This window comes from Bubalus bubalis, chromosome 3, assembly GCF_019923935.1.
Source record: "Bubalus bubalis isolate 160015118507 breed Murrah chromosome 3, NDDB_SH_1, whole genome shotgun sequence".
In the NCBI taxonomy this organism is placed as follows: Eukaryota; Metazoa; Chordata; class Mammalia; order Artiodactyla; family Bovidae; genus Bubalus; species Bubalus bubalis.
Genome location: NC_059159.1, coordinates 84704018 through 84776106, shown reverse-complemented (window position 1 = coordinate 84776106; position 72089 = coordinate 84704018). Strand labels below are relative to the sequence as shown.

General features: G+C 39.9%; 1 protein-coding gene and 1 non-coding gene across 4 annotated transcripts; one reads left to right on the top strand and one right to left on the bottom strand.

The window, feature by feature from the left end:
• Positions 1–29980: 29980 nt before the first annotated feature.
• TRNAC-ACA lies at positions 29981–30053 on the top strand. Its single transcript has one exon. It is a non-coding gene; the product is annotated as a tRNA-Cys (tRNA).
• Positions 30054–38348: 8295 nt separating this feature from the next.
• LOC102406311 (cyclin-dependent kinase inhibitor 2A) lies at positions 38349–62610 on the bottom strand. Of its 3 annotated transcripts, none has more exons than XM_044939776.2 (3): positions 62481–62610; positions 41063–41369; positions 38349–38390 (listed from the first exon to the last, which is right to left on the bottom strand). In XM_044939776.2, the coding sequence occupies exons 2-3, from the start codon at positions 41364–41366 to the stop codon at positions 38365–38367; spliced, it is 330 nt and encodes a 109-aa protein (XP_044795711.1). In that variant the 5' UTR covers positions 41367–41369; positions 62481–62610; the 3' UTR covers positions 38349–38364. The 3 variants fall into 3 exon arrangements, with proteins under 3 accessions (XP_044795711.1, XP_025137219.1, XP_025137218.1); XM_025281434.3 differs by having other exon boundaries at positions 62386–62583; XM_025281433.3 differs by lacking the exon at positions 62481–62610 and adding an exon at positions 44547–46444.
• Between the last annotated feature and the right edge of the window lie 9479 nt (positions 62611–72089).

The window sequence follows — 72089 nt, the reverse complement described above, 5'->3', positions numbered from 1 at the left end:
AACCTAAAGCAAGGACTTCCCTGGAGGCACAGTGGATAGGAATCCAGCTGCCAATGTAGGGGATCCAGGGGATTCCACATGCTGTGGAGCAACTAAATCCGTGCACCACAAGAACTGAGCCTGAGCTCCAGAGACTGCAAGCCACAACTACTGAGCCCGTCAGATACAACTACTGAGTCCCACACGCCTAGAGCCCATGTTCTGCAACTAGAGAAACCACTACAATGAGAACCTGCACACCACAGTGAAGAGCAGCCCCTCCCCACCACAACCAGAGACAGTCCTTACAAAGCAACGAAGACCCGGTGCAGCCAAAAATAAACAAATAAAAGAAAAAAAGCCAAAAGTGAAAAGAAATGGTAGATTAGAATGGAAATTAATGAATAGAGAATAGAAAAATAATAAAGAAAATCAATTAAACAGAAAGATGATTCTCTAAAAAAAGAAAGAAAATTGATAAAAACTAGCTTTAGTAATCAAGGCAAAAGAGATGGGACTCTCTGCTAGAATTAGAAATGAAAGAAGGTACATTCCTACTGATCTTACGGAAATAAAAGGACCATCAAAAAATACTATAAATACTCCATTGTGTACATATACACAATGGAGTATTACTCAGCCATAAAAAAGAATACATTTGAATCAGTTCTAATGAGGTGGATGAAACTGGAGCCTATTATACAGAGTGAAGTAAGCCAGAAAGAAAAACACCAATACAGTATACTAACACGTATATATGGAATTTAGAAAGATGGTAACAATAACCCTGTGTACAAGACAGCAAAAGAGACACTGATGTATAGAACAGTCTTATGGACTCTGTGGGAGAGGGAGAGGGTGGGAAGATTTGGGAGAATGGCATTGAAACATGTAAAATATCACGTATGAAACGAGTTGCCAGTCCAGGTTCGATGCACGATACTCGATGCTTGGGGCTAGTGCACTGGGACGACCCAGAGGGATGGTATGGGGAGGGAGGAGGGAGGAGGGTTCAGGATGGGGAACACATGTATACCTGTGGCAGATTCATTTTGATATTTGGCAAAACTAATACAATTATGTAAAGTTTAAAAATAAAATTAAATTAAAAAAAAAAACCTGGAAAAAAAAATTTTAAATCTCTATTAACAAATATTGTTATAAATGTGGGAAAATGATAAAATTAGTTTAAGATACTTTTAAAGTAGATCACAGAAAGCTGATTAATTAAAATGGAACTATTTTACTTATTAATAATAAACAAAGGATAAATAAAAAAAATAAATCTTTTAATCCAAAAAAAAAATACTATAAAAACTGTATGCTAACAAATTTGACAACTAAATAAAAGGGGGAAAGTCCTAGAAACACACAAATTCTAAAATTAACTCAAAAAGAAAAAGACAATCTGAATAGACCTATAACAAAGATATTAAATTGGCAAAAGAAAAACACTACCCAGAATGATCATTTAAACAGATGCAGAAGCCACTTTGACAATATTCAATAATCTCTTACGATGAAATTCTCAGCAAATTAGAAATAGAAAGAAATTATCTTAACATAATAAAGACCATACACAAAAACCCACAATTAACATCATACTGAACAACCTGAAAGCTTTCCCTGAAACTAAAAGATGAGGAATAAGGCAAGATGCCCATTCTTGCCACCTCTACACAATTTTGTACTATGAGTCCTAGCCACAGCAATTACATGGGGGCAGAGGACGAAGAACATACAAATTGGAGAGAAAGAAGTAAAATTATTTCTGTTTGTACATGAGACAATCTGATATAGAAAACCTTAAAGACTAAAAGGTACACATACATACACACACACATCAAAAACAAAACAAAAAAAAACTGCTAGAACAAATGAATTCAGAAAAGTTGTAGGATACAAAATAAACATTAGAAAATCAGTTGTATTTCTATATGCTAAACAGCAAACTACCCAAAAAATAAAACCTCATTTGTAATAGCATTAAAAAGAATAAATGGCTTAGAAGTAAACTCAACTAATGAGGTGAAAGACACTTATACTGGAATCTTCAAAACACTGATGAATGACATTAAAGAAGACATACATTAATGAAAAGGCTTTCTGTGCTCACAGATGGGAGGAATTAATACTGTTAAGATATTCTTATTACCAAAAGTGATCTACCAATTCTGAGAAGTGCTTATCAAAATCTCGATTTATTCACACTTAGAAAAAATATCCTAAAGTTCATATGAAACCACAAAGGACACAGAATGGTCAAAACAATCTTGAGAAAAAAGAACAAAGCTGGAGGCATCACACTTCCTGAATTTAAATATATTATAAAGCTACAGTAATTAAAACAGCATGTCACTGGCATAAAGACAGATCAACCAACCAACCAAAATAAAGAGCCCAGAAATAAACTCACACATACACATTGAACTCATCTTCAATAGAGGTATCAAGAATTTTGTTGTTGCTGTTGCTCAGTCACTAAGTTATGTCCGACTCTTTGTGACTCCATAGGCTACAGCACACCAGGCTCCCCTATCCTTCACTATCTCCCAGACTGTGTTCAGATTCATGTCCCTTGAGTCGATGATGCTATCCAACCATCTCATCCTCCACCTTCTCCTTTTGCCTTCAATCTTTCCCAGCATTAGGGTCTTTTAAGAGTTGGCTCTTCATATCAGGTAGCTAAAGTACTGGAGCTTCAACTTCAGCATCAGTCGTTCCAATGAATATTAGGGACTGATTTCCTTTAGGATTGACTAGTTTGATCTTCTTGCAGTCCAAAGGACTCTCAAGAGTCTTCTCCAACACCGCACTTTAAAAGCATCAATTCTTTGGAGTTCAGCTTTCTTTATGGAGCAACTCTCACATCCACATATGACTACTAGAAAAACTATAGCTTTGATGGACCTTTATTGGCAAAGTAATGTCTCCGCTTTTTAATATGCTGTCTAGGTTTGTTATCACTTTCCTTCCAAGGAGCAAGTTTTTTCTAATTTTATGACTATAGTTACCATCTGCAGTGATTTTTTGGAGGCCAAGAAAATATAATCTGTCACTGCTTCCACTTTTTCCCCTTCTGTTTGCCATGAAGTGGTGGGACCGGATACCATGATCTTAGTGTTTAATGTTGAGTTCAAACCAGCTTATTCACTTTCCTCTTTCATCCTCATCAAGAGGCTCTTTAATTTCTCTTCATTCCTGCCATTAGAGGGGTATCATCTGCATATCTGAGGCTGTTGATATTTCCCCTGCCAATCTTGATTCTAGCTTGTGATACATCCAGCTTGGCATTTTACATGATGCATTTTGTATATACATTAAATAAGCAGGGTGACAACATACAGCCTTCCCTACTCCTTTCCCAATTTGGAACCAGTCAGTTGTTCCATGTCTGGATCTAACTGTTGCTTCTTGACCTGCATGCAGGTTTCTCAGGAGACAAATTAAGGTGGGCTGGTACTCCCTTCTCTTTAAGAATTTTCCACAGTTTGTTGTGATCCACATAGTCAACGTCTTTGGCATAGTCAATAAATCAGAAGTAAATGTTTTTCTGGAACTCTCTTGCTTTTTCTAAGATCCAACAGATGCTGGCAATTTGATCTCTGGTTCCTCTGCCTTTTATAAATCCAGCTTGTACATCTGGAAGTTCTTAGTTCATGTACTGCTGAAGCCTAGCTTGAAGGATTTTGAGTATACCTTTGCTAGCATGTGAAATGAGCACAACTGTATGGTAGTGTGAACATTCTTTGGCATTGCCCTTCTTTGGGACTGGAATGAAAACTAACCTTTTCCAGTTATATGGCCACTATTGAATCTTGAAGAACAAATGAAGCAGGGCAAAGGCTAAGAGTTTTGTCAAAATAACACACTGGTCATAAACAAACACCCTTTTTCAGCAACCCAAAAGATGACTCCACACATGGACATGACCAGATAGTCATCACAGAAATCAGATTATGTTCTTTGCAGCTGAAGATGAAGAAGCTCTATACAGTTAGCAGAAACAAGACCTGGAGCTAGCAGTGGCTCAGATCATGAGCTCCTTATTGCAGAATTCAAGCTACAATTGAAGAAAGGGAAAACCACTAGGCCATTCAGGTATGACCTGAGGTGACAAATATATTCAAGGGATTAGATCTGATAGAGTGTCTGAAGCACTATGGATAGAAATTTATAACACTGTACAGGAGGCAGAGACCAAAACCATTCCAAAGAAAAACAAATGCAAGACAGTCGTTGTCTGAAGAGGATTTATAAATAGCTGAAGAAAGAAGAGAAGTGAAAAGCAAAGGAGAAAGGGAAAGATAAACCCAACTGAATGCAGAGTTCCAGAGAATAGCAAGGAAAGATAAGAAGGCCTGCTTCAATGAACAATGCAAAAGAAGTAGAGGAAAACAAAGAATGGGAAAGACTAGACATCTCTTCAAGATAACTGGAGATACCAAGGGAGCATTTCATGCAAAGATGGGCATGATAAAAGACAAAAATGGTAAGGACCTAATAAAAGCAGAGGAGATTAAGAGGTGGCAAGAATACACAGAAGAACTCTACAGAAAAGGTCTTAATGACCTGGATAACCACAATAGTGTGGTCACTCACTTAGAGCCGGACACCCTGGAGTGTGAAGTCAAGAGGGACTTAGGAAGCTTTACTAAAAACAAAGCCAGTGGAGGTGATGGAATTTCAGCTGAGCTACTTAAAATCCTAAAGGATGATGCTGTTAAAGTGCTGCTGAATTTTGCTGAGATGGTTGGATGGCATTACCAAAAGGATGGACATGAGTTTGAGCAAGCTCTGGGAGCTGGTGATGGACAGGGAAGCCTGGTGTGCTGCAGTCCATGTGGTTGCAAAGAGTCAGACACGACTGAGTGACTGAACTGAACTGAATGTGCTTAGACTTTTATTTTATTTAATTTATTTATTATTTCAGTTCAGTTTAGTTCAGTTGTGAACTGATATGGAGATAAAACTGCTCCTGCCAGTGCCACTGGACACTGCCACTTCCACCTGCACAGCTAGTGCAGCTGTGCAGTGTATCTGGCAGCATCTGATTGGTAGGCCCGAGGTCACATGTCTGTGCTCCAGATGCAAAAGAGAAAGGGAAAGTAAGCATCTGGCACTGTTAGCTCCTATAGCATACCCTACCCTATGAATCAAATAATCTGGAGGTAAGGAATTCCACCAAAACAGATGATATAAATCCAGACAATAACCCTAGCTGTCTTATGAATTTGCTCTAGAATAAATGAAGTCTACCCTGGGAGGGGCTTAACGAAGAGACAGCTAATTGTTCCTTGTTTCATACTGACTTACTGATCTAACTATTCTCAATCCAATGATGTATTATAATCCTGCATTTATTTACTGTTTTCAGTGGAGGCTCTTAATACATACATGTTTGTAGTTTTAGTGAATCAATTTAATTTGATCAAAACATAGAACCCAGCATGCCTGCAGGAGTGGCTATACTAGCAATCCTTCTTCTTATCTCAAATGGCTCTTAATAAAACTGAATCCATCAGTTAAAACAGCAAATGGTTAGGTTAAGAACAAAAATATCAACATATAATAAACACTTTTTACCTTAAAATGAAACTAGCCATTATCCAAATAGCAACTGAAATTCCCACCAAAATATGAATTTCAAAAGTGACAGAGATACATATAAAGAATTGAAAATTGAAGTAATAAAAAAGCTACTGGGGAAAAGATTAATTCAACTACATGCATGACCATCTCAAAAGACAAAGTGAGCTCTGTTGTCTTCTTCTGAGTAGTGATTGCAACTGATTAAGGAGGAGTCCATAATGGCCTGTTTCTTTCCATGGCACTGAGTGGAGCCTGCTTTGCTGCTGCTGCTGCGTCACTTCAGTCACGTCTTGACTCTGTACAACCCCATAGACAGCAGCCCACCACGCTCCTCTGTCCCTGGGATTCTCTGGGCAAGAATACTGGAGTGGGTTGCCATTTCATTCTCCAATGCACGCATGCATGCTAAGTCACTTTAGCTGTGTCCGACTCTGTGTGACCCCATGGACAGCAACCAACCAGGCTCCTCTGTCCACAGAATTCTCTAGGCAAGAGTACTGCTTTGCTAGGTGACTTCAAATGCAGGCTATTTCAAAAGGCGGATTCAGGGACAGCATATTTTTTTAGAGTATGACTGCCAGTGAGCATGGGTGAGGCATGCTTAGGCTTGCTGCAGGATGATGATCCTTGGATTATACGGACAAATTAGCCTGAAACAAGTAACCTAAGACTGTCTCTCAAAAATCTCAAGGTCCAACTTTGAACCAGAATTTAAAATATCCTCTACTGATAATATGTGGAAGTAGAAGGAAATGCTCCTGGAAAGAGAAGAGATGGAAAATATGAAGCTGAGTTTCTGGGAGAAGAAAGCCGTTTTCTGCTTACAGAGCTGCTGTCTATTCCAGGGGCAGTTGGCCTTCTCTCTGTACCTTCATCAAAACTGCTTCTCTACTGCTCTTGCTTAACAAACCTAAATGCTGTGAGTCACTTTTACCAGCAATGTAGACAGGTCTTGGTAACTGCTGAACATCCTGAGCAAACAATCCTGACTCACCAAAAAGAAAAAATATATACATTAAACATCATAGTAAGGATGAAGCAGAGAAAAAAATTTCAAGGTGCAAAGAGAATTATCTGATAATGCATGAGATTGTTTTGGTTGATACTGCTGATTAATAAGGATTTATTTTTAATGTCAAATTTTCAACATACAATTTTCTCAATTCACTTAGAACAATGCTGGGTTTAGTACTATTCAGAGGTTGTTATTTAACGGGAAATGGAAAATCGCTTAGAGCCAATATGAAATTTTGATTTACTTATTATTTCTTAATAATAGAAACCAAAGTTAAAGTCAACATACCTTCAAAAAAAATACTGGTTTAGGCTGCTCATATTTTTCCCCAAATTTTCAGTTAGTATTCCTGATTATAATACATACATACATACACACACACTTGCCTTTTCCAAGAATATGGAAGACTAAGTAAAAGATGTGAAAATTTTTTACCATAGAAAGTTAGAAATGCTGACAAAGGTAGCACTCTGTTAAGTGCATAGATATGATGTCAATATAGTGAAAGAATTTCCAAAGGCCCCCAAACAGGAAGGAACAGAAAAACAAAGCAGTGATAGAATGGGGAGGGGGAGCATTAGCAATCTGACATCAGCAATCAGGATTTGGATTTCTGCAATAGCCACTCACTGATGGAGATAAGACTTTGAGACTAAGAAAGCAAGACACTGGAACTGAAATTCTCACACAGAACTGGATCTCTTAAACAGCTATAAACTGATGGCCAAGAGGTCCTAGAATATATGCATGAGAATGCATAAGATTGTGCCATTTGCTGCCATTAGTGGCTCTAAGTCGAGAGAAACATCTTGTGAGGAAGTCTGCCTTCAAGTTGGTTTGGTATTTACTTAGTTGTGTGGTCTGGGTACCTCCATAAAAAGAAATTAACTAATTACAGACTAATCATTTTTGTGAGACCTGATAAAAACAGACAGAAGTTAGGAATTCCCTTGAGGTCCAGTGGTTGGGACTCCACACTTTCACTGCAGGGGGCATGCGGGTCAGGGAACTAGGATCCCACAGGCCACACAGCATGGCCAAAAGAATTTTTTTTAATAAATAGAAAGAAAGAAGCAACATGCTTTGGAAAGATTCACCTAAAACTCAGGCTACATAAGATTTTTATGGATAAGGCCTCATGTATTATTTTTTTAATTTATTTATTTTAATTGGAGGCTAATTACTTTACATTATTGTATTGGTTTTGCCATACATCAACATGAATCCACCACAGTGTACACGTATTCCCAATCCTGAACCCCCCTCCCAAGTCCCTCCCCATACCATCCCTCTGGGTCATCCCAGTGCACCAGCCCCAAGCATCCTATATCCTGCATCGAACCTAGACTGGTGATTCGTTTCTTATATGATATTATACATGTTTCAATGCTATTCTCCCAAATCATCCCACCCTCTCCCTCTCCCACAGAGTCCAAAAGACTGTTCTATACATCTGTGTCTTTTTTGCTGTCTCTCATACAGGGTTATGGTTACCATCTTTCTAAATTCCTTATATATGCATTAGTATACTGTATTGGTGTTTTTCTTTCTGACTTACTTCACTCTGTATAATCGGCTCCAGTTTCATCCACCTCATTAGAACTGATTCAAATGTATTCTTTTTAATTGCTGAGTAATACTCCATTGTGTATATGTACCACAGCTTTCTTATCCATTCATCTGCTGATGGACATCTAGGTTGCTTCCATGTCCTGGCTATTGTAAACAATGCTGCGATGAACATTGGGGTACACGTGTCTCTTTCAATTCTGGTTTCCTCAGTGTGTATGCCCAGCAGTGGGATTGCTGGGTCATTGGGCTCCAAAATCACTGCAGATGGTGACTGCAGCCATGAAATTAAAAGATGCTTACTCCTTGGAAGAAAAGTTATGACCAACCTAGATAGCATATTGAAAAGCAGAGACATCACTTTGCCAACAAAGGTCTGTCTAGTCAAGGCTATGGTTTTTCCAGTGGTCATGTATGGATGTGACAGTTGGACTGTGAAGAAAGCTGAGCGCCGAAGAACTGATGCTTTTGAACTATGATGTTGGAGAAGACTCTTGAGAGTCCCTTGGACTCCAAGGAGATCCAACCAGTTCATTCTGAAGGAGATCAGTCCTGGGATTTCTTTGAAGGGAATGATACTGAAGCTGAAACTCCAGTACTTTGGCCACCTCATGCGAAGAGTTGACTCATTGGAAAGCCGGGAGGGATTGGGGGCAGGAGGAGAAGGGGACGCCAGAGGATGAGATGGCTGGATGGCATCACTGACTTGATGGACGTGAGTCTCAGTGAACTCCGGGAGTTGGTGATGGACAGGGAGGCCTGGCATGTTGTGATTCATGGGGTCGTAAAGAGTCGGATACGACTGAACGACTGAACTGAACTGAACTGAAGGCAGTTCTATTTCCAGTTTTTTAAGGAATCTCCACACTGTTCTCCATAGTGGCTGTACTAGTTTGCATTCCCACCAACAGTGTAAGAGGGTTCCCTTTTCTCCACACCCTTTCCAGCATTTATTGCTTGTAGACTTTTGGATCGCAGCCATTCTGACTGGCGTGAAATGGTACCTCATTATGGTTTTGATTTGCATTTCTCTGATAATGAGTGATGTTGAGCATCTTTTCATGTGTTTGTTAGCCATCTGTATGTTTTCTTTGGAGAAATGTCTATTTAGTTCTTTGGCCCATTTTTTGATTGGGTCGTTTATTTTTTCTGGAATTGAGCTGCAGGAGTTGCTTGTATATTTTTGAAATTAGTTGTTTGTCAGTTGCTTCATTTGCTATTCTTTTCTCCTATTCTGAAGGCTGTCTTTTCACCTTGCTTATAGTTTCTTTTGTTGTGCAGAAGCTTTTAATTTTAATTAGGTCCCACTTATTTTTGCTTTTATTTCCAATATTTTGGAAGGTGGGTCATAGAGGATCCTGCTGTGATTTATGTCAGAGAGTGTTTTGCCTATGTTCTCCTCTAAGAGTTTTATAGTTTCTGGTCTTACATTTAGATCTTTAATCCATTTTGAGTTTATTTTTGTGTATGGTGTTAGAAAGCACTCTAGTTTCATTCTTTACAAGTAGTTGACCAGTTTTCCCAGCACCACTTGTTAAAGAGATTGTCTTTTCTCCGTTGTATATTCTTGCCTCCTTTGTCAAGATAAGGTGTCCATAGGTGCATGGGTTTACCTCTGGGCTTTCTATTTTGTTCCATTGATCTATATTTCTGTCTTTGTGCCAGTACCATACTGTCTTGATGCCTGTGGCTTTGTAATAGAGCCTGAAGTCAGGCAGGTTGATTCCTCCGGTTCCATTCTTCTTTCTCAAGATTGCTTTGGGTATTCGTGGTTTTTTGTATTTCCATACAAATTGTCAAATTATTTATTCTAGCTCTGTGAAAAATACCATTGGTAGCTTGATAGGGATTGCACTGAATCTATAGATTGTAAAGCCCCATTTAAAATGAACTCATTTTCCAAAATACAAAGCTCAAGAGGGAACAATCTTCCATGAAGAAATGTCAGCAAAGAGAAGTGAAAGTGAAAGTCACCCAGTCCTGTCCAACTCTGTGACCCCATGGACTATATAGTCCATACTGGAGTGGGTAGGCTTTCCCTTCTCCAGGGGGTCTTCCCAACCCAGGGATCGAACCAGAGTCTTCTGTGTTGCAGGTGGATTCTTCACCAACTGAGCTACCAGGGAGGAAGAGAGCCAGATCATATTCCTAAGAATGTGAGAGAATGGAGAACTTAATTACAAAGATCCTATTATAAAAATATTTTTGAACATAATGGAAAATATGCTAATGTGTGTATATATATGGGGGGGGGATTTTTCTGGAGTTAAATTGTAAAGAAACTAATTATGTAGATCAAAAAGAGCTGTATAACCAACAGTTGTTGGGCAGAAAATAAAGACTATAGTGATGGAAAACAGATCAGTGAACTGCCAGGGGTTAGAAGTGAGGGAAAGGTGTAACTACAAAGCAAGATTTTGGGAGTGAAGGAATTGTTTTGTATCCTGATTATGGTTATGATTCACATGACTCTGTGTAAGTGAATATACTGTACACCCACAAAAAATCAATTTTTCTGTATGATAATTTAGAAATAAAAGATAAGGAAGAGTTGGAGGGACTTCCCTGGTGGTTTAGTTGTAAAGAATTTACTTGCCAATGCAGGAGACAAGGGTTTGATCCCTGGTCCAGGAAGAGCCCACATGCCTTGGAGCAACTAAGCCTGTGCACCACAGCTACTGAGCCTGTGCTCTAGAGCCCAGGAGCCGCAACTACTGAGCCCAGATGCCACAACTAATGAAGCTCACGCGCCCTAGGGCCTGTGCTGCACAGCAAGTGAAGCCACTGCCATCAGAAGCCTGCATACTGCAACTGGAGAAAAGTCCTGGCAGCAGCAAAGACCCAGCACAGCCAAAAATAAATAATTAATTAATTTATAATTATTAAAAAAGAATTGTTTTAAAATATACTTTAGAAAAGTAGAAATTTTTATATTTCTAAAATATAGTTTAGAAAAATAGAAATGAAGGCTATAAAGATATAGTTCTTAAAAAAAAAATCACTGGAAGGATTAAACAGCAGGTAAACACAGTAGAAGAGAGTGGGTCAACTGTAAGACAGACTTAAATAAATTACCCAGAATAAGAGAGAGAGAGCAAAAGAGCAAGAGAATGAATATTCAAGAGATATTAAGAATCCAGGAATACTAACATAAAATCTAATATAAGTCTAGGTGGAAAGAACAGAGAAAATGAGAGAATAGAGGACTGACAGGCAATATCTGAGAAAAGTAGAAAAGACTGAAATGTTGACCGAAATTATAGAGAAACATGAATATTTAGATTCAGGAAACAAATTAAGTTCCAAGATGGAGAAATTAAATTCATACCTAGACAAACAGTGGTGAAAATGTTGAAACATTTTAAAAGCAATTAAAGATAAAAGATTACCTACAAAAGAACACTCATCTGTATACTAGCAGACCTATAATCATCTGAAATGTAAGTCAGAAATCAGTGGAAAAAATTACCAGAATATACAACTGAACTATGCCCTATGATTTAAAAAGTAAATTCTTTTTGAGAAGGAAAAAAGGTGAGTCATCTCTTTTCCTGTCAAAGATTGCTTAGCAGTAATTCTGTAAATCAGAAAAAAAGCCTGGCAACTGAAAAACTGAACCCAGAAATTGAAACAAATGTTAAATCACAAGTATTTTCCGCTAATTAAGGCTATGAAGGAATGTGGTTGGGTTAATGGACAAGTGGAAAAAACTTACTGTAGAAACAGCGTATGGTATCCAAGTACAATGCCAGACGCTGGGGTCAACTATCCTAGATTTTGCCTATTTAGACAAGAGATGCAATAGCGGTCAGCAGTGTTTAATTTACATAAGGTTCTAATGTACTGACTTGTAGAGGCTGTCAATAATCTTAATGCTTAATAGTTTGTATATAATAAAACAAAGCTATCAATGTATTTCAAACGGTTTGATTAAATTTTCAGGGCTATTCTTTCTCATCAATGACAATTTTTTTTAAACTACAAAAGTAAATTCTGCATGCTGCAGAAAATTTTAAAGATATAAGCTGCAAGAAAAAAATACTTGTATTTCCTTTAATCTTCTCAAAGAAGACATTTATCAGTTTTTTAGAATATTTCAAGTATACCTTATTTTATTATTTTTTAATTAAAAATTTTAATTTATTTTTCAGCTCTTGTGGGTCTTCCTTGTTCTGGGGGCTTTTCTCTAGTTGCAGTGCACGGGCTCATCATTACAGTGGCTTCATTTGTTGCAGAGCACATGACACACGGGTTTCGGGAGTTGTGGCTTCAGGGCTCAAGAGCACAAGCTCACTAGTTGCGGTGCAGGGGCTTAGTTGCTCCTCGGTATCTGGGATCTTCCCAGATCAGGGGTAGAACCTGTGTCTCCTGCATTGCCAGGCAGATTCTTTGCCACTGAGACACCAAGAAAGCCCTAATTAAAATTTTCATTTTGAGAGACTTATAGATTCACGTGCAACCCTAGAAAATACTGCAGACAGATACTGAGAACCTTCCATCCAGTTTCCCCCAACATTAACATCTTGCAAAACTATAATACAAAACATAGCTAGGATGTTTACGTTAATACAGTCAAAACACAAAGGTTTCCTTCACCACAAGAATCTTTCATATGGCCCTTTCAAGATGATTAAACCTAAATATTCCCAAGTTTTATACTTAATAGGAAAACCATCATAGAGTACCTCATTATAACATAAGCTTAATTCTACTATGGATTATTTTCAATTTCTCACACGCTCTCTGAACTTTGGACATCTCACTTATTCCTCAACATCAACAATATAAATGGTTTCTTCTATATTTGTGAGTAACTGATCAGTCACTTTCTCCCTTGTTACAAGGGGGAGAAGGATCTATAATAAGCATAAAAATACTAAGTGATAAGCATAAAAAAAGCTAACATTCATTCTACAGTTTCCATGTGCCAGACAATATGCTATTCATTTAACAAGTATTAAACACTTTGATTCTTACAACACATCCATGAGGCAGATACTATTAAATTCCCCATTATGTAGATGAGGAAACTAAGGCTCAAGGATATTAGGTAACTTGACCAAGTCACACATAGTTTAACAGTGGCTTAACCAGGATCAAACCCATAAGGTCTATCTTTAGATTCTGAAAGTGGAGGTACTAGAGAAAAATAAAAACTAGTGTAGGCTCAGCAGAGAAGGGTGAAGGTTGTAAACAATATTAAATAGAACAGTCAGCATAAGAAAATGACACCTGATGATAAGAAAATTAGTCTCTGGGGAAGAGAAGCCCAGAGAGAGGACTTCTAAGACCCTTAGCTGGGGAGGGCCTGGCATATTTGAAGATTGGCAAGGAGGCTGGTGCAGCTGAAGCAAAACGATCCAGTGGAACAATAGCAGTAGATGAGGTAAAAGAGACAGATATAGGAATGCAAGTCACTAAGAAGTTCAGGGATTTTTTTCAGAGACGGTGGTGTCTTTGTGGGTTTTTTCTTTGTTTTTACTAACAACTTGATTATATTACAATTCACATACCTTAAAGTTCACACTAATAAAGTGTACAAGTCAGTGGTTAAATAATACTTTCAGAACTGTGCTACCATCACCACAATCCAACTCCGGAGGATTTTCATCACTCCAAAGGAATCCCCATATCTTAGCAGCTGTTTCTCATTTCACCTTTCCCCTTGCCTCTGGAAACTAATTCTGGAAACTAATTCACTTCCTGTCTCTATGGAATTGCCTATTCTGGACATCTCATATGAAAAGAATCATAAAATATGTGACCTTCTGTAACTGGATTCTTCTGTTTGGCATAATAGTTTCAAGGTTCAGCCACACTGTAGCATACATATATTAGTACTTTGTAACATTTTGGGGCTGGATGATACCACATTTTGGTGTATTAATTTGGCACTGGGCTACACAAATGACAAAGATGTTTGCTGATATATTATAAAGGATACAACTCAGGAATAACCAAATGGAAAAGATGCATAGGGAAAGGTACTGACAGGTGGTGGTGGTGATAAGGGTTTGCTGAAGTGTTGCATAAAGTTTTCACACCCTCTCCAGGCACACCACCTCCCAGGACCTCAACATGTTCACCAATTGAGCTCTCTGAACCCCACTGATTAGGAGTTTGTATGGAGGTTTCATTGCATAGACATGATTAGTTCAATTATTGGCCATTGGTGAGTGAATTCAATCTATAGTTCCCTTCTCCTCTGAAGTGGGGATAGGGGACTGGAAGGGCCAACCCTCTTACTCTGGCTTGATCTTTTCTAGCCCTGAATCTAAAGCTATCTAGAAGCCTCAGTCATGAGTCTTCTCATTAGCTTACAGAAGACACTCAACTCTCAGGATTCTTGGGGTTTTAGCAGCTCTATGCTAAGAAGGAAGTGGGGCCAGCAGGACCGAATATATTTCTTATTATACCACAATGTACTGTGCTGTGCTAAGTCACTTCAGTCATGTTCGACTCTTTGCAACCCCATGGACTGACTATTGCCCATCAAGTTCTTCTATCCATGGGATTCTCCAGGCAAGAATACTGGAGTGGGTTGCCATTTCCTTCTTGAGGGATCTTCCCAACCCAGTGATCCAACCAGCATCTCTTAAGTCTCCTGCACTGGCAAGTGTGTTCTTTACCACTAGCACTACCTGGGAACTAAAATTTTACAATGTACTAATTATGCAGCTAAGTTCTGATACTTTTCCCTCTGATTTTGTCTAGTATTTTAATCCACCATCATTTCTGAAACATCTACACAATACCTGCCACCCCACACCTGCTGGGAAGAGACACCTATTTTAAAAAACCCAAGAAATGCCTCATAGATTGTCATTCTCTTGTATTACCTTGTCATTTTGTTGTTCAGTCACTCAGTCATGTCCAACTCTTTGCAACCTCATGAACTGCAGCATACCAGTCTTCCCTGTCCATCACCAACTCCCAGAGCTTGCTCAAACTCATGTTCATTGAGTTGGTGATGCCATCCATCCTCTGTCATCCCCTTCTCCTGCCCTCAATCTTTCCCAGCATCAGGGTCTTTTCCAATGAGTCAGTTCTTCACATCAGGTGGCCAAAGGATTGCAGTTTCAGCTTCAGCATCAATCCTCCCAATGAATATTCAGGACTGATTTCCTTTAGGATTGACTGGTTTGATTTCTTTGCTGTCCAAGGGACTCTCAAGAGTTTTCTCCAGCACCACAATTTGAAAGCATCAATTCTTTGGTACTCAGCTTTCTTTATATCACTGAGAATTAAGAGTATTTCCTGCCATATCAGTAAACAAGGATGTCATAATCATCAGCAATTCTGGTCCGCCAAATGTGAATTTCTGAGCCCCAAGGGAACCCAGGAAGTACAGTACCTGCTATCTGGGCAGCTCCTTGAGCTGAGCACTGAAGAAACACTGGTCCCAGATAGCTGAGATGCACATGAATGATTTCAGTGAGCCCACATTCTTGCATCTTCTCACACACAGAAAAGCACAAAATTCCTTAATTTGAGATATCTGGTTTTCTTTAATTCACAAAAATACTTCTGATGTTTAGATTACTTGCCCTTTGTTGCAAACATCTATATATCCTGACTCTTCCCCTCACCTCCTTGGAGCAGTTCTCTCAGTTACTTGAGATACTGACTCCCAGGCTTGAAGTCCTAAAAAATCCCCACCAAATAAAACATAACTCTCAACTTCTGCGTTGTGACTATTTTTTTAGTGGACATCACCAGGGCATCGTCTGCCCCAAGTTGCATAATGGTGCATCCTTGGCTAGTTTCAAGATAGCACCAGCTATTATTAGTACCATTTGAAAAAGAGCAAGTTTCCTACATCTAGGGCTAAAAATAATGATAGGCCATCTATCTCTTAATGTTCTAAAATCTTGACTAGAAGATAAATAAGCCCAAATGGAGGAGTATGGCCAAGACACCACGTAATGGCTACAACAAATGAACATGCCACAACAACTGCCTAGAAATCTAAAAGTATCTGAGGCAACTGCTGCTAAAAGATAATAAGATTTTAAAGACCACAGGGTTGTCAATAAAAAATTTAAATCAGCCAGAAAAAAGTCAATAAAACAGTCATCAAAAGTAGACAAAAGCAAGAAACAGGACTCACAAAGAAGCCAAGTGTCATTTAGGAAGCAATTATGTGATAACACAAAAACTCAGAGTCCTTTTGGACCTAACCTTCATGTACATATTAAATATCAGTTAACTGATAAGGTTTGGTGGATTATATTTGCCAAAGGTTATTTGTATTTCAAAAAGGAATTAACTTCTAAAACAATGGAGTGCTTTAATTCATTCAACAAATATTTGCTGAGCACCTACTCTGGGATATGATGGTGAGCACAACAGAAACTTTTCCTGGAGTCAAGGAGTTTTGGAGCAAGGAGTAAAGCCAAATATCAATTAAACAACTAACTTTTGCACAACTGCAAACTTAGGTAAATAAGTGTTCCAAAAAGAATGAAAATCATTCTGTGAGCACTTATACCAAAGATTCTAATAAAGGAAGTAATCTGGAGGAAATAACCATTTAACTGAGATCTGAAAAATGAGCTGGGTTGAATGGTCTGAGCCTTAAAGTGAAACAAGATTTTTACCAGACATTTTGTCTGTTAATTTGCTAGGGTTGCCATAAGAAAGTATCACAAACTAGATGGCATAAACAACAGGAATATATTGGCTCACAGTTCTAAAAAGCTAGAAGTCAAGGTGTCTGTAAAATGGGTTCCTTCTGAGAGTGATGAGGCAGGCTCTGTTCCATTCCTTGCCCCCAGGTTATGGCCGTTTGCTGGCAATCTTTGGTGTCCCTTGACTTGGTTTCTGCTTCATCTTCATATGGCATCCTCCTTATGTTCATATCTGTGCCTAAATTTCCCTTTTTTATAAGGACATCAGTCATATTAAATTAGGGCTTCACCCTAATCCTCACCTTAATTAATTACATCTGCAATGACCCTATTTCCAAACAAGGTCACATTTTTGAGGTACTAGAGGCTAGGACTTCAACATATGTATTTTGCAGGTATAAAATTCAATTCACAACAGTTGGGAAAGATACAAGGTGAACAAAGAAGGGTCTCAAATTCACCTCCTGACTTCAAATGAGTTGCTAATGAGAATAAAAATTGTCATATCAGAGACCTTCAGGAAATTCCATATCCTCAAGAGAGAGTTGGATTACATTTATACTCTTCAAGAAGGAAGCAGAAACTAAAAAGAAATTGAGGCTACATAGCATTAGCTGATTACAGAGTAGGAGTACTAGGAACACAGTGGAAAGTTTGGGAGGTGGGAGAGATTTGGGTTAAGGACAAGGGATTATGGAGCATTATGAGCATGAATGGAGAAGACAATGGCAACCCACTCCAGCACTCTTGCCTGGAAAATCCCATGGACGGAGGAGCCTGGTAGGCTGCAATCCATGGGGTTGCGAAGAGTTGGACACAACTGAGCGACTTCACTTTCACTTTTCACTTTCATGCATTGGAGAAGGAAGTGGCAACCCACTCCAGTGTTCTTGCCTGGAGAATCCCAGGGACGGGGGAGCCTGGTGGGCTGCCGTCTATGGGGTCGCACAGAGTCGGACACAACTGAAGCGACTTAGCAGCATGAGCATGAAGGGCAGAGAGAGGAAATTGGTCAGGAATGCTTACTTACACTGAGGTTTTTGACTGATGAAAACAGGAATAAGAAGCAAAGGTGGCTTTAATCCCAAATGCCTTTTTGAGAAAGGCCTAAAGACCTCCCAGTGTAGAGCAATATCAGGCTCAATGAGCATAGTCCATTCTCCTGGACAGAACTAGTATCAAATTCTGGCTCTACCATTCACTGGATATATATGGCTGGGCAAGGTTCAGCACCTCTCTAAGCCTTTGCTTCCTCATTTATAAGATGGGGCTTCTCTCGTGACCTAGTGGTAAAGAATCTGCCTGCCAATGCAAGCAATGGCACCCCACTCCAGTACTCTTGCCTGGAAAATCCCATGGACGGGGAGCCTGGTGGGCTGCAGTCCATGGGGTCACTAGGGGTCGGACATGACCGAGCGACTTCACTTTCACTTTTCACTTTCATGCATTGGAGAAGGAAATGGCAACCCACTCCAGTGTGCTTGCCTGGAGAATCCCAGGGACGGGGGAGCCTGGTGGGCTGCCATCTATGGGGTCACACAGAGTTGGACACGACTGAAATGACTTAGCAGCCAATGCAAGAGACAGGGGATGCAAGTTCAATCCTGATTAGCATGCCCTGGAGAAGAAAATGGCAACCCACTCCAGAATTCCTGCCTGGGAAATCCTCATGGACAGAGGAGCCTGGTGGGCTACAGTTCATGGGGTCACAAAAAAGTTGGAAAAATTGAATGACTGGGCATACATGCATAAATATATGTATGTATATATATACATACACGTACACACATATGTATACACATGTATGTGTGTGTATATATATACATATATATAAAACATCAAAACATCTAAATATATAAAGCAAACATTGAGCATTTGAAGGGAGAAATAAGCAATATAAGACAAGACAGTAACAGTAAAAGACTCCACTCTCAATAATGGAGAGAACATTCAGATAGAAGATCAAAAAGGAAACAGAGAACTTGAATAAATCTATAGACTAAATGGACCTAAGAGACATAAAGAACATTCCACACTGTATCAATAGAATACACATTCTTCTCAAGTGCACATAGAACATTCTCCGGGAAGCTCATATTTAGGTCACAAATCATGTCTTAAGAAGTTTAAGAAGACTGAAATTATACCAAGTATCTTTTCTGCCCACAATGGAATGAAACTAGTAGTCAACAGTAGATGATAAATGGGAAAATTAACAAATGTGGAAATTAAGCAATAATACTCCTGACCAACTAGGTTTAAAGGAAATTGGAATATACCTTGTGATAAACAAAAACACAACATATCAAAATACATGAGGTACAACAAAATATTCAGAAAATCAGTCCTGAATATTTATTGGAAGGACTGATGTTGAAGCTGAAGCTCCAACACTTTGGCCACCTGATGGAAAGAGTCAACTCATTGGAAAAGACTCTGATGCTGGGAAAGACTGAAGGCAGGAAGAGAAGGGGATGAAAGAGGATGAAATGGTTGGATGGCATCACCAACTCGATGGACATGAGTTTGAACAAGCTCCGGGAGTTGGTGATGGGCAGAGAAGCCTGGTGTGCTGCAGTCCATGGGGTTGCAAAGAGTCAGATGACTGAGCAACGGAACTGACTGACAACAAAAGCAGTACAAAGAGGGAAGTTTGTTGACATAAATGCTTATATTAAAAAAGAAAAAAAAAAACTCAAACAACCTAACTTTATACCCCAGGAAGCTATAAAAAGAACAAATTAAGCCTAAAGTTATCAAAATGATGGCAATAAAAAAGATTAAAACTTAAGTAAGTGAAAGAGAGAACAGATTAACAATGTGAAAAAACCAACAAAACTAAGAGGTGATATCATGAAAAGATAAACAAAATTGACAAACTCTTAGATGACTTAGAAAAAAAAAAAAGAGATGACAAAATAAAAACATGAATGCCAGTCTGTCTCAAACTCTTTCCAAAACTCAAAGTGAAGTATACATATCCAAATTCATTTACAAGGTCAGTGCCACCCTGATACCAAAGCCAGGTACCAGAATTACCCTGATAACAAACAAGAAAAGAAAACTACAGACCAATATCCCAGATGAATACAGATACAAAAATCCTAAACAAAATACCAGCAAACCAAATTCAACAGCTATTTAAAAGGATCATAGATTATGACCAAGTTGGATTTATCCCTGGGATGCAAGGATGGTTCAACATATACAAATCAATGTGTCACATCATAAGGCTAGAATATAGAATAAAAATTATAGAATCATCTCAACAGATACACAAAAAGCACTTGACAAAATTCAAATATCCTTTCAGGATTAAAAAAATCTCAATATAAGGAAATTACCTCAACATAACAGAAGTCATATATGATAAGCACACAGGTAACATCACACTAAATGGTAAAAAAAAAAAAATTGAAAGCTTTTCCTTTAATATCAATAACAGATAAAGATGACTGCTATGCTACTTCTATTTAACATAGCACTAGAAGTTAGAGGTAGAGCACTTTAGGCAAGAAAAAGAAATAAAAGGCATCCAAATTGGAAAATAAGATCTAAAATTATCCACGTTTGCAAATGACATGATCTTTTATATATATATATATATATATATATATACACACATATACATATACAGAAAATCCTAAAGACTCCACCATAAAGGTGTTACAACTAACAAATCTGGTAAAGTTGCAGGATACAAAATCAACATACAAAAATCAGTTGCATTTCTATATACTAACAGTGAACTATCGGAAAAGAAAATTAAAGAAACAATCTCATTCACAATAGCATAAAAACATATTTAGGAATTTAGGAATATACATATACATATAAATATACATATTTAGTATATTTAGGGATAAATTTAAACAAGGAGGTAAAAGACTTGTGCACTAAAACCTATAAGACACTGATAAAGACACAAACAAATGGAAAGATATTCATGTCCAGGAACTGAGGAATTAATGTTGTTAAAATGTCCATACAACCCAAATTGATCTACAGATTCTATGTAACCGCTACCAAAATTCTAGTGGTATTTTTCACAGAAATATAAAAAACAATCCTAAAAGTCATATGGAAACACTGAAGGACATGAATAGAAAAAGCAATCCTGCAAAGCTGAAAACACCCCACTTCCTGATTTCAAAATATACTACAGAGCTACAGAAATTACAACAGTACTGTGCCTGCATAAGACAGAGATCTAACCAATGGAACAGATTAAAGAGCCCAGAAATAAACATATGCATATATGGTCAACCTGATCTTTACTGAAAGTGCCAAGAATACACAATAGGGAAAGGACAATTTCCCCAACAAATGGTGTTAAGAAAACTGGATATTCACATGCAAAAGAATGAAACCTTACCCTTGTTTTATACCATATACACAAATCAACTCAAAATGGATTAACATTTAAAGAACAGAAAGTGTAAAACTCCTAAAAGAAAATGTAGGGGAAAAGCTTTGTGATACTGGTCTTGACAATGACTCTTTTTGTATATGACAACAATACCTCAGGCAAGAAAAGCAAAACAGTTAACTGGGACTACATCAAACTAAAAAGCCTCTCTATAGCAACAGAAACAAAAAAGTGAAAAGGTAATTTGTGAACTCAGAGAAAACATTTGCAAATTATATAATTTATATCAGATCAGATTAGTTGCTCAGTTGTGTCCAACTCTTTGAGACCCCAAGAATCGCAGCACGCCAGGCCTCCCTGTCCATCACCAACTCCAGGAGTTCACTGAGACTCACGTCTATCAAGTCCATGATGCCATCCAGCCATCTCATCCTCTGTCGTCCCCTTCTCCTCTTGCCACCAATCCGTCACAGCATCAGAGTCTTTTCCAATGAGTCAACTCTTTGCATGAGGTGGCCAAAGTACTGGAGTTTCAGCTTTAGCATCATTCCTTCCAAAGAAATCCCATGGCTGATCTCTTTCAGAATGGACTGGTTGGAGCTCCTTGCAGTCCAAGGGACTCTCAAGAGTCTTTTCCAACACCACAATTAAAAAGCATCAATTCTTTGGCACTCAGCCTTCTTCACAGTCCAACTCTCACATCCATACATGACCACAGGAAAAACCATAGCCTTGACTAGACGAACTTTTGTTGGCAAAGTAAATGTCTCTGCTTTTGAATATGCTATCTAGGTTGGTCATAACTTTCCTTCCAAGGAATAAGCGTCTTTTAATTTCATGGCTGCAGTCACCATCTGTAGTGATTTTGGAGCCCAGAAAAATAACATCTGACACTGTTTCCACTGTTTCCCCATCTATTTCCCATGAAGTGATGGGACAGGATGCCATGATCTTCGTTTTATGAATGTTGAGCTTTAAGCCAACTTTTTCACTCTCCACTTTCACTTTCATTAAGAGGCTTTTTAGTTCCTCTTCACTTTCTGCCATAAGGGTGGTGGCATCTGCATCTCTGACATTATTGATATTTCTCCCGGCAATCTTGATTCCAGCTTGTGCTTCTTCCAGTCCAGCGTTTCTCATGATGTACTCTGCATGTAAGTTAAATAAGCAGGGTGACAATATACAGCCTTGACGAACTCCTTTTCCTATTTGGAACCAGTCTGTTGTTCCATGTCCAGTTCTGTTGCTTCCTGACCTGCATACAAATTTCTCAAGAGGCAGGTCAGGTGGTCTGGTATTCCCATCTCTTTCAGAATTTTCCACAGTTTGTTGTGATCCACACAGTCAAAGGCTTTGGCATAGGCAATAAAGCAGAAATAGATGCTTTTCTGGAACTCGCTTGCTTTTTCCATGATCCAGCAGATGTTGGCAATTTGATCTCTGGTTCCTCTGCCTTTTCTAAAACCAGCTTGAACATCAGGAAGTTCACGGTTGACATATTGCTGAAGCCTAGCTTGGAGAATTTTGAGCATTACTTTACTAGCGTGTGAGATGAGTGCAATTGTGCGGTAGTTTGAGCATTCTTTGGCATTGCCTTTCTTTGGGATTGGAATGAAAACTGACCTTTTCCAGTCCTGTGGCCACTGCTGAGTTTTCCAAATTTGCTGGCATATTGAGTGCAGCACTTTCACAGCATCATCTTTCAGGATTTGGAATAGCTCAACAGGAATTCCATCACCTCCACTAGCTTTGTTCGTAGTGATGCTTTCTAAGGCCCACCTGACTTCACATTCCAGGATGTCTGGCTCTAGGTCAGTGATCACACCATCGTGATTATCTGGGTCGTGAAGATCTTTTTTGTACAGTTCTTCTGTGTATTCTTGCCATCTCTTCTTAATATCTTCTGCTTCTCTTAGGTCCATACCATTTCTGTCCTTTATCAAGCCCATCTTTGCATGAAATGTTCCTTTGGTATCTCTGATTTTCTTGAAGAGATCCCCAGTCTTTCCCATTCTGTTGTTTTCCTCTATTTCTTTGCATTGATCACTGAAGAAGTCTTTCTTATCTCTTCTTGCTATTCTTTGGAACTCTGAATTCAGATGCTTATATCTCCTTTTCTCCTTTGCTTTTCACTTATTTTCACAGCTATTTGTAAGGCCTCCCCAGACAGCCATTTTGCTTTGTTGCATTTCTTTTACATGGGCATGGTCTTGATCCCTGTCTCCTGTACAATGTCACGAAGCTCAGTCCATAGTTCATCAGGCACTCTATCTATCAGATCTAGGACCTTAAATCTATTTCTCACTTCCACTGTATACTCATAAGGGATTTGATTTAGGTCACACCTCAATTCCCTACTTTCTTCAATTTTAGTCTGAATTTGGCAATAAGGAGTTCATGGTCTGAGCCACAGTCAGCTCCTGGTCTTGTTTTTGCTGACTGTATAGAGCTTCTCCATCTTTGGCTGCAAAGAATATAATCAATCTGATTTTGGTGTTGACCATCTGGTGATGTCCATGTGTAGAGTCTTCTCTTGTGTTGTTGGAAGAGGGTGTTTGCTATGACCAGTGCGTTCACATGGCAAAACTCTATTAGCCTTTGCCCTGCTTCATTCCATATTCCAAGGCCAAATTTGCCTGTTACTCCAGGTGTTTCTTGACTTCCTACTTTTGCATTCCAGTTCCCTATAAGGAAAAGGACATCTTTTTGGGGTGTTAGTTCTAAAAGGTCTTGTAGGTCTTCATAGAACCATTCAACTTCAGCTTCTTCAGCATTACTGGTTGGGGCATAGACTTGGATTACTGTGATACTGAATGGTTTGCTTGGAAATGAACAGAGATCATTCTGTTGTTTTTGAGATTGCATCCAAGTACTGCATTTTGGACTCTTTTGTTGACCATGATGGCTACTCCACTTCTTCTGAGGGATTCCTGCCCGCTGTAGTAGATATAATGGTCATGAGTTAAATTCACCCATTCCAGTCCATTTCAGTTCGCTGATATATACACACACACACACACACACACACACACACACACACACAGAACTCCTAAAAGATGATGCTGTGAAAGTGCTGCACTCAATATGCCAGCAAATTTGGAAAACTCAGCAGTAGCCACAGGACTGGAAAAGGTCAGTTTTCATTCCAATTCCAAAGAAAGGCAATGCCAAAGAATGCTCAAACTACCACACAATTGCACTCATCTCACACACTAGCAAAGTAATGCTCAAAATTCTCCAAGCCAGGCTTCAGTAGTACGTGAACTGTGAACTTCCAGATGTTCAAGCTGGATTTAGAAAAGGCAGAGGAACCAGAGATCAAATTGCCAACATCCACTGGATCACAGAAAAGGCAAGACAATTCCAGAAAAATATCTACTTCTACTTCATTGATTATGCTAAAGTCTTTGTGCAGATCACAACAAATGATGGAGAATTCTTAAAAGAGATGGGAATACCAGACCACCCTATCTGCCTCCTAAGAAATCTGTATGCAGGTCAAGAAGCAACAGTAAGAACCAGACATGGAACAATGGACTGCTTCCAAATTAGGAAAGGAGTATGTCAAGGCTGTGTATTGTCACCCTGCTTGTTTAGTTTATATGCAGAGTACATCATGAGAAACGCTGGACTACATGAAGCACAAGCTAGAATCAAGAGAGCCAGGAGAAAATCAATAACCTCAGATATGCAGATGATACCACCCTTATGGCAAAAAGTGAAGAGGAACTAAAGAACCTCTTAATGAAAGTGAAAGAGGAGAGTGAAAAAGTTGGCTTAAAACTCAACATTCAAAGAACTAAGACCATGGTATCTGGTCCTATTACTTTATGGCAAATAGATGGGGAAACATTAGAAATAGTGACAGACTTTATTTTCCTGGGCTTCAAAATCACTGCAGATGGTGACTGAAGCCATGAAATTAAAAGATGCTTGCTCCTTGGAGGAAAACCTATGACCAACCTATATAGCATATTAAAAACCAGAGACATTACTTTGCCGACAAAGGTCCATCTAATCAAAGATACGGCTTTTCCAGTAGTCATGATGTTAGAGTTGGACCATAAAGAAAGCTGAGCACTGAAGAATTGAGGCTCTTCAACTGTGATGTTGGAGAAGACTCTTGAGAGTCCCTTGGACTGCAAAGAGATCCAAGCAGTCAATCCTAAGGGAACTGAATATTCATTGGAAGGACTGATGCTGAAGCTAAAGCTCCAATACTTTGGCCAGCTGATGTGAAGAACTAACTCACTGGAAAAGATCCTGATGCTGGAAAAGACTGAAGGCAGGAGGAGAAGGGGATGACAGAGGATGAGATGGTTGGATGGCATCATTGGCTCGATGGAGATGAGCTTGAGCAAGCTCCTGGAGTTGGTGATGGACAGGGTAGCCTGGTGTGCTGCAGTCCATGGGGTCACAAAGAGTCAGACATGACTGAGCCACTGAACTGAACTGAGAACTCAATAGCCGAATACCAAAATCTGATTTTAAAATGAGCTAAGGACCTGAATTTTTTTTTCACAGCTATTTGTAAGGCCTCCCCAGACAGCCATTTTGCTTTTTTGCATTTCTTTTCCATGGGCATGGTCTTGATCCCTGTCTCCTGTACTATGTCACAAAGCTCAGTCCATAGTTCATCAGGCACTCTATCTATCAGATCTAGGCCCTTAAATCTATTTCTCACTTCCACTGTATAATCATAAGGGATTTGATTTAGGTCATACCTCAGTCTAGTGGTTTTCCCTGCTTTCTTCAATTTAAGTCTGAATTTGGCAATAAGGAGCTCATGATCTGAGCCACAGTCAGCTCCTGGTCTTGTTTTTGTTAACTGTATAGAGCTTCTCCATCTTTGGCTGCAAAGAATATAATCAATCTGATTTCAGTGTTGACCATCTGGTGATGTCCATGTGTAGAGTCTTCTCTTGTGTTGTTGGAAGAGGGTGTTTGCTATGACCAGTGCGTTCACATGGCAAAACTCTATTAGCCTTTGCCCTGCTTCATTCCGTATTCCAAGGCCAAATTTGCCTGTTATTCCAGGTGTTTCTTGACTTCCTACTTTTGCATTCCAGTCCCCTATAAGGAAAAGGACATCTTTTTTGGGTGTTAGTTCTAAAAGGTCTTGTAGGTCTTCATAGAACCGTTCAACTTCAGCTTCTTCAGCGTTACTGGTTGGGGCATAGACTTGGATTACTGTGATATTGAATGGTTCGCCTTGGAAATGATCAGAGATCATTCTGTCATTTTTGAGAAGCAGAAGATATTAAGAAGAGGTGGCAAGAATACACAGAAGAACTGTACAAAAAAGATCTTCACGACCAAGATAATAATGATGGTGTGATCACTCACCTAGAGCCAGATATCCTGGAATGTGAAGTCAAGTGGGCCTTAGGAAGCATCACTATGAAAAAAGCTAGTGGAGGTGATGGAATTCCAGTTGAGCTATTTCAAATCCTGAAAGATGATGCTGTGAAAGTGCTGCACTCAATATGCCAGCAAATTTGGAAAACTCAGCAGTGGCCGCACGACTGGAAAAGGTCAGTTTTCATTCCAATTCCAAAGAAAGGCAATGCCAAAGAATGCTCAAACTACCGCACAATTGCACTCATCTCACACGCTAGTAAAGTAATGCTCAAAATTCTCCAAGCTAGGCTTCAGCAATATGTCAACCGTGAACTTCCTGATGTTCAAGCTGGTTTTAGAAAAGGCAGAGGAACCAGAGATCAAATTGCCAACATCTGCTGGATCATGGAAAAAGCAAGCGAGTTCCAGAAAAGCATCTATTTCTGCTTTATTGACTATGCCAAAGCCTTTGACTGTGTGGATCATAATAAACTGTGGAAAATTCTGAAAGAGATGGGAATACCAGACCACCTGACCTGCCTCTTGAGAAATTTGTATGCAGGTCAGGAAGCAACAGTTAGAACTGGACATGGAACAACAGACTGGTTCCAAATAGGAAAAGGAGTACATCAAGGCTGTATATTGTCACTCTGCTTATTTAACTTATATGCAGAGTACATCATGAGAAACACGGGGCTGAAAGAAGCACAAGCTGGAATCAAGATTGCCGGGAGAAATATCAGTAACCTCAGATATGCAGATGACACCACCCTTATGGCAGAAAGTGAAGAGGAACTAAAAAGCCTCTTGATGAAAGTGAAAGTGGAGAGTGAAATAGTTGGCTTAAAGCTCAACATTCATAAAACGAAGATCATGGCATCCTGTCCCATCACTTCATGGGAAATAGATGGGGTAACAGTGGAAAACAGTGTCAGACTTTATTTTGTTGGGCTCCAAAATCACTGCAGATGGTGATTGCAGCCATGAAATTAAAAGACGCTTACTCCTTGGAAGGAAAGTTATGACCAACCTAGACAGCATATTGAAAAGAAGAGACATTACTCTGCCAACAAAGGTCTGTCTAGTCAAGGCTATGGTTTTTCCTGTGGTCATGTATGGATGTGAGAGTTGGACTGTGAAGAAAGCTGAGTGCCAAAGAATTGATGCTTTTGAACTGTGGTGTTGGAGAAGACTCTTGAGAGTCCCTTGGACTGCAAGGAGATCCAACCAGTCCATTCTGAAGGAGATCAGCCCTGAGATCTTTGGAAAGAATGATGCTGAAGCTGAAACTCCAGTACTTTGGCCACCTCATGCGAAGGGTTGACTCATTGGAAAAGACTCTGATGCTGGGAGGGATTGGGGGCAAGAGGAGAAGGGGATGACAGAGGATGAGATGGCTGGATGGCATCACTGACTCGATGGACGTGAGTCTGAGTGAACTCCAGGAGTTGGTGATGGACAGGGAGGCCTGGCGTGCTGCGATTCATGGGGTCGCAAAGAGTCAGACATGGCTGAGCGACTAAACTGAACTGAAGGACCTGAATAGGCATTTATCCAAAGAAGATATATTAATGTCTATCAGGTACATGAAAAAATGTTCCACAGTCTATAAATGTAAAGGAAATACAAATCAAAGCCACAATGAAATATCGTCTCATACCTGTAAGGATGGTTTATTTAAAAAAAAAAAAGATCACAAGAGTTGGTGAGGATGTGGAAAAACTGGAACCTTTGTGCACTGTTGGTAGAAATGCAAAACAGTATAGCCACTATGGTAAACCATATAAAGGTTCTTAAAAAAAAAATAGATCTACCATATGACCAAGCAATTCCACTTTTAGGTATTTATCCAAAAGAACTGAAACCAAGATCTCAAAGAAATATTAGCACTTCCATGTTCATTACACCACCATTCACGATAGCCAAGATGTGAAAACAACATAAATGTCTATCAACAGATGAATGAAGAAACAATACTATACACATACAATGGATTATTATTTAGCCTTTAAAAAGAAGGAAACTCTGCAATATGCAACAACATGGATGAACTTTGAAGATTTTATGCTAACTGAAATAAACCAGTCACAGAAAGACAAGAATTACATGACTTCACTTATATAAGCTATCTAAAATCGTCAAAATCATAGAATCAAAATGTGCAATGGTGGTTGCCAAGGGGCAGAGGGGTGGTATGAATTATTAATCAACAGGCATAAAGTTTTAGTTAAGCAAGATGAATAAGTTCTAAAGATCTGTTATACAATATACTGTTATCTATCCTATAGTTAACCAGACTGTATTGGACACTTAAAAATTATTAAGAGGGTAAATCTCATGCTAAGTGCTCATTCTAAAAGTTAAATTTTAAAAAAGAACTCTGAAATTGGTCTGACTGGGTTAAATCAATTCTTTTTTGAGGCTCTGAAGGATAATTCGTTTCTTACCTTTTCTACTCTCTAGAGGCTACCCACATTCCTATGCTTACTGCCCTCTCTATTTCATCTTCAGAGCCATCAACATCAGACTAAGACTCCCACTGCTAACTCTCTGGCTCTTTGTTATGCCTCTCTCCCATTTATATAATTACATTGGGACCATCTGGATAATCTCCCTATACATGGGAGAGTGACTAATGTCCTCCAAAGATATCCAAGTCTGAATTCCTGGAACCTATGATTACTGCCATATGGAAAGAGGGACTTCTGCATATGTAATTAAATTAAGGATTTTGAAATAGGGAAATTATCCCAGATTATCTGGGTGAACTGTAATTATAAGTGTCCTTATAAGAGGGAGATTGAAGGAGATTTTATGAAAGAAATATGACAGAAGCAGAGATTAGAGAGATTTATGCTTCCAAGATAGAGGAAGGGATCCCTATCCAAGGAATACAAGTGTCCACTAGAAGACAAAAAAAGGGACTTTCCATTCAGAGACTCCAGGAAAAAATTAGCCATACAAACATTTTTATTTTAGCCCAGTGAAACTGATTTTGGCCTTATGAAATCCAAAACTGTAAGAAAATAAATGTGTATTGTTTTAAGCTACTAAATTTTAGTAACAATAGGAAACTAATACACCATCTCAAAGTCTGCTGATTACCGACCTTAATTCCACCTGAAACCTTCATTTCATTTGCCTTGTAACTTAACATACTCAATTTCCAGGGATTAGGACATTGACATCTTGGGGGAAGGGCATTATGATGCCTATACCACAATTTCACATAAAGGGAAAATAAAGTACAGGTCAACAAAATAAGTAAATGTCAAGTATTAACAGCAAATGTAGGAGAATGTAATCACAATCTTGGGTGTGTCAAAGGTCTTAAGACAACAATATTGTTAAGACTACTTTTTAAAAAACTGATACATTTATTTCCATTAAAATTTTAAAACTCTGTAATCTAAATTACATAAAGCAAAAGTACAAGCAACAAGCTGGCAGAAAACATTTGCAGCATATATAACCAAGGATAGGACTTCCCTGGTGGCTCAGATGGTAAAAGCATCTGCCTACAATGCAGGAGACCCAGGTTTGATCCCTGGGTTGGGAAGATCCCCCTGGAGAAGAAAATGGCAACCCACTCCAGTACTCTTAACTCGAAAATCCCAAGGATAGATGGAGGAGCCTGGTAAGCCACAGTCCACGGACTCGCAAAGAGTTGGTCCAAAAAGTCGGATACAACTGAGCGACTTCACTTTCACCAAGGATTAGTAGCCCATTTTATACTAATAAAAATAGAAAATGACTTAAGTGTCTATCAGTAAGGGAATGATTAAATGGTGCATTTACCCATACAATAGAAAGTTAGTTGCACTAACTTTTTGTGATTTGTAATCCAACTCTTTGTGATTCCATGGACTGCAGCCTGTCCCACTCCTCTGTCCATGGACTTCTCCAGGCACAAGTACTGGAGTGGGTTGCCATACCCTCTCCAGGGGATCTGCCTGACCTGGGGATCGAATCCAGGTGTCCCACGTTGCAGGCAGATTCTTTACAAGCTGAGCCACAAGGGAAGCATACGATAGGCTACCTACAACAATTTAAAAGAATAAGCAAGAATTTTTCTGATTCTTTGCAAAAATCTCAAAGACATTGATATTTTAGACAGTAACAGAACAGTACATACTGTATAATGCTATTTTTAGGGGGGAAACAATATGTACCAAACAAAACCATAAATCATAAAGTATTGTCCCCACTTTTATGAAGATATCAGCAGTTACCTCTGGGCAGAAGAGCAGCACCAAAGGGAAACATTAATTTTGTTCTATATTATTTGAAGGCAGACACACTCATGTATAAACTGCATAATATTTTTTAAAGCACAATTTTATCTTGTTCATCATTGTATCCAAGCAGCCAGCACAGTACTTGACTGGTAATGTTTGTTTAGTGAATGAAATCCAAGGGGATGAGATTTACTGCTAATGATAAATCCTGTGCTGGTGAGAATATGCCTGAGTTATGCCTAAATTCTTTCTGCTTCAAGCCCAGCTTGGTCTTCATTTGGAAACTGCTTTGGGGAAACTGGAAGTCTGAGCCAAAAGTGAGTGAGTGAATATGTGTGTGTGTGTGCTTTTGTATGTATAATAATTTATATTCTTTATGCTTCCAGACAACAACTCTGCAAAGTAGTCATCCTCATACCCATTTTACAAATAAGGAAACGAAGGCTTAGATAAGAGACCAACTGAAATGACTTACCCTAAGGTTTTCTTTGTTCTCTTCCTGTAAATGCAATTTTGACAGTAACAGAATTCTTACAAAACAGAATGTGGTGAATTCAACAAAAATACTTCCTTCTACCAGTACTTGATTTACTTTACTAGGTGTTTGTTTTACTTGTATTAGATAGTTCATACCCTTCTTCATAGGTTTTTCACAATAGCCTTTCACTCTCCTTGCCTTTCAGCAAGGAGATCCAACCAGTCCATCCTAAAGGAAATCAGTCCTGAATATTCATTGTAAGGACTGATGCTGAAGCTGAAACTCCGTCCAATCCTTTGGCCATCTGATGCAAAGAACTGACTCATTTGAAAAGACCCTGATGCTGGGAAAGATTGAAGGTAGGAGGAGAAGGGGACGACAGAGGATGAAATGGTTGGATGGCTTCACCGATCCAATGGACAGGAGTTTGAGTAAACTCCAAGAGTTAGCGATGGACAGGGAGGCCTGGCGTGCTGCAGTCCATGGGGTCGCAAAAAGTCGGACACGACTGAGCGACTGAACTGAGCTGAACTGGGGCCCTCCCACCGGCCGCTAGGGCCATGCAGGCACCTGGGAGACGCGGCCGAACCCAGGGTGCTCTGCTCTCCGCGAGCCTGGGGCTCTCGGTTCGCCACACCCTGCGCGCTCCCCACTGACGCTAAAAACGCCTCAGTCCGGCAGTACCTTTTTTTTTTCCTCCACGACCGGATGACCCCGAAGTTTCGTCCGTTATACGGGGAAATCCCAGGCCGACCTCAGAGCCGAGCTCCGGTCCCGCGGCCTCCAGCCAGCCAACGGGAGGGGGCCCGTCTAGTTAAAAACTTCTCCCTTTCCTCTTCCTCGTTCCCTTTCTCTCATCTTCCTTCTTGCTCTCTTTCGTTTGGTTTTTTTAATCAGAGCAAGCCGCGGATTTTTTTCGGGCCGCTCGCAGGAGGCCGCCGCCCAGCCCCGCTTTTCACTTCCCAGTCGCGCTGGCGGCGCGGGCTGCCGGGCGGCGCTGTGAGTGCTCGGGAGACGCGCACGTGCACGCTCCGCTCCGCTCGGCGAGCGCGGGTTCCGTAAAGGGCCCGAGAGCCGCTCCTGTTGGCCCGAGCCTGTTTGGGGCCTTCAGCTGAGCGTCGTAAGGCGCTCGGGAATCGTGGAGAAGAACAGGGTGTGCGTGCGTGTCTGTGTGTGTTTTGGGGGGGGGTGCGGGGGGGAGAGAGTTGAGGAAAGAAGAACCTCCTTTTACAGTGCAAAAAAGAGGAAGGCGAGCGGGTGGAGAAAATTTTGGAAGGGGCTAGCTGAATGTTCCTGGAGTGGAAAATGGCAACCCACTCCAAGATTCTTGTCTGGAAAATTCCATCGACAGACGAACCTGGCGGGCTACAGTCCATGAGGTCGCAAAGAGTGGGACACGACTGAGTTCTCAGATACAGCTGAGTGTTAGAGCTAGACGGGGCTTCAGAGACGTGGTGGGGGACAGAAAGTGGGAAGGTGGGGCAGGGAAGACTGAGTCCCAGTCACATAGGATGATTAGAGAACGGAACCTAGCACATCAGAGTCATTTTGCCGTTCGGCTGGAAAGCAAAACAAACAAAAAAAGACAGAAGGGCTATCTGTGGAAATGGCAGAATAGGAAGCTCCATGGGCCGTCCCGACACAGAAACACCAAAATGGTGTCAGAAATGACTTTATGGGAGCTCTAAGAAATAGTTGATCATTTGTAGCATTCAAGTGAATCCTCAATCAAGAAAAAGATGATTTAAACACAGCATAATGGAGACATTACTAGCGATTTTAAGGGAATAAAAAAGATTATAAGAGTAAACTATGAACAATGTACACTAACAAATTTGGTAACCTAGATAAAATGGACATATTCTTAGAAACATGTAGACTATCAAAACTGATTAGAGGGAAAAAAAAAAAAAAGAAATCTGAACAGCCTTATAACCAGAGATTGAATCAGTAGTTTAAAAAAACAAAACAAAACAAAACAAAAACACCACCTTCTGATGAAGAAAAGTCCAGGACCAGATCAGTGGTTCACTAGTGAATTGTATGAACTGCTTAAAGAACAATTAACACCAATCCTTTTCAAACTCTTCTAAGAATAGAAAAACAGTCAACACTTCTTAACTTATTTGATGGGACCAATATTATGTGATACCAAAACCAGAGACATCACAAGAGAGAAAAACTACAGACCAATATCCCCTATGAATATAGATGCAAAAAATTCTGAATAAAATCCTTGCAAACTGAATCCAGCAGAATGTTAAAATAATTACACACCATGACCAGGTGATATTTATCTCACAAGGGGTTCCACAAATAAGAACCAATCAATTATAATATATCATATTAATAGAATGAAAGAAAATATAATCTTCAATTGATGCAGAAAAAGAATTTCACAAAATCCAACACTTTTCCATGATAAAAACATTAAACAAGCTAGGAATAAAGAGAACTTCCTCAATCTGATTAAGAGCATTTATGGAAACAAACAAACAAACCAACCCTACAACTAACATCAATAGCGAAAGACTGAAAGAGTTACGCCTAAGATCAGGAACAACAACGACAATGCCTGCTTTCACTGCTTCTATTCAAAATTGTATAAGAAACATTGTCCTGAAAGTTATAACTTGAGCAGTATGTCAAGAAAAAGGAAATAAGAGACATCCAAATTGGAAAGAAACAAGTAAAACTATCCCTCTTTGCAGATGACATGATCATATATGGAAAATAAAGAATACACACACACACACACACACACACACACAAAGAAAACTATTAGAGCTAATAAATTCAGTGAAACTGCAGGATAGAAGATCAACATGAAAATCAGTTGTATTTCTAAACACTAGCAATGAACAATCCAGATAAGGAATTGAGAAAATTCAATTTTTAGTAGCATCAAAAAGAACAAAATATTTAGAAATAAATTTAACCAAATAGGTGCAATTAAAGAAGACCTAAATGAATGGAAAGACACCCTGTGTTCATAAATTAGAAGACTTAATAGTGTCAAGATGGCAGTAGTACCTAAGGTAATCTACATATCCAGTGAAACTCCTATGAAAATCCCAATGTGCTTTTTTGTTTTTTTGGCAGAAATGAAAAAGCTGATCCTGAAACATACATGGAATTGCAAGGGACTCCAGATACAAACTTGAAAGAGATCAAGATACTTTTGAAAAGAAGAACAGAAATAGAATACTTACTTCTCAATTTCAAAACATACTGCAAAGCTAAAGTAATAAAAACAGTGTGGAGCAGATATTAAAAATACATATATATCTCAGTGGAATATAATTGAGAATCCAGAAATAAACCAATACATCTATACTCAACTGATTTTTTAAATGTACTTAAAAATTTTTTTTATTGCACTGGGTCATCATTGCTGTGCACAGGCCTTCTCTAGTTGTGGTTAGCAGAGGCTTCTCTTCATTGCAATGTGCAGGCTCCTCGAAGTGGTGGAGAATGTTGTAGAACACAAGCTCTAGGGGCACAGGCTTCAGTAGTTGCAGTCAATTGATTTTTGACAAGAATCCCAAACCACTCAATTGACAAATAACAGCCTCATTAACAAATGGTGTCAGACAATTGGATATCCACTTGGAAGGGAAGATAGAACCCTACATTGTACCACATGCCAAAAAAAAAACAAAAAACATCAAAATGCATCAAAGACTTAATTAAGAGATATAAAACTCTAAAAGTCATAGAAGAAAGTATAGAGGTAAATCTTAATAAAGACCTACTGTATAGTAAAGGGAACTCTGCTCAATATTATGCAACAATCTAAATGGGAGAAGAATTTGAAAAAGAATAGATTTGTGTATATGTATAACTAAATCACTTTGATGTATACCTGAAACTACTACAACACTGTAATCAACTATACTTCAATATGAAATAAAAAGTAAAAAAGAAAACATAGAGGTAAATCTTTATGACCTTGGATTTGGTAATGGGATCTTAGATATGACACCAAAAGCATAAACAGCAAACATAAAGCAAAATTAATTAGACCTCATCAAAACTAAAATGTTTTGTGCACAGGAACACTATTAAGAAAGTCAAATGACTGCAGATAGAATGAAAGAAAATATTTATAAATCACGTATTTGATAAGAATCTAGGATCTATAATATACAAAGATTTCTTACAACTTCACAGCAAAAAGAAAAGTAACCCAATTTTAAAATGGGCAAAGGACTCGAAAAGACATTTCTCCTTTCAAAACATACAAGTAATCAATAAACACATGAAAAGATACTCAACATCTGCACTCATTAAGGAAATATAAATCAAACCCACAATGAGTTATACTTAATGCCCAATAGGATGCCTTCTTAAAACACACACAGACAGACACAGAGAGAAAATAAGGAGGATGTGGAGATGTTGGACTTCTTGTACATTGCTGGTAGGAATATTTAATGGTGCAGTTGTGGATAACAGTTTGGCAGTTCCACAAAAGGTTAAGCAGTATAATTATAACCTAGCAATTCCACTCCTAGGCATATACCCCAAAGAATTGAAAACAAGTATTCAAAACAAATACTTGTATACAAATGTTCACAGCACGAGTCACAAAAGCCAAAAGGTGGAAACAACCCAAATGTTCATTACCATATGACCAGATAAACAATGGACTATTATTCAACCATAAAAAGGAGTGAAGTACTGACACATGCTGCAACATGGATGAACCTCAAAAGCATTATGCTAAGTGAAAGAAGATAGACACAAAGGACAGCATATTGTATGACCTCACTTATCACCAAGTGTCCAGAATAGGTAAATCCACAAAGACAACAAGACGTTAGTGGTTGCTAGGGTCTGGGAACAGGGAGAGTCTAGGAACAGGGAGGGTCTAGGAACAGGGAGAGTCTAGAGAACATGTTTATTGGGTATGGAGGTATCCTATGAAGATGATGAAAATGTTTTGGAACTGGATAAATGGTGATGTTGCTCAACATTATGAGTGTACTAATACCACGTTTGGAGAAGGCGATGGCACCCCACTCCAGTACTCTTGCCTGGAAAATCCCATGGATGGAGGAGCCTGGAAGGCTGCAGGCCATGGGGTCTCTGAGGGTCGGACATGACTAAGAGACTTCACTTTCACTTTTCACTTTCATGCATTGGAGAAGGAAATGGCAACCCACTCCAGTGTTCTTGCCTGGAGAATCCCAGGGATGGGGGAGCCTGATGGGCTGCCATCTATGGGGTCACACGCACAGAGTCGGACACGACTGAAGTGACTTAGCAGCAGCAGCAGCAGCCAGTGTTTTTGCCTGGAGAATTCCAGGGATGGGGGAGCCCGGTGGGCTGCTGTCTATTGGGTCGCACAGAGTTGGACATGACTGAAGTGACTTAGTAGCAATACCATGTTGCTCCTGCTAAGTCGCTTCAGTCGTGTCCGACTCTGTACGACCCCAGAGACGTCACCCCACCAGGCTCCCCCGTCCCTGGGATTCTCCAGGCAAGAACACTGGAGTGGGTTGCCATTTCCTTCTCCAATGCATGAAAGTGAAAAGGGAAAGTGAAGTTGCTCAGTCGTGTCCGACTCCTAGCGACCCCATGGACTGCAGCCTACCAGTCTCCTCCATCCATGGGATTTTCCAGGCAAGAGTACTGGAGTGGGGTGCCATTGCCTTCTCCAAATACCACGTTAGTGGATTATAAAATTTATAATTGTTGATCTTATGTGAATTGCAACTCAATAAAAAATGAATAAGCCACAGAGGCCAAGGCAGCCCTAGCTGAAGTTCGAGCCATGTTCCTGCAGCACCCTTTCTCTGGCAGAGAAGGACGAGCTGGTTTTGGCTTGCGTGGCGGTCAGAGCAGCAGACTCACGCCCCGGCCCCGCCAATCCCAGAGCACTGGGAGGGCACTGAGTGCCCTCTCACGCAGGTCCCCAGCGCACTGCAGAAAGAGGCAGGTGGTTGTGAGTCACGTTCTGCTGGCTTCTCCACCTATTGGCTGTAACACTGTGCAAAATACCCAAAACCTTACCGGACTCGGATTCTGGGGCCAGGTAAGTAAGGGAAATCTCAATCTGAGGTCTCCCCTGGAGTTTCCATTTATTAATTTTTAACCCCATTTCATCAATCTAAATTTGCTGCTTTGGCGATTTCGTCATCTAAAATAGGGATTTCTTATTGATCTATGGTATCATGGCAACCCACTCCAGTATTCGTTGTCAGGAAAAATGCTACGGACAGAGGAGCCCATGGGGTGGCCAAGAGTCCGATAGGACTGAAGGGACTGAGCGGTGCACAGACACGTACACACTATTAACTGCAGCGGTTTTCCTAAGAGGTACGTGAAACAATGGTGAGTTTCGGAAACAAAGCTGTATCTACGATTCAATGAAACAGGCCTAAAAATTTCTAGTTGTGTTGTGTGCTTATTATTTGATGTCTGTCTCACCTCCATTCCCACCCATACTCCTGGCAAGATGCCATAATAGGTGCTTAATAAATGTTGACTGAACGGAAAGAACATTTTTTTCTTTATCCTTGGCTCCACCCCTCACAGGGCAGTTTGACACAAGTAGAGTCATGTAATCCATTTAAGCTTCGTTTTCCTAGTTCACAAAATGGCTGTAATAAACCCAGAGCCTGGCGGGTGCGAGGCTTGAAAGAGGAAGTGTCCTTTTTACCTGTTCCCAGGGCACGAGTACTCGCTCCATAAAACTCCAACCCGATGAAAAGACAAGAACGGTGTCAATTTTTTTTTAAGAAAATTTTTATAGCAAAATGTATATGGGAAATTTAAGGGAAAGGAAAATCGAAGCTGTTTCATTTTTTTTTTTTTTAAAAAAAAGCTTTATTTGATGTGTGCCTGATAAATCGCTTCAGTCGTGTCCGACTCTTTGCCATCCCATGGACTGTAGCCCACCAAGAATACTTGAGTGGACTGCAATGCCCTCCTCCAGGGGATTGGCATTGGAAACTGGCATTAAGACACCTGGGAAGAATTGGGCGGCTGGATGGCATCGCTGACTCGATGGACGTGAGTCTCAGTTAACTCCAGGAGTTGGTGATGGACAGGGAAGCCTGGCGTGCTGCGATTCATGGGGTCGCTAAGAGTCGGACACGACTGAGCGACTGATCTGATCTGATGTTCTTTCTCGTATTCCAATGATTTCAATCTTTCTTTAGGTCCGAGCTGTCTGTAGATGGCAGAGAGAGAGAGAGAGAGAGAGAGAGAGAGAGAGAGACATTAGAAAACGGAAGTCAAAGACTGTAACACCTCCCTCCTCCTCTCTGCCCCCACCCCCCACCCCCGGCAATGCTGACGCCTTATCCAGGGTCTGTCTAGGACGTTTGGACCTTCCCAGCCGCCGCGGCACTCACTAGCCTCCGGAATTTGGAATTTCGCAGCGCGTCCGCCGCCAGTCTGGGCTGCTCCGGGCTCCCCAGCCGCTCCCGAGGCGCCCGACGAGGCAGGGAGACAGCGCTTGAACAGCCCGTGGGGTTGAGAGAACAAAGCGGGTCTATTACTAGTGCCAAGTTGTTTACCACACATAATTCCAGGCGACTGGAGGCGAAGGTGTCGCCGCCTTGCCCTTAGAACGTCCCCAGGTAGCTCTTGCAACTCAGAGCGATTCAGCGAACTGGCGTAACCAGAGAGGTCAGGGGTGCTCGGGCTCAGGGGTGCTCTGCAGTATGAGAATCTTCGGTTCCAGTCCTATTGTCTTTTTTCCCAGACACCCCTTTCCCAAAGCGGCTAATAGCTTCCTAACGTTTGTAGAACAAAATCTTGTGTGTGTGTTTTAATATTTATTTATTTGGTCCCCAGGGTCTTAGCTGTGACATGTGGAATCTTTCATCTTCACTGTGGCATGAGAACTCAGTTGTGGTATATGGAATATAGTTCCTTGACCAGAGATGGATCAAATCGGGGTGTCTTGCCTTAGGGAGTCTCAGCCAATGGGAGACCGGGTTGATCTAACATCCTTTTTTGGATTTACTGGGCCACTACCTTATCTGGTCTCTACCCTTCTCTTTGATCTCTGTGTGCTTTCTCCATCTGGCCTTTCCATCTTCTTAACTGGCCACGTTCTTTTTGGAGTAAGTCTTTGCACTTGAGAGTTTCTCTGCCTCCAGTGGCTAATCTCTTCTCATAAGTCTGATTCTCTGATCACTCTTCTCATAAGTCTGATTCTCTGATCACTCTTAAGATAGCCTCGCCTCCTATTCACACTTCACTCTTAACCACCACATTAGTTTTACAAACTCACTCTTCGAAATACACTGTTATGTTGCTTAAAAGTCTAGTTTCCTGGAATATAAGCTCAATGACGGCAAGACTCCTGTTTTGTCTTGTTCATTTCTGTGCCCGACCTAGACTGGGGCTGATCACACAGTAGGAACTTTGAAAAAGAAAAGAAAGAAAGAAGAAAGGGTGGGAAGAAGGGGACATGGTAGGGAGAGAGGAAGGAGGGATCATCCGTACTTGGGTTAAATATCTTAGGTTTGATTATTCATTTGCCTGTGGCCCAATTTGATCATCTAAATCCTTCTCCTCTTCAGCTCCTCCCAGTTCTTACTCCGCTCAACAGCCCTCTGATTGGCCCCTGATCCTATGGCGTCTCTGGACTTCCCTGGTGGCTCAGACGGTAAAGCGTCTGCCAACAATGTGGGAGACCCGGGTTCAATCCTTGGGTCAGGAAGATCTCCTGGAGAAGGAAATGGCAATTCACTCCGGTATTCTTGCTTGGAATGGAAATCCCACGAACAGAGGCGCGTGGTAGGGTACAGTCCATGGGGTCGCAAAGTGTAGGACACAGGACTGAGCGACTTCACTTTCTTTTCACTTTCCTATGCCACTGCCTTAGGCAAGCTTCAATTTCAGGAGAGAGAGGGTAGCAGGCTAAAGATGTGCATGCCTCTCATACCCAAGGCGCTGCGCTCAAGACATCTCCCCAAAATCCAGAGCTAGCCTCTCCACTCCGTCCTCCTAAGCCCCCCTAGAGCACGAGGAGCCTAGTATCCCAGTTCTGAGCCAAAACAGGATAGGTTTCAGTCTCTTTGAAGTTATGGTTTACCTTAAATTTTCGTGTAATTTCGTATTAATATAATGCTTTAGATAGATAGATAAAACAATTCTGTCTTCAGAAAACTAAGAGTAAAGTTGGTATTTTAGGCAGGTAGGAATGAGGTGGGGGAAAGGGGACCAAGGGAAAAGAAGTTCTTGTGGTTGTAGAAAAAGGCAAGGAGGACCACATCCCCATCATAACAGAATGCTCAAGGGAGGGAAAAGCTTAAGAGAGCGTTTCTCATAGAGTGTAGCAAATCCCAGTTCAGAGTTGGGGAGGTATCCGCTCCAGTTGCCCTCAGAACCCACTAGGGGAGCTCTGGAAAACTCCACCGCATTTTGCAACAGAGTAGGGAATGACAGGTCTCTGCCAGATGATACCACGAGAATCTCTGACTTTGGAAATCCCAGGGTGGTTCAGCGATCTTGGCAAACTAATGGGAAAACTGAGAGCCATTGAATGGATGGCGGCTGCAGCTCATTTGCGGGAAGAGGGGCCACTCACTAGACCAGGAGCCTCCGGAGTGTTCAGTTCTCCTCAATCTAGTCTAGTTGTGCAGTGAATGTAAAGGATGGGAGGCCCGGTTTCTGCGATGGGCTTTAACGTGCGGAAATCCATCTTGAGACATCCCGTCCGCAGCCCTAACGTGGTGGCGTGATCGAAGACTGGGGTTGTCCCACGGGTTGGCAGGGTGAGCTAACACCAAATAGCCTACTCTCCTGAGTCCAACTTTCTCTTCTAAAAGTGAATGCTCTGGGAAGCGGAAGCTCTCTGAGTTCAAACTCGTGGATCCACCACCTCACCTGCCGGACCTTCCGCGGAGTCTGCGCGGGCGTGGCTACCGCCTTCCGTGTCCTCTGCAGCCGCGCGCAGGTACCGGGCGACGTCGCGGTGGCCCCGCTCCTCAGCCAGGTCCACGGGCAGGCGGCCCCAAGCATCGCGCACATCCAGCCGCGCCCCGGCTCGGTGCAGGGCCACCAGCGTGTCCAGGAAGCCCTCCCGGGCGGCGTCGTGCACCGGTCGGGTGAGGGTGGCGGGGTCCGCGCAGTTGGCGTCCGCGCCGTGGAACAGCAGCAGCTCGGCCACGCGGGCGCTGCCCATCATCATTACCTGCCAGAGAGAGCAGAGTGGTCAGGACGGGTGGGGGCAGGGGCAGGATTAAAGAAACTACTTGTAGAACCCCTACTCCCTGCAGATGCGCTTACAATTCGCAAGTATCTAGTTACTACTTTTTTTTTTTTTCAGTTACCGACTCGCTTAGCCAGTTCTCCTACCTATTCCATTTTTTCTTTTTCTGTACACTCTGTTATATTCTCCAACATTTTGTGGGGTTCCAGCCACGAACAGAACACTACCAGTGTCATAGATAACAGCAAAAGGGTGAGGAACAAACTGACTTCGACTACAGTCTAACCTCCTGTATTTTATTTTTATATGAAATTATGCAAGGCCCAGAGACGTTGTATGGCTCACTGCTGTATGTCCAAGCCCAGAACGTGGTAATTGTTTAAAAGCAAAAATGAAAAAAAAAAAAACCATAAAAACTTAATTCTTGTAAAATGTTAAGCTACCCTTGATTTCCCTGAACGTTAGACTTCAATTTCTTGAAGTATAAAATGAAAAAGTTTGTCTAGCCAGTCCTAAAATTCCTTCTTCTGATAAGCTAAATAATGTTCCCCAAAGATGTCCATTTCCTGATACTCAAAAGCTGTTAACATATTACCTTATGTGAAAAAAGGGACTTTGCAGATGTGATTAAATTAAGGATTTTGCGGGCAATTAACCTGCATTGTCAGGGTGGGCACAATTTAATTACAAGTTTCCTTATAAAAAGATCTCAGTCAGAGAGAAGATATAAGAATGGAAGCAGAGGTCAGAGAGAAAATGCAGGGGCCAAGAGCCAAGGAATGTTGACTGTCACTAAATGTTGGGAAAGGCAAGGAAATGGATTCTTCCTTAGAACTCCTAAAAGGAATGCAACCCTGTGGACCCATTTTAGAATTCTGATTTACAGAACCATAAGTTAATAAATTTATGTTGATACTAAATTTGTGGTAATTTGTTATAGCAGAAATAGGAAGACACTTTCCAAGATCACACTCTGAGACTTCATTAAAGAGGAGGTGCTCACCTCATTTGGTTCCTAAATAATCTTTGATGATACAAGAGCATTACCAAAGAGGAATTTTGAAATACTGTTCACAATCACAGCAACTTTGCAATTTGAGTGTTCTACAGTGGGTGGAGGTGATAGACCATTCTTTTTTAGGGTAACCATTATTTGGTTACATTAGCTACACTATATTGAGGAATTATTTATTTTTAGTTGAATTCTGTATTAAAATTGAATTAATTTGTCCAAACCTAGGAATCTTAACAAGTTATACTATGCTTGTTGAGTTCTGTCCTGGAAAAAGTGAAACTGATTTCATTTTCAAAAAAACACAGAGAAAATTTAAGTGAACCAACTTGCAGCTACAAAAAGAAAAACTAACATAGTGCATTAGAAGAAAGAATTGTTTTAAAAGAAAAACTGGGGAAATTTACACTATTGGATTTCTAATGGATTATGAATTAATTTCCAAAACAAAGGGGACACACCCAAGGATACCATAATCCTTTGGAAGGTCTACTACAAGTGCCAGAGCTCATATTTATACGTATGTCTCCCTCCATGCTTGTATATAATGCAGGTGAAAATATATTAGATGAACTAGATAAATGAAGTCCTTGGTCTTAGTCATTAAATTGGTTAAAGGTTTTATTATATGCTACAGTATTAAAGTATGAAAAGTAACATAATATTTAAATCATACTAGTAATCCAAAGCAAAAAGAAAATTAATCATTCAAATGAATATTTCTAGGGTACTTAAGTCAAATTGAAGATATAAATTTAATTTAGTCATTAAAATTTTTCTATAAGTATTTTTAAACACAAATTTGGTTAGGGTTCAAAACTAAAATCATATCCCTTTTGTTGATGCCCTTATCCTATTTAAAAATAATTTTAAATTATCCTTTTTGTATTTAAACAATAAAGTCTAATATAACATCTTCCAGAACTAGAAGACTGTAACGCCCAGTCTGCAAACTGCTGGCAAAACTTTAGAGATATCCAATTATGAATCATGCATGCATTTTTTAAAAAAAGAACTCATGCTTCTCTTCTACAACCATTCAACCTTTTTATCTCCAAATCTCTCCACATTTCAAATCCCAAATAATCTCAAATTTGAGGATATTTTAATTTTTGTATCTAAAAGTATATAAAATGTATCTATTCTATGTAGCATACATAGTTTGAGGAAAGGACGATTCACTTGTTAAATCACTTGTGAAGTTCCAGGTTGAGTTACTTTTCCTTTGTCTTGTTATGCTGGAGTTTTTGCAGTGTGCATTTCATATAAATATTATTTTTCAGAATCAGAAATTGTCGATACCTGGAATAAAACTGGAGTGACGGCCAGGAAGAATTCATTTTTAGCCCCAGATTTAGGGGAAAAAAAACCAAAAACCAGAAAAACGAACTCACAACACATCCTCACACATACAAAACTGGAGTGGGGAGAGGAGAAGTGACATTTTTAAACTATGAGGAATTGAAAACTCCCCAAGAAATTAATCTGTACCAAGTAAGTTTAAAATACCCCAAAAGGTAAGAGACACTCAAGTGGTAACTAAATTGGCAGCATTATTTCAGGCATAATTGCACTAATTTTTTTTTCATATATGTATATTTCCTAAACAAGCATATATGTTCCTTAATCGGTTAAAAAAAATAATAAACACGGTATGTGGTTGCTTCTGAATAATTTCAATAGACCTAATAGACCTTTATTCCAACTTACACAGCAGTAGATTTCCACTAAAATCTCCCTCTCACCCCCACCCCACCCCAACAAAGAAGTCGATCAGCTCCATTCACAATTTTGTAAGTTCGGGGGTAAGTGGTCCAGCATGTCTTATTGTCTTTATACTCGTACTCCAGACGTTCGTCAATTTCGCATCTCGGTCTATATTAACACACATAGGTTCTCCCTTCTAGATCTTCACACCGTTTTAGAGATCTGAATCCCACGCGCCTTCTCAGCCAACTCCGAGGCCGTCCTGAGCCCCCTGAGAGTCGCCGAGAGGAGGTCTCCGATCCCGAACTCGGTCTGAAAAGTCTCCCCTTTACCAAGAAACGCTTACCTGGTTCAGACTCAATGGCAGACCCCGTCCTCCAAAGCCCTCGCCACCCAGACACCCAGCCGCCCACCTTTCTGCAGCAGACCTGCTGACCCACCTGAATCGCGCTTCGACCGTAACGGTTCGGCGCGTTGGCCGACGCCCCCGCCTCGAGCAGCGCCCGCACCTCGTCAGTCCGGCCCCGCGCGGCGGCAGCGGCCAACGAGTCGGCCGAGGTCTCCATGCTGCTCCCCAACGCTCGCCCCTCGCTCCCTCCCTTCCTCCCGCCTGCGTCGAGCGCGGGCGGCCCGCCCAGGCAGCTCGTGAGCAGCCAGCCCCTCCTCTTTCCTCCTCCCGGGTTGGCGGAAGCGGCCCCCAGACTCGGCCCCTCGACTCCTCCCGCGGAGTCTCTGCACCCGGGGAGCGCACTCCACGCGCTCTTCCAGGAGGCGCCCTGTGCTCCCAACGAACAAGACATTAAGTCGGCCCCCGCCGGGCCTCCTCGGTCACAGGTCCGCCGCCCACGCGACCCGAGGCACCGGCCGGAAGCAGTCCGCTCCGGTAGCGCGGCGGGACCGTGAAAGGAGGGCGCCCTGGGACCTCCTCCCCTCCCCCACCCACTCGCGTCCTCGCGGCCGGTCTCCCCACTCCCATCAGAGGCGCACGCGCGGCTTCGAGCGAGTTCACTCCAGCCAAGTGAAAATTCCTCGCGTATACACCCTGCGTGGCAAGAGACAACTGCACAGGATTCCTAACTGCCAAGTTCGAACCAGTGTGTTTGGAGTCATAGGCAAAGTTATTGCTTCCTCTTTTAATCAGAAGAAACAGCCAGCTTGTCCTGGCGCTGAGAGCCCAGGATAGGTATCAGCCATTCCACCGTGGAGGCTTTCCTTCTTGGAGAGGACACACTCCCCCTCCAACGCTCAGCACCAGGTTTTCGAGCGCTGGCTCAATTATGTCAGAAATTCTAGCTCAAACATCCCTTCTGGAGAGCTGGCTCACGCGCCAGGCTGTGCCTCCCTCCCTCCACACACATGTAAAACGGATGTAGGGGGAGAGCGTTTCCTAGGCTTGCACAATGCCTGGCACTAGTGCCTAGTATACGGGCTGGCTCCGAGCAGATGAGGTCAATTTAAAAGGGATGGTGGAGATTTCTACCTATAAGCAGATAGGAACATGGCAAGGGTGTCCTTAGGCTTAGTAGGCTCTGTTCTCAATAATTCCTCCTACACCAGAAAACATGCTCATTGCGCTAGGGACAAGGCTGCATTCATAGATAATTCAGAAAGCAGGCTCACACACTGTCTTGGTGCCACTTTTGTCCACCTTTCCTTCCTATTAGAAAAACCTTACACTTTTCTTAGTTATAAAATGGGGGGGATAAGAGTTGTCCCTACTTCCTAGGACTGTTTTGAGTTTTAAATGAATTGATACACACATAAGCATTTAGAACAGTATCACACATCCTAAGCTAATGCCTGTTAGCTCTTAAATTATCCATTTTGAAGATTTTCTTGTAATCTAGGAGACAGAGAAGGAAATGGTTTGGGTAGAATTATCAGTATTACATATAAAAGGGTAGGCAAGAAAACCTTAATCACTGAAACAATGATGGACATCTTCCAACGACCGCCATATTTAATGAAAAGTTAATGCTTAATCTGTCTGCTAGATAACCCAGCTCTGTTTTAAAAGTTATATTTCAATTCCTACTTGACTCCTCTTGAAGACCCATAATACTTGACTATACTTTCAGTGGCTGTTAGCTTAGGTAACACATGAGGTTTTAAATAATGACAGTTAAAACACTTATGGGATCTCAAGTCCATTATAAAGTCCACAGTGCATCACTGTGTTATTTATATTTTCCTCCAGGCACCTCTCAAGTACTAGAGCAACAATGATGTGGAAAATTCAAACTGTGGTAGAACATAATGTAAACATCTTCCAATGTTGCTTAAGGTATTGTATGATAATGGGGAGGAAAACAGCAGTTGTGGTAATGAGATGGAGGGAACAGATTTCCCTTGTAATATGTTTGGCTTTTTAGACTAATATCAGAATTAGTTATCATCATTAAAATAATGGTTCTTAATCTTAGGGCAGGGAGAATAAGCTGTTGAAAGCTATATACCCTCTCCTCCAAAAATAAAATATACAATTTTATTTAAAAAGTATGTTTGCTGGCACATGTAACTTTTAGGGAATTCAGAAATTCCTCTAAAATTCAACTATAGATTCCTACATCAGGAACTCTTTAAACTCTCATGCAATATATTGGACTGTTGACAAAGGAAATGGGCGATCGAACAGTATAAAAACATCCATTGGATGCATTATATATAGACATAGAGGTTTATTTTCTTCAAAAGCAGGTTTTAGACAGGTATGCACTAGCTCCAACACTTACAGTAGAGTTTGCTAAAGACTGTGGCATCCTTGAGTGTGGCCCCTTTGTTCTAGAAATTGACCCCATACTCAGTCAGAAATCTTGTATAAATAGGTAGCTAGTAATAATATGAAAGATTGCCTAGTTTTTTAAGGAACTACCAAACTCTCAACTTACTCATGTATATTAGATCAGACCTGAGAGGAAAATCTCAGAAGAAATAAAATATAAAACCCAGGATCCTTGTGCTGGTTATGCTAGTCTCAGATTCCCCATGTGTAAAATGGAGTCATATTTTATGGATTGATAAAATAAGATGATACATGTCCAAGAGCTTTAAAAATTCTAAAGTTTGTTGGTTACTGTTATTACCCTTCTCAAATTTCCTTCTCTTCCCTGAGTATGACATGGCCTTATTTAGGTTTGTGCTGTGTTGGCAGTTTTGAAAATCTACACTATGAAATAAAAATCTGTCTCAATTCTGATCATTTTTTTTTCACGATTACTCACCTCTAAAAATGAATGTTCATTCAGCAAGCTCAAAGGTTAAGGGTAGAGCACTGAGTGTGGCGGGGGCCGGGAGGTGGAAAAAATATTAAATGTATGGGGCTTGAGTTAGAATGCCTGGGTTCAAACCTAGACTTTTCACTTAATCGCTCTATAACAAAGTAACTTAATGCACTTGGAGCTCAGTTTCTTCATCTGTATAACTGGGATAATAGTACTTGCCTCAAACAGTTGTGGTAGGGATTAAATGAGGTATTATATGTAATATGTGTAGAAGAGCAAAGAGAAGCAGAGGATGACACAAGAAAATGAAAACGGAACCAAGCTCATTCTGTGGCTTAGGGGTCTCCATGGATGCTGAAAGCGCATCTTAGTCTTAAAAAATGTGAGTATAAAGATATAAAAGTATAAAGATGTTCCAGGCAGAAGTGAATGCAAAGAGGTTTGGGAAAACGGAAAGTAATTTACTGGGATGCATGTGAGAAGCTGGAAAAATAAACTCCTGAAAGAAAAGCCTGCAAAGGAGTCTGTTAAGTGCTGCTTACATGGATCAGAAGGAAAACCAAGAGTGAATGGGATGTCAAGGAAGTGGGGACACGGAGTATAGGCTACTCTTTCACAGGTTGGCTGCAATAGTTCAAGGCAGCGTGTGATAAGAGGGGGCAGAAGGGAGGTGGGAGAGGCCTGAGCACACATGTACCCTAAAGCAAGAGTGCCGGGTGCCAGGAAGAAGTGTTAGGAGGAGAGAGAGAGAGAGAGAGAAATTGAGGACACAGGCAAGATAGGGTATTTCTGGGGACCTGAGGCACCTAAAAAGTCAGGAAGAAATGGAGTACAAAGCACAGGGAGTGATTATAAATTTGATGCAGGAGATTCAGCTAGATGTGGCAAGGGAGAAAAGGTCAGGGCAGGGAGGAAGTTGAAACACTTCCTTCTGTGAACAAAGAAGCCTGGCTTGTTTACAGTGATGATAAGATGGTGGGTTAGGAAGTGAGAGTGGTGAAGATTTAGGATATCTGTTAGGAAGAAAGACGGATGGGCTAAGACAGACTTAGAAACTGAGAAGCCTTTCCTTCAGCCTGGAGAACCCAGCTGAGGGTAGGCGACACTATCAGAGGAGTGCGTGACTCTTTTATTTAAATTAAAGGAAGCCTTGTGATGATGGTGCTCCTGTGACCCTACAAATCAAAGAACAGTAATTCTAGATGTGAATATTAACTCAACACACCACCAGAAAGAGAAAGAAAGACATTTGAGAAGATGTTAATAGTATTCTGAAATTAGGTTCTGGTTCTTACAAGCCACTGCAGGATTCACAGGGTATGATATGCATGATATGTACACACATCATTTGAAATCATTTTATCAGGAAAATAGAGGTTATTGGATACATAACTCTGACTTGGTGACAGGACTGTCTGACAACTGACAGTCTTGATTTCACTATCTAACATGTTTTTAAAAATTATTTTTAATTGGGGGATAATTGCTTTATAATATTGTATTGATTTCTGCCATATAACAACATGAATCAGCCATAGGTATACATATGTCCCCTCCCTCTTGAACTTCCTTCCCACCTCCCACCCCAACCCACCCCTCTAGGTTGTCACAGAGCACCTGATTTGAGCTCCCTGTGTCATACAGCAAATTTTCACTGGCTACGTAATTTTACGTATGGTAATCTATATGTTCCAATGCTCCTCTCTCAATTCATCCCACCGTCTCCCTCCCCTACCGTGTCCACAAGTCTGTTCTCTATGTCTACGTAATGACATGCTTTTCCACTGTGAAATCTTTTGAGACTACTCTTAGCTTCAATGTCCACATCTCTAAAACGGACTCTATCTTGCTCTACCTTTCTATCTCATGAGATTGTTATATCAAGTGAGGCAATATATATGAAAGCATACATCTCTTTACTGTATTTAATATTAGTATTGTTATAAAAGAACCATTCAATATATAGCCTGAGGTTAAAAATAAAGAATATAGAGAATACCTTTGGACAGAAACAAAGAAGCCTATTAACTGTGGGGAGAAGAAAAGGAGAATGAGGATAAGCATGTGATTTTCTTTTCATATTCTATGACTTATATTGTTGGAATTTTGTACTATATGCATAAATTAACCATCTAATCAAGTAAATAATATCTTATTAGACAAATAAAAGTTGTTTTTCTGAAAGCCATTATTCATAATGTTATTTGACAAAGATTAACTGAGTTCGTACTATATGCCAGGCGCTTGGCATATAGTGGACACACTATAATTGTGGACACACACAAAAAAGAAGGGTCCTTAGTCAAGAGGGTGAATTGGCAACAACCGTCAACATGTTTGATTCTCTCGAGGAGAAAGGTGGTCTGGAATTGGGATGTAGCCTTTAAGGGAGTCTACATTCACAGTATAGGAGAAGGAAGACGCACTCTGATCTGTACACGTCAGTGTGCACGCTGTAGTGTGGTAATACACTTCAGACCCGTGTTATCAGGAAAAAGATGTTGTGTTTCAGGGCCTGGAGAGGTTCCAATAATTAAGGTGATCTCCTTAGGAAACAGCTTATCAGAGCAGGTATACTCAGTTAACAGTGCTTCTAGACATATCTGGGCTGAGCCTGAATAAATGGGCTCTAGGGTTGAATGAATGCAGATGGTGACTGCAGCCATGAAATTAAAAGACGCTTACTCCTTGGAAGGACAGTTATGACCAAGCTAGAGAGCATATCAAAAAGCAGAGACATTATTTTGCCAACAAAGGTCCATCTAGCCAGGGCTATGGTTTTTCCAGTAGTCATGTATGGATGTGAGAGTTGGACTATAAAGAAAGCTGAGTACCAAAGAATTGATGCTTTTGAACTGTGGTGTTGGAAAAGACTCTTGAGAGTCCCTTGGACTGCAAGCAGATCCAACCAGTCCATCCTAAAGATCAGTCCTGAGTGTTCATTGGAAGGACTGATGCTGAAGCTGAAACTCCAATACTTTGGCCACCTGATGAGAAGAACTGACTCACTTGAAAAGACCCTGATGCTGGGAAAGATTGAAGGTAGGAGGAGAAGGGGATGACAGAGGATGAGATGGTTGGATGGCATCACCGACTCAATGGACATGAGTTTGAGTAAACTCTGGGACAGGGAGGCCTGGCGTGCTGTGGTCCATGGGGTCGCAAAGAGTCGGACACAATTGAGTGACTGAACTGAACTGAACTGAACTGAAAGCAATGGAAGAATAATTTCAGTCACCTCTTTTAATATAGAAAGAGATAGTAAAGTAAAGAAGAGCCCAGGCCTAGCTCTACCACCAACTTTATCACCTTGAGAAAGTAATACTTTATTCTGGCTTTGATATCTTCAAAGTGGGCACAATAACAGCTGTACCTCAAAAGAGACTTGTTCAGCCAAGAAAACTGCCCCTCAAAGTGCCCCTGGGTAAGAATTCTAAGAGCTTAGTGTCCAAGCTTGGCATTTTAAATGGGAAAGAAGAACCTTCTTGGGTAAAAAATGACAAAGAACACAAGGTTTTCCTTTAATTATTTATTTATTTCCCCACAGGGATAAAATGTAACTTTAGTAGAAGGGGAGATCTCTGAGAAACAAAGCAGATCTCTGTAACAGGTTAGTTAAAAATAGGGAATGTGACCCCAGAAATTATATCTTTGGAAAATTCAAGACAGAGGCACGTTTTCTTCTGCCCCCGCTTTTTTTTTAAACTATTCTCTAGTTAAATTCAATACAGCACAATTACTGAGTATCTGTTATGAATAGGGCACTCTTTCAGGGACTCTATGATTTTTCACTTGTACTCTTAATTATTGTAAAATTTATCTTCCTGCTCAAACAGGATGTGGGCAAAGAGCACAAAACACAAATTCTCTTTAACTTATTATAAACCTAATGCATAATTATAGATAAGTCCCAATTTCTCAGTCTTGGTTTCCAAAGTATTAATTGGGTGTAGAATCTGCAGTACCTATCATCATCTTCCCAAGATGATTTTGAGGATAACTTCTAAGTATATGTTATACAGCAGCTGTCTTCCCCAAAGTGTGTGCAAAACATATGTGATTTTAAATCTATATAAGGAGTTTACTATTAAAACTTTTTCTAGAGTGGACTCTTGTGATATGAGGACTCTATAAATCATGAAAATGATTAATCTCTAACTAAATTGTTTTATAAATGTGTTTTTGTTTGTTGATAAGTTTCTTTTGTTGAATTACTTATACTTATCTGTAGCTACTTAGCAAGTTGAAAAAACTAAAAGGTAGCACTGTATGTGTGTGTATGAATCTTTTTATATATACAGTATGTGTATATATAAATATATAATATGTATTTGTGTGCATACATGAATAATTTATTTATATGCACAGAATATGGAGAATTAGAATTAGCCTCATCCTGAGGGACAAAATAAGTAAAGCATATAATTAGAAGAGAGAGAAAGAAGAAAATAGAAACAAGAGAAAGTTAATTCCAAATTGCCAAGAAAATCATAATGGCTACCATTATTGAACTCCAACTATGTGATAAGCATTAAGCAGCTTTAGATACATTATTTCTAATCCCACCACTATCCTGTGGGATAGAGAGTATTATCCTTCTTTCATAAAACAGAAAAAAAGAAGCTCGGAGTGCTTAACTCACAATGCACAAGGAGATGCAGTTCATGTTCAAGGTTCCCAGTTCCATCTGAGAGATGCACACTCTCCCCACTAGGTCTCCCTGCTGATTGATTTGTACAGTATGTAGTGGACAACTCAGCAGTGTTTTCTCTTCTTTGAGAACTGTGCCATCAGGCAGGTTGTGAATTCTGGACCAAGGTGACAGGATCTCCACTTTTGGGAATTACCATGCTTCTGTGTGATTATTCCTGGCTAATAATACACATGGTGACAGAAATTTGGATCTTGAAGTCCCCTCAAAGTCACTTAATCCAGTCCTCTCATTTTTGAATGACTTTTTCCTGATTATAGTTCACGTATGCAAAAAAAGTAAGAAATGAGCTTTATAAAGAAAATGAAAAATTATACTACATAGAAACAAGAACAACATTTTGAAATATTTCCTTCCTGTCTTTTATCTTTGCTCAGTTCTTGTGGATATAACACAGTTTTGAAATGAACTTTTCCTCTTACTCATCGTTAGAGCATTTTCCCAAATTCTCCAAAATCACTTTATAAACACTACTTTTAATTTGCTGCAACATACTCTACTTGGGGGAAAATGTTTACTACTGATGCCCCTTGTTGTCAGATATTTAAGGTTTTTCAAAATTTTTGCAATAAATAGTATTGCAGGTCTTCAAAAAGTATAAGTCTTGTGATACATATTAAAAAATTGTTTTTAAAAAAGTTACCCCTTTGATTTATAAATGGAGGGGTAGTGCATTGCCATGGTTACTCAGCTAGTAAATGTTTCCTGCAGATCTTAAACCCAATCCTCCTTTATGTTCTTTCTTGGGCCACAGCAACTTACTCTGACCGTGACAAATGTGGTTGGTGAGGATGTCAGCCACACCCTTAAATAATGATCTTGGAGAAGACACAAATGCAACATAGGTAATGGGACAATCTTAGTTTTTATACTCAGGTAGCCCGCATCCCTCATTGACCAGTTCTGCGGACTTGAATAAATGACACAAACTTTCTGAGCCTCCATTTCCTTACCTCTCAAAGTGGGGAATAAAACATATCTCATAGGGTTATTATAATGAATATAGAATGTCAGATATAGAAAAATCCAGGTACACAGTAGGCTCTCAATAAACGGAACTTCTTTTCTTTTTTTTAAAGGATACGACATTTACTATCATCTTATTTATTTAGGCCATCTGTCAATTTTTTTTCTCATTACTGTACATTCTGGCAGGTATCTGTGGATTGAACAAGCAAACTCCTTTCCAAAAGGTGTGATTAATTCTGTCCTCTTTGAATTCTAATCCCATGAAAACAGAGCTTCTTTGTAATCACGTTGGCTGTATTATAATAAAAGTATGTCCACAAAATCTTTCATTAAATCATGGGAAGTAACAAAGGAGTGTGTTACTTACATTCATTCAGTGTTTCCTCTGCATTCATTGCCACCTACCACCATTCCTTGGATTGCAGTTCAAGTTGAAAGTACAATGGAGAAACTATAGGCAAAATTGTAAAGTTTATCTTCTCTAAGCTTCTATTCCCAACTTCCCTCTTTTTCCTCCTTGATGGGATAGATTTTCTCCTTTCAAATATGTGTTGCTGTCTTAATTGCTAACCTTGAAGACATATAGTATTCTAGCATATAGTATGCCGATGCTTGTAGGTGTTAGTATCAACTTGAAAAAGTGAAACTCACAGAAAAGTAACATTGTGTTTAGTTTTTACTCTTGGTGGAAGTTGAGTGTTCATGGTTGATCAATAGGGTTTAACGATGATTTAGGATACTCTAATTTCCAGTAGCCTAATACTCGAGTATTCTAATACATCTATTTTGAAGCTTTCTTCTTCAAAGGGAGACTTAGTTACCACCCTCCCCACAACTATCCTTTAAGAGCAGACTGTCTTCTTGGGGCTCTAGAGTCTAACTGTTATCTTCATTTTTTTTTTTTTTTCCGTTCCTGGACTTCTGAAAATTCTGAAGCCAAACTACCCTCTGATATTGTAAAAGATCATAAGAAAATTTTCTGTGTTGGATCACTCTTCTTGGAGTCACATTCTTTACCCACTATGGAATTAAACTGCTCTGGAAGGAATCAACTTCATGATCACATAGGTCAATTCTGAATGAATCATAAAATGCTTTCTATTTGTGTTTTAGCACCTTTCACTTACAGATTTAATATTCCCACTTATGCTTTTCCCTTGAGACTCTAGATTGAAGATATACTTTTATAGTTCTCTATCTTATGGTTAAGATAATAACTCTCAGACTTCATTTTTCAAAAAAAATGATAACAGGATATTTTTTATGTTTATGCTACACTAATTTTATACACCTAGGTCAATTTTGCCCCAGGAAGTATATTCAATATATTTTGTCTCTTTGATATCCTACTAAATGTGAATAAGAATAGTTGGAGGTTATCTTCCAAGGCAGACATTTTGAAGGTTTTGAGGATGACTTTAACGTTTCTTCCCCACTTTCTGTCCACCACACACACACACACACGCTCAAATACACACACACACTCACACACACAAACCTATGCATGCACATTTTTTACCAAAGAACTTTTAGGAAAATCTGTGCAAAAACTATTGATTCAGATACACTTCAGCAACCTTTCTGAAGGAATCAAGAACCCATTATGTGTGTTCCCTCCAAAAATTATTATTTGGGGTTATTAAATTTTTTGATAAGTTAAAGGCAAGTTAATAACTTTTTTCAATTTTCTAAAACCAATTTAATTTCTTATTTTAGAAAACAGAGGTTCATGACTATTGTTAACACCTATTTAATAATTATGAATACTAGAAACGTTTGGGGTCACACTATAAAGGCCATCATGTAGGGATTCTTTAAAACTTTATACTGATTTTCTGCACAAACTTACCTGACACCTTGGAATACATCAGTGATTTGAATAAATAAATATATGTTTATTATGATATGCATATTCTTTAAAACGGAGTTCAGGAATTCCTAGCTACTCTAAATAATTATATTTAAGAAGGCATTTACTGTAAAAGTAAACTAATGTGCTTTTAAGGATGTAGTTTAATTAGGCACTTTAATAATAACTGACAAATGTATGTGATGGGTTGAAAGTTTACAATGCCTCTTTACATATGCTATTTGTACATGTACTAGTTCTTACTGGATGAGTACTGGAGGGTACCACCTCAGGTTTACAGATGAGAAAATGGAAGCACTGAGAGTTTTACAGATTTAGTCCTAATACCACACAGCTAGTAAGTAAAAGAAATGGAATCTAATCACAGACCACATATTCCAAGAAAGTGACATTTCTACTTTGTGCTTCAAGTGACCCCTATGCTGGTGCATAGGTTTCCTATTTATTGATCTTAAATTGAAGTGGAAGTGAGTAATTTAATTTATAAAGAAGTTTTGAGTTAGTTTTATTCTGGGCAAGATACAAATTTCTAAAACGTTAATCTTCTTGTTTTATTATGAGATTGAATGGCTTTTAGAGCATAGAAGGGACTTCAGTTATTAAACTGCCTTATTTTTCAGAACTTTTTCATTCACCTAATCAATATATATTTGCTAGAATATATGTAGCTAATGCTGAATAAAATGTAGATCCAAGAGAGTTAAGCAATTTACAAAATAACTAACCATAAGAGATGGAACTGACACTATATGTATACATTTATATATATAAATGTATTCACTCAAGAGGCAGTTATAAAGGGCTAAGTTAGGGCATTTGGTGCAAGAAGCACACCTAGTTGAATTTGGCATGTTACTAGCCAATGACTTTTGACAGACCATTTGCAACCCAGTCTATGAAATGAGAGAATAAAACCCCTAAAACAAAAGGAAAATGTGACCATTAAATGAAATAATATAAGTTGATGTGCTCTATTACTGTTAATAATCTCCTCATAATTATTTGAGGGAAAAGAGAAAGCAAACTTGACTATATACTTTTAGAAGAAAGTTTCAACAAGTTTCTTTTCAAAAATTGTGTTACACAAAATAAATTCAGTTTCAACTATTCAGTATGTAAATTGAATGGAGTAAAATTCAAAGTGTCCATGTTGCATGTACATGTAACAATTATTTCAGAGTTAAAATATACTGCTAGTTCTATAGGCTGGTAAAGATTTGCAACTGGGGGGATACCCTGTTTTGGGATAGTTGCTGTTTCTTTAAATTGGGTGAAAGAGTTGTACAATTGCTGAGTCAGATGATCTGGCAGCCAGAGAGATTCAGAGCAAGAAAATGGTGGCACTCAAAAAAAGAAAGTAAAACGTAAGTCCCCCCCCGTAATACCAGCAAACTATTAGGTGTAACATTAGAAAAATGTAGTTTAAAAGCGGAAAAATTATGACTATAATTGGGAAAGCATAATATTGTAGTTTTACCTATAATTGCAAATTCTTTTTAAGCTTACATTATTTGTAAATATATTTTCTCCTCACCAATGTGTTTTTACAGACACAAAGACCCATCATTTTGTCTATAAGTGCTTTATTCTGTTATGGGTACATTTTACTGTAATTTGCCTTGATCATAAATAAATATAATTTAAACCTGTAAAATACTTCTATGTTTTCTTTCCCTTCTCTTACATAATTTTAGTGTGTTATGTTTACTGCTTGATTTCTGATTTGGAAAATAAAATAAAATGAAAAAAAAAAAACCCTTATTACTTATTACTCTATCTATCTAGCACTATCCATCCTATGTAAACAACAGTAAGTACATATAGTGCTTCAAAAAGATACCATTAATGTCTTTTGTGGAAAATTTCTGTCTGGTGCTACAAACTTTAATGCACAAGTATATCTTATTACATCCTTTGCCCTCAAATGTGTTCTGATTGTAGAGACCTGGCATCTAAGAGACAATCTTCTCCAAGTCACATGAAGAATCACATAATACTAATAAAGGGTCCCCTTCATTTGGTAAAATAGCTCCTCCAATGATTTATTTAGATTCTCAATGTCCTACCTGGGACCCAAAGTGTGATTCTAAAGTTTTAAATCTTATCTAAAAGTCTGAATTTCAATTTAAAAGTAAATAATAAAAAATAAGTTAAAAAAAAACAAAACAATGTTGGCCATATTTGTCCCAAGGAGCTATCTCTTAACAGAATCCCCCTTAAACGCTTTAAAATGCAGGTTATTGGGACTCCACAGCAAATCTGCTCAGTTAGATATTCTGAGAGTGAATTCCAGAAATATGTATCTTAAAGAGCAGTCCAGGTAATGATGCTGCTGATAACCTTTGCCTTACTTCTTTAACTTCACTAATTATTCTCATGATTAATTTAAGAAAAGACATATTTATTTACACCACTCTGATGGCATAGCTTTGTTAGTTTCAATTTGTTTAAGAGATTACTTATCTTTGTTCATACAGTGCTGAACCTCTACAATCTACAAAACTTTCCTTCCTTGAGAAAAAAACACCTACTGGCTGTGCAACCATTAAATAAATTCTGAGATTTTCTTTTTAAAGGTAAAGGGGGAAACTGAGAGCTAGTTGAAGAAGAATTAAAAAGTCATTTGTAATAAAAATTTAAAAATCAACTTATTCTTTTCCAAAGAACCTCTGAGGCACTGTAATTTTCAATCTTGTAGTTGACACTAATTCTTCCTTTCTATTACTTCTTTCTGATTATGTAGTCCTGCCCAACTGCAACAATCACTCTAGCTTTTATGCAAACAACACCGACAAGCAGAGATTATCTTCAATCCTTCTTTCTTTAAAAAGCAAATGTTATTGACATATAGTAAGTTCAACAATTGTCAATACACATGGGATTTCTGAACAAACATTGAAAGACCATGAATTAGGATTCGGAGCCTCTGCGGAGGCCCCCAGTTGGTGGGCATTTTCTAAGGTGGAGAAGTCTTTAAAAAGAACTCCCTTTTCCTACTAAACAAAATATTTATTACTAAGGTTGTCTCCATCAGTTGGCTTGCTGACATAGAAGTTGACCTTATTTTCAAACTTACTTTTTTTCACTCTGATAAATGATATCTTTTTAATGTTTTAACTGAAGGAGAAAAGTTTTCAAATATGAGGAAAGCTTCAGTATAAGAAGAAACCTATTGCGAGACGGTATCACTAGAAGAATATTACGGACCGTTCTTTATACCACCTTGCATCCCAGACAGAGAAACAAAGAAATCCAGGCCTGTCAACACTCTGGTCGCCCCCTAGCCTGTAAGGTAAAGGAATAGTCGCCAAAACTTGGAAGTGCACCTCGGAGTGAACCTGTCCCATCCCGCTCCCACTCTTGGGGGTGGGGGCGGGGAGGCCTAGTCAGTTTCAAGATGGAGAGGTGACCCAGAGATGTCCCCTGTCATACTTTCACCCCTCTGAAAGCCACGAAGCCCACTCAGATTCCACTTGCCCCCACGCCTCTCTCACCTCTGTCAGCCTGCGTCCTGCTCTGCGTTTAACCCTTGCTCTGCTCTGTTACTTTGATGAAATATTACATGCGGAAATAGCTGCGGCGAGGAGGATCAGCGAGGCCCAGGGAAGGCTAAAAGTAGAAAGGGTGCGAAAGGGCGGAGTTGGGTGAGGGTCTGCGTCTAGCTCTAGCTGCAGGGTCCTACCCCAGCGGCAATAGCATCCGAAGCATCTCTAAGAATTGATTCGGTGGGGATATGAGTCAAGGTGGGTGGCTGGGGTTGAGAAGCGAAGGGGCCGGTTCAGAGCAACTTCCAGTCTCAATTCCTTCTAGACCTCACGTTGAGGTCCTGGCAACAACCGTGGTGACCCCAGCCTAGCTTTGGGAAGTGGCAAGCCCCACCTTGAAGTCGTCTAGAGAGGACTTGGGAGAAGGGATCCGGAGAAGGGGGCAAGTGCCTAGAACCGGAGAGGCCTAACACCCAGGCGCCTTGAAAACTGGTAGAGCCATCCATTTATCAATTATTTAAAAACGAACTACGTTGTGAATAGGGACAGCGTTCCCTAGAGTCAGAACCCTCGCAGACTCTCTCCAGACCTTAAAGGCACCTTCTTATATAGAATATTTGTACAATAGAATACTTTCCTCATCCTTTCTAAGTAAGGTCTTAGTTCACTGAACTGTAGGAAAATAAGGTTTTTATCTTTTCTTTTTTTTTTAACTGATGATGGTCATAGTACTTTGGAAAACTCAAAAGTATAATGAAAAAACAAAAGACCACCAACCATCTTGAGGAAGCCACTATAAATATTGTGTTACTCTGTGTGTGTGTGTGTGTGTGTGTGTGTGTGTAGAGAGAGAAGAATAGGAATTGTTTACTGTTACTGCTTTAAATCTTGCTTTTAAAAAAATCACTTAACTTTATAATATAATAATTTTACATTCTATTAAATATTCTTCAAAAACATGATTGCCTATAATGATCCAGATCTGAAATATTTCAGACCTAATTCCAGAGTATAATTAAAAATAATTTAACAATGTGATTGCTAGAATTTTAGGCAATTTTCAATTTCTTGCTACTATTTATTTGTATCAATTTTTGTCAGAATTTTTCTTTCCTTAAGATGATGCCTACTTATAGAAAAGCTACAATGTAAAAAACGTTCTTGCCAGTGAGGTGTTTAGGAAAGTGCATTAATCTTCAGTCAGTAAACAGACACAGTATTAATCATCAGGTATGTGAAAATCAGAATCTAGAGAGCTGTAGGGTTTTTTTTTAAGCTATTCAATATTAGAATTTTATGTTTAGAAAATGAAACTATACCCATTGTTTACATAATTTAAACTACAGAAATAAAACACCACTAAAACTTTTTATCAGGCTGGATTTTGGAGCAGAGAGGATTCTCTGGCCTAGAGTGTTCTAGGATAGAGTAGGGCAAGTGAGGTTGTTATGCTTTTCAAAAAGAACTAAAGGTTTTAGAAGCAAAAACACTGGGCCAAATGTTCAGCCTTCCTTGAAGAAAGTATTTTTTGAGATGATATAGATCACTTTATTATCAGGAGTCACTCACATGTTGGGAAAATGGTTTAGCTTAACTCTATCATGGTAGTTACTAGTGATAAACTAATACGTAATTAGCAGACCTGTAAAATATTGTGGATGCAGACAGCAATAGGCTGTGTTAAGAATGGACATTTTAAAATTCGAGTCCCCAAAGAAGTAAATGAATATTGTCTTATTTCTGATAGCTAGAGATCATGTACACATTGGGAATAATGGTTTACTAACTGTAGTGCTTACCGTGAGAGAACACTATGCCGTTAAAGGAGGGGAAAAGCCCTAAGAGTTCCCAGATAGCAGTAAACAAATAAATATTTAATTTCAGAAAAGTATGACTATTTTATAAATACACCAAGGTAGAGGTAACAAGTCAATTAGTGTAATTCATTAGGCATGTATGGATAAGAAACTAGTAACATGAAATTTTATTATATACAGTTTCCAGTCATATAAAAAAGTCATAATGAATATATTTGCAAAACTATAAAACTATGTTAAACTAACAACACCATACCGGTCAGCATTAATGTTAAATAATTCATACAAGTTATATTTTTGGCACTGTGGCTCACAAGGAATTGTATGAGTCCCAACATAATTACCATCCACATATATTGTTAAATCAGCACAACCATAGACATATATAATTGTGAAATATAGAATAACATGCCATTTATAATGAATACTTCCAGATGTTTTTTATATATGTGTAAAATTTCATATAAGAAGTTGGAGAATTGCACATATTTTCAAAATATTCTATTTTTTCTAAGCCATGTGTTCTGACATCAGATATTTGCTGAAAATTGGGCTTTTCATATGAATATCATATGATCAATGCATTTTTAAATAGCTTTCCTCCTGAAAATTGACTTATACCTAAATAACAAGAAATAAATGGCTATTTAAAATGAACCTATCATTTTTATATTTTAACTCTTTATACAACAAATATAAAATGAATATTTCTCTAACTTAAAATAATCGCAATATTATCCTATGTACTCCTAAAATAGAAATCAAGTAATTACAGAATTTACATAGGTTAAAAATTTCTACTTCGTTACTATAAGTTTTTGGATGCAACTTAATAATTTAAATAAAATAGCTTAATATAGAGAATAATATTAAAAATGAAGATATTAAAAAACATATCATAATGGCTAAATGCTTGCTGGTACAGATAAAGCACCATTTGAAAAATGGGATCCTGTTAGTGTTTTAAAATGAACTGAAATCAAATCCAGCAACACCCCTTGAAATTTTTTACAAGCTACTTCTACTAATGCTCAAAAATAACTGAACTTTAATAAAAATATGAAAAAGAAAATGTGTACTTTCCCTATCAATTGTTTGTAGATTTTCGCCAATAGAATTGAGGCACCTAATTAAACACGGATAGTGTTAACAGTTTTACATTTACATGTCAAAAAATCTAACGTTAAAATAAAAAAATAATTCCCCCCTATGTTGGCCTTTGCTTTTTTCAAAACACATATTTCCAGGGAAATAACGCCACAAAGCAGGCCACAAAAATGAAGCCTCATTAAATTGTTTTTGGATTTTTCATCCTGGTTCTAATTAGGACTCTCTATATTGTAACTATATATATATATTTTTCAACTATTCTGGTCATAGGAAATTACATCGACTGTGTAAAGAATTATCTGATGTGAGGACACAACTACCTAGATTTCTGTTTTTCAAGAAGTAGGCCTCATTTTGGGCCTTTTAGTTGGGGCCTGAGATGATTAAAATATGATCGATATCATCCTTGGGCTCCGCATTGCAGTTCTGGCTTCTTCTAAACATATGGGCATTGTCCCGACTCCTTTAGATAACACCAGGCCGCTAAAAAAGAAATCTCCATCTCACTACGAAAGTCAATCTCTCCTTTGACTTGTAAAAGCAAGTGATTGCTCCTCTTAGAAGTTACTGATCCTGCGATCAATATTACTATTTTGAGAGTGATAGTAATATTTGAGGGTGCGAGCCCCCACCCTCAAACCTCTTCCACTACTGCAAGAAGAGAGGGTTGACCCGGCAGGAAGAAAAAAGGCGGCCTCCAGAAATCTAAGACCGTTAGTAATACTTTCCTTCAGGGTACAATAAAGTGCTTTTGAAATACACCTTGTGTGTGGATGTGTGTGTTTGTTTACTGATTCCCAGTCAGGAAATTCAGTAGTGACTGACTTCTAGAGTAGGTTTAGAATCTCCCAGTTTCCCCCAGAGTTTCAGGAACTTAATGAGGTGTGTGAAGGGGGCTCCGGGCTCACTCAGCATGCTGGGAGAACTGCACCTAGGAGAAACTGTAACTCGTATGGGGAGAAAGTGGAAGGAGCCTCCACCCCCGTAACAGCCTCCTCCAACCTCGTCCGGAGGTGACTTATCTGTGCAATAGATTACATCAAACAAAATCACCCAAGGGCCGACTGCGCCCCGGGATTTTCGAGGCCTTTCCTACCTGGTCTAGGATGCGTCGCTGCGCTCTGCGCTGGCTCCTCACTAGCATCAGCACGAGGGCCACAGCGGCCCGCACACTCGGCGCTGCCCACTCACCCGCTGCCCGCGCGATGTGCACCACGAAAATCCTGACTCGTGGTGGGCCGTCCGCGCGCCGAATCCTCACTGTAATCAAGAACCGGCGCACCATGTTCTCGCCGCCTCGGAGCTCGGCGACCGCTGCGCCGCCTTTTGACTTCAGAGGTAGGCAGCTCGGCGCCCGCCCCCCGAGGATCGCAAACTGAGACCCACGCGCAGCCGCCCGCTCATCCCCGCCCCGCAGGCGCGCCCCCGCCCGGGCCGGCGCGCGCTCGCTCGCCCCCAACCTCCTGGGAGCCGAGAACCGTTCTGCGCTCAGCGCGCGCGGGAAAGGCGGGCTGAGGCGCCGGGCGGCGCGCGCGCGGGAGGCTAGCTTCCTAGGTTCCTCTCTCGCCCGCGCACCTCTCCTTTCCCGCCTTGTCCACACTGCCCCCCTCCCCTACCCCGCCACCTTCCCACCCAGCGCGCGGGAGCGCCACGCGGTGACAGCTCCGGGTCCTGACGCCACAACGCATCTCCAGGCAGCCCGCCCCCCTCGCAACATCCGTCACCTGACCCGGCCATATCAGGAACCGCCACGGTCCGGCTCGCGTCCCTGCTTCCCTGACCCCCTTCCTTTATTCCTCGCGCCCCTCGCTGGGGTCGGGAGGTCCTCCCTTTCTTCAAACCGGATTATTTAAAAAACAAAAAGAAAGAAAAAAAAAACCGCAAAGTCATCTCCTGGCTCTATCCGCCATTCACGAGGCTGGATGTCAGTTTTTGAAAGAAATGGCGCTACGCTCCACTTCTAGATTTGGGAAACCAGCGGAATTAAAGGAAACTGCTGCGACATCTGGACACTGCGTGGCGCTGGCGCCGCTGGAGCGGCGGGCCCCGCGCCGGACCAGGTAGGCGGAGCCGAACCCCAACTCCCCCTGGGTCGGGGCGCCCCTTCCCCTCCCAGCTCCACGCGCTGCGGAGGGTTCTGTGCTAGGCCAAGAGTCCATTCACCAGGCAAATTTTATTTTCGGTTTTGACATCCCTCTCAGCGAAGCATCTGAACGCTTCTTCCTCTTTCCTCCTCCCGCCGTGCTCCCCTCCCCCACGGCTGCTCCCCGTTCTCCGGGTGACCTGCGTCCACCGCTCCTTCCTCCCGCAGCCTTACCCCTCTCCTCCTTCGGCCCCACGCTCGGACACGCTTCCCTATCGCTGCCCGACTCCCCAGCACGGTCCCTCTTCTCTCTCCTCGCCCCCCCCTCCCTCCCCCATCTTTTCTTCCACATCTCTGATCCTTTCTTTCTAGACACCCCCCACCCCCACCCCCTCTCTGTGCCGCTGTGGTCCACCCGGCACAGGAACGCGGGGGAAGGAAAGGAAAGAGCCGCATAAAGGAGGTTGGGGGGAGGTTGAGTCGAGGACACCGAGGCGGCCTGGGGACACTCAAGAGCCGGTTCCGGAGCGCAGTCGGGTCCGGCTCCCGGGCTAGAAAGAGCTTTGACGCGGGCTCGCCGGCTCCCCGAAGGCGAGTGGTCCAGCCCAGGACGCCGCTTGCAGGCGGGCGGCGCTGACCCGATGTCCCCAGCTCCTCGGCTCCGAAATCGTTCTCGATCGGCCCTGAACCTCGCGGGCTGGAGGCGCGGCCTGGTCGCTCGGCGTGGAAGAGAGGGTGTGGGACTAGGCCCAGCCTTCGGAGCCTGAAAGGTGGACCACATTGAAGTGGCTTCTTTTTTTTTGCTTGTGCCCGAGCCTAGTGCCCGAGCCGCAGAAGTGGATCCCTAGTGAGAAAGCCGACAGGTCCTCTGGAGCAAACGCCGAGCTTTTCACTATCTGGAGGAGGCAAGTGGGACTCGGATGGTGCGAGCCACCGCTCTGTAACGGTGAGACCAGGTCCAGCTGCACTCGGGCTGCTTCCACTCCCCATCCCTCACTTCCGCACAGGACGCAGCCTCCTGACTGGCCAGTTGAAGTGAGACTCAGGAGCCAGGCTTAAATGTTTTTGTTTAGTTGCTAAGTCACGTCTGACTCTTTGAGACCCCGTGGACTGGAGTCTGCCAAGCTCCTCTGTCCATGGGATTTATGAGGCAGGAATACTGTAGAGGGTTACCGTTTCCATCTCCAGGGGATCTTCCCGACGCAGGGATCGAATGGGTGTCTCCTGCGTCTCCTGCACTGGCAGGAGGATTCTTTAGGATTGAGCCACCAGGGAAGCCCCAGGCTCAAATAGCCACTCTAAACACCTCTCCTCTCTCTTGTAGGACTCCCTCAGACTTTCCTGACCATCCAGGCTCCATGCTGAGGCTGCTTACGACAGAATGAATGTGCTTTCTCTGCTTGTGACAGAATGAATGTGCTTTCTCTTCACAAGGTTAGCTCGTTCTTCTTCAGGTCTCTTCTCAGGTATCCGCCCTCAGAGACTCTTCCTCTAGGCACTGTATTTTTTTTTTTTTCCCCTAGAGTGCTTACCCTACAGAAGTTATCATAAGTAATTATTTGTCTCTCAGTATGCAACCTCCATGGAAGGTGGATCTTGCTCTGTTTTGCACTATGCCCATGATCTCCTCCTTCACCTCCCCCACCCCCCAAAAAAATCTTTGTAGGAGAGATGGACTTGTAAAAACTTACAATTATAATGAGGGAATTTCGTTTTATGGCAAACAGAGGAGGGGTACTTTAGGAGATGGGGAATGAGAGAAAGAATCCTGGAGGAGAAATATTGCCCAATTGCAGCTTAGTATCATTTAAGAACCCTGGAGAAGTGGAAGAGTGAACCCAGGTAGTGTTATTATCTGTGGCAGTTAACTGTGGTGCGTGAGGATGAGAAGACCCGTATTACACATTTCTGTATTATCATTTCTTGAAATTATTAGTCAGGGTTCTCTAGAGAGACAGAACCAAATGTGTGTGTTTCTATGATTTATTTTAAGGAATTGGCTTACCCCAGTTGTGGGGCCTGGGAAAACTTGAAGTCTGCGTGACAAATAGGCAGGCTGGAGACCCAGAGAAGAGTTGATACTGCAGTTTTGAGTTAGAAGGCAGCAGCCTGGAGACTGAATTCTTTCTTCCTGGGGCAACCTCTCTTTCACTTAAGGCCTTCAACTAACTGGATGAGGCCCACACACATTATGGAGGATAATCTGCTTTACTTAAAGTCTATGGATTTACATGTTAATTATATGTATTAAAAATAGCGTTATAGCAATATCTTGACTGGTGTTTGACCAAACAACTGGATACCATAGCCTTGCCAAGCTGACACATAAAATTAAACCTCACATTATCCTATTATTCCTAAAAGGTCTGCTGAGCTTCAGTTTCCCAAATGAAGTTTTAGACTTCAGATCCCAAGTTTAAATTTAGGGACTTGTCTGTATTGATTTGGCCTGTATAGCTTCACCTATAACCATTTCCTCTCCACCTAAACTTGTTCTGGGGATAAGGAGAGTTACCCACTTCAGAGGAATGCCATTAGAATGACAGCATGGGATAAAATGATAAGCTATACAATAAGCTCTATTTAGTAGTGAATGAACAGTTCAATGAATATAAAATTAAAAACTCAAACTTAAATTCCATCTTGGTTTTCCCTTGCTGCCCAACACCTGTGTTTTTTTAGTTGTGGTATATGGGGAATTCTATCTAATTTTAATGTTCAGACTAAGCAAAATATAATTATGAAGATGAATCTTTACCAATACAATTAATTTGTGGCATTCCAAAGACGTTTGGAGTTTCACATGACTTTGGCTATGTGTTCTTCAAAAACAGTATGACCAAAAGCTTGGCAGTGTTATTTGTATGCACTTTGGCTTCTTTTACTTATTTTATCCTCACTGTGGCCCTTTGAATTTGGGATTACTACCCTATCTTACAGGTGAGAAAACTGAGGCCTAGATAGACTAAAATCTTGGATACTTTATGATCTGCAAGTGCCAAGGCTGGACTTACTAAGAAAGTCTTTGGACTAAAATCCTTGTTCCCTTTCTGATGTTCTACAGGCTAGAGTCAACAGGAAGTGAGCTATTGATGGGTCATTTTTGGCCTAAAACTGGACTTCGCAGATCTGAGTGTTTGAATGGAGGAAAATGATGTTTTATTTTAAAAAATGATTTCTATTTTGGATCAGCAAATTCATTCCACAGGCAGAGATAGGAGTGGGCATTTTACTTATGATTTGTCTGTACCATCCAACCCTACTACCCACAGCCATGATGTCCTAGAGACAACTAGCTTTTTCCCTCAGGTATCTCTTGATTATAAAAATTCTGTGAGAAATTTTCCATGCTCAAACTAAAAACCCCAAAGATGTAAGACACAGGACACTATAAGCAAGATTTTAAAACTGTTATTTGAACATATATGACAAAAGATTAACTCTTAGAATATATGAATACATAAGTGAGTTAGAAAAATAACCCAGGAGGAATGGTAGCAAATAATATAATGGACAGTTTAGAAGATATTAAAATAGTCAAATGGTAAAAAACTATGAAAATATATTCAACTTTACTGATTAGTAAAGAAATGTAACAAAAACACTGACATATACCTAAAGGTATGGCAGAAATAAAAAGAGTGATAACATTGGGGAAGTTGTTAGAAAACAATCATCCTTACATACTGTTGTAACTTGGTACATTCATTTTGGAAGGCAACTTTATAGTATCTATTAAAACTGCATACATATACATACTCTTTGACTCAGCAATCCCACTGAGTTTATGTATGCACATATACACATACATAAATATAGGTATGGAAATATGTATACTATTTGTGTAGGGTTTATATGTGTATGAAAGAAATACGTATTACATATACATGTATACATGTACTAACCTTTGATTTTGCAATTCCACTCCTATAACTCATTTAAGTATGAGAAGTATATATACATATATATGTGTATATATTATTGAAGATATACACACATATATACAAACATAAGTATGGAAAGATTTTATACACATATGTGCAGACATATACTGTATGCATGTTTCTTTGTGTGAGAGGAAAAAGAGAGATCTACCTTTAACCGTAGCAATATCACTTCTATAAATTGCTACAGATTGTTCATATGGGGTGAAAAAAAGGTTCTTCGTAGCATCATATGTAGTAGCAAAAAAACAGGAAACAATTTACATGTTTGTCAATAAGAAACTGATTTTTAAAAATTTGGGTTTATCCGTAAAATGTAAACTATGCAACTATACAAAAAACAAAGTGCATCTTTATTTCCTAATGCAGGTTGTCAAAGATCTACTACCAAACAAAACAAATTGTAGAATGGTTTTCTAAATGTGTGTGTTGGGAAGGGGTGTTTACAATTATATGTACTTATATTTCTGGAAAGTTGATTAATTAAAAAAAAAAGTAGTTATGCCTGGGTAGTGAGAATGGTGGGTAGGAGAATTTCAGGAGGTATTTACTTAATTCTGTTTATTTTCTGTACTGTTTGAAAGTTTACTATGAACCAGAATTTTTAAATAACAACTACAGAAATTTTCATCTTCAAAACTAGAGATTCTAATTTTGTAGTCCTGAAGTTGTCAGTGACTTCAAAATTTGGAACACAAATGATTGAGAGTCAGGGTTGAGAATCACTTCCCTACATGTTGGTCTCAAATGACTGGTGGGGAAAACACCATCATTTATACAGATACAATAAATACTTGGGGCACATATAAAATGAAATGTCATATAATTTTTCCCTAGAAAGGGGATGGCATCGTCTTCTGTTCAAGATGGAATTTAAACAGATCAAAAGGCTCCTGAAGCTCTGGAATAGATCCATATATAATATCTCTAACTATCAAAGTCAGTCCAGAGATTAGAGAGCAGTAGAGGATGACAAAATATTTTAGGCAAGGTTATAGCTTATAATTCTAAATTGGCATGTTGGAAGCAGATACATAAGACTGTACAAGGTACTTACTTTTGTGTCCTAGGAAAGGTGATAGAATTTAGTAACTCATAACCCACAGACAGAATGAGAAGCCAATTTCCCAGAATTCACAGAAAACTCTGTGTGTTATTGATAATCTGTTGACCTACCTGTGGTTTTGTTAATAGAAAACGTGCTTACTATTTTATGTTTATATGTTATCTCTTATAAACATATTATTAAATATATAATGACACATACTAAAATTATTTACAGCTTAATCTGATAAAACAAAATGCAATTATTTATATTAAGAGATGAGTGAAAACTGAAGAACAATGGATAATTTTTACCTATCTGGTTTAGGGGTATATTAAAAACCACTCAAACAGCAAACACTCATGACTGGTTCTAACTCCCACTCTTAGCCACACCTATTATCTTGTCAGAAGAAAGGGAATTATCAGTCACATGCAGTTTTCAACTAAAGCAAAGGGATGAAGAAATTTGTGATGGGATAGGGAAGTAGAGTGGAGTTTGGTTAAAATGAAATGGAGACTCAGAGGTCACACAAGAAAAGAGTTCAAAGGAAGTAGCTCCAATCCTGTCAGAATATAGAGTATGCCAAAGAGAAAACAGATTATGCATTTTGGGAGAAGGCCAAATTTGAAATGGAAATGAGGCATGTTTTAATTACTGTAATTGGTCTTAAAAGTTTTCACCTTAACTCTGTGGTAAAACATTTTACGTGCCAGCACTGACTATATAGATCTACTGGAGGTCTAATGTCAGGGGCTTCTGAAGGGGATTAACAGGTGTTTGGGGTTCTTTGTAAACTTCAAAGAAAATGTAGATGTCTGTGAGACAGTCATTGAATCATCTTCATACTTCTCTCTCCATTTCTTTTACCCCCAGAAAAATATTTGGTTTATATTGATTTAAAACTTCAAATTAGAAAATCAGAATTGGGTGCTCAGTTGGGAAATACATTATTTATATTACTGTGCTTAATATGTAATCCATGCCAGTTATGTGTTATTTCATCAGTAGTACTGGCTTCAAAGCAAAATTTCCTATATTACATAATTAACAAAGGGGTGATATATACAAGTTATTTCCATAAAGTAAAAAGGACTCCTACCCTAGTGGCTTAGATGGTAAAGAATCCATCTACCAATGCAGGAGACTTGGGTTTGATTCCTGTGTCGGAATGATACCCTGAAGAACGAAATGGCAACCCACTCCAGTATTCTTGTCTGGAGAATCCCGTGGAGTGAGGAGCCTGGCAGGCTACAGCCCATGGGGTTGCAAAGAGTTGGACATGACTGAGGGACTAACACAAGCACACATACCATTTGTAAAAGCTGATCCTGAGAAAAGTTTTATAGAAAATCCAGACAGTAGCATATGAGCAGATTCCCATTATTTTAGGCCTGGAGATATTTCACAAACCCTACCAGCGTGTAGATCATATACAGTTTGTTTTGGTTTGATTTGATTAATCAAATCAATAATCACTGATCAATCTTCCACAAAACACCACATGCCTCTCCTCCTTCTAGTCCTTTCTTTTCATCTCATTCTCTGCCCTCCTGAAATGGTTGACTCATACATACTCAAAACAAAAATCATGGCATCTGGTCCCATCACTTCATGGCAAATAAATGGGGAAACAATGGAAACAGTGACAGACTTTATTTTCTTGGGCTCCAAAATCACTGCAGATGGTGACTGCAGCCATGAAATTAAAAGACGCTTGCTCCTTGGAAGAAAAGCTATGACCAACCTAGGCAGCATATTAAAAAGCAGAGATATTACTCTGATGACAAAGGTCCATCTAGTCAAAGTTATGGTTTTTTTCAGTAGTCATGTATGGACGTGAGAGTTGGACCATAAAGAAACCTGAGCGCCTAAGAATTGATGCTTTTGAACTGTGGTGTTGGAGAAGACTCTTGAGAGTCTCTTGGACTGCAAGGAGATCCAACCAGTCAATCCTAAAGGAAATCAGTCCTGAATATTCATTGGAAGGATTGATGCTGAAGCTCCAATACTCTGGCCACCTGATGTGAAGAACTGACTCATTTGAAAAGACCCTGACGCTGGGAAAGATTAAAGGTAGGAGGAGAAGGGACAGAGGATGAGATGCTTGAATGGCATCCTTGACTCAATGGACAGGAGTTTGAGCAAGCTGTGAGAATTGGTAATGGACAGGGAAGCTGGCGTGCTGCAGTCCATGAGGTTGAAGAGTGGCACAGGACTGAATGACTGAACTGAACTGTACCTATTCAGGTGATACTAAGCTCTTCCCTGACCAGCTGGTTCCTACTATCACTAACACTTAGGGACCTAAAACTTCGTATAAATGAGAAAGTGCAGACCTTTAGAAATGGGTTTGTAAAATCCGTGACAGCTATTTACAGTTACTCATCTTCTAATGACATTTCTACATATTTTAGCATTCTCATGCTTCACACTTTCTATTCCTTCCAAAATCCCCAACCTTTTTTCTTGGTTTTAACTCCTATACCAACTCCTCTTAGGTCAGAATCACTTGTTATAAGCGTACTTAAAAAACATCATTCCTTTCAGAGCATTTAGTTGGTAAATACCTACTTCAGCTTTATTTTAATAAATTTATTGGGTTTACTTATCTCACTTAAAGAACTGAGTTCTTTTGGTCGCTCTGAGTGACATGAGATAAACGCACAATGTGACAACAAAAAAATCAGGTAATATGGAGTAAGAAAGAGCTTGAAATTAAACTACATATTTATTTTACAAAGCATCTTTTTTGTGCTAGTTCCCACAAACTTGTCTCTAACTTTTCAATTAACTGGTAGAGGTGGTACTTATAAAGATCCCCCATTTCCCAGGGCTCCAGAATTTAAAAATGTATATCTCTTCTCTCTCTTCCCTTATATAGCTTTTCTTGGCTCAGACAGACCATGGCAAAATCATTACTAATAAAATATAGGACCCCATTATAGTCATGTATATGACAAACTTATAAAGGGATAAAATGTTAGTGATGGTTGGGAGCCAAAAAATAATCTAGTATCACTCCCATTTCTTATAGATGAGGAAATTGGGGCTAATCATGTCATTTGATTTAGTAGATCATATATTGAATTAGTTGAAGAACCAATATCAGAATCCAGGTCTCCTACCTTCCATTCAAGTCCTAATTTGTCTTTCCTTCATTCCCTCTTTCTTCCCTGGAATTTTAAATAGAACAGGAAAAGATGTTGAAAGTATTGTGATTCAACTCTTGTTGCTTCTTCAAGTAATTAAAAAAATTAAAATGTTCTTATTTTCTCATGTATTTACCTCCCCCCATCTTTTTAAAATTGGTAACTGAATGCAATGAAATTACACCAACCTAGGTTTTCACAAGATAATGAAATAGTTTGTTAATAGTGAAAACCTAGTACTCATATCAGATTTTGGTTATGATTAGCTACTGACGTAAATACCGAAGCAGTCTTCTTATACTGTAGATGACACCAGCTTTTCCATGTTTCAGAAAGTAGTCCATAAGAGTGTTTCTAAGGTTTTAAAATCACTAATTCTAATTGCTCTTTTTTTTTTTTTTTGGTAGAGTGGCAACATCTTGAACATTGGAAAAGAAAAATAAGCATGTCTTGGTTTTTAAAATACTTGAAAATTAGAGAGGTGGTTAAAAAAAAAAAATCCCTATTGACTATTACATAGTAACACACAAGTAATTTGTTTTTTAACATTTCCCATAAAGGAAGGGCAGTATAGAA

What these genes read in the sequence shown, in the direction of transcription:
- LOC102406311 (XM_025281433.3), bottom strand. Translation starts at nt 44,906, where the DNA reads ATGTCTTGTTCGTTGGGAGCACAGGGCGCCTCCTGGAAGAGCGCGTGG. An exon ending in ACGGTCGAAGCGCGATTCAG is followed by an intron (nt 41,370 to 44,546) that starts GTGGGTCAGCAG and finishes TCTCTCTGGCAG; the next exon opens with GTAATGATGATGGGCAGCGC. An exon ending in CTCCGCGGAAGGTCCGGCAG is followed by an intron (nt 38,391 to 41,062) that starts GTGAGGTGGTGG and finishes TGCCATCTACAG; the next exon opens with ACAGCTCGGACCTAAAGAAA.